A 60480-nucleotide genomic window follows, 5' to 3' on the forward strand; every position below is an offset into this window, starting at 1 on the left:
GTAAACGTTGGGTCTCTATTTCTTCCTCTGCTCCAGAGGACAAGGACAAGGCTACGTCTCCTTGTAGGACTACTACCTCGGGCTTGGATTTTGTTTTTTTCTTCTTTCCTGTCCTTCTTCCCATGCTTAACGTCATCTGCTGCAGCTCTTTATATAGAGGACAGTCTCTCCCGATCAATAATGGCACCTTCAGCTGGGGTACTTTCCCTGCCCTGACTGTACATCTTCCTTTCGGAGTGAGAATAGACAGATTCACGGTGGGGTAATAGTCGGTGTCTCCATGGATACAGGACACGGCTACTTTGTCTGGTAGCAGTGTTGCTGAGGTCACCATCCGCTCCTCTACTAACGTAACCATACTTCCCGAGTCGAGAATGGCTACCACATCTTGTCCTTCTACTCGAACCGGAATCTCTGGGGCTGGGGCTATTTCTGTTAACCAACAGTGTTGATCATGCCCTCTCGAACCGGGATGCATGGGGATGGGCAGCGATGACTCCGTGACCATGGACTCGTCCTTGCTAGGACATTGTGAGGCATAATGGTCTGGAGACTGACATTTATAACACCGACCCTGCTGTGTGGGGGATGACTTCTCCCACCTCCGGAGGTTTCGGTGGCGGACGTGCCGGGGCGAGTCGTGGCACGGGATTTGCAGAATCCTTCCGTTCCTTCTTGTCCCCTTTTAACAACTCCCCTGTAGATCGGTATGTTTCCACCGCCTGGGCTATGTTGTCGGCTGACAACGGGTTGGTTTGACCCAAAACCCTTTTTAAGTCACTGGGTAATTCCCTCAATATCTTGTCCACAACGAGGGTCTGTATTACATGTCCTACTCCCTTTCCGGGTTCCATCCACTGTTTCATCAGTCGTATTAAAGCGAAGATCTGGGCACGGACGGGTTGGTCAGCCATATAGGTCCACTGATGGAACTTTACAGCTCTATCTCTGGCAGTCAGCTGGTACCAGGACAGGATCTCGGATTTTAGTCACCAATAGTCCGCAGCTTCGCGGGAATCCAGGTCAAAATAGGCTTCCTGGGCCACCCCGGTCAAAAGAGGGGCTAATGCGCTCGCCCATTCTGTGGGCGGCCACTCTTCCAAGGTGGCCGTCCTTTCGAAGGTCATGAGGAAGGCCTCGATATCATCCTCCTTGGAGAGACGAGGTAAGATGGCGTGAGCAGCCGCTCTAGGCTTCACTCTAGGTTCTTCTCGCCCACTCAGCTGTCGTTGCAGGAGTTCTATGGTTGTCTGCTGTGCCGTGATCAAATCAAATTTATTTATATAGCCCTTCTTACATCAGCTGATATCACAAAGTGCTGTACAGAAACCCAGCCTAAAACCCCAAACAGCAAGCAATGCAGGTGTAGAAGCACGGTGGCTAGGAAAAACTCCCTAGAAAGGCCAAAACCTAGGAAGAAACCTAGAGTAGTAGGGTGTTGTAGTAGTCAACTGTTGTAGTAGGGTGTTGTCCATCGTTCTTGAATGGTTCCTCTGTGTCTACTGGAAGAATCTTGATTTACTCATTATCCTTGTGTCACTCGTCCACCTAGTGCCCGCATTCTCCACCAATGTGAGCGGACCAAGTCATTTGGTGTCACTCTAAAGCGGAAAGGTGGAATAAACGAGTCAAGAGTAGGTTTTCTTGATTCAACACAGTTCTCTATTGAGGGATTTCTGACAATACAAACACTCCAAAACAGTCAATGAGAATCTCCAAAGGAACAACATACATCTTCTTTAGATGACCCAGGATCACATTACGATTATCTTCAAACTATAACAACAATCACATATTCGTCACCGTCTTAATGGATCTTCTTGGATAGCACCTCTCTACTCTGTAGCCATTCTCCAGAGATAGTTTATCTTCCCCTCTTCTTGCTGTTTCCATCCTCTCTCTTGTAGGGGAAAGAGAATATCTCATTAGTACCGTCAGCTGTGCTTAATTGACTCTGGTTACCTTGTCTCACATGCCTTGTTGGGCTACTATCCGTGAGCCCAGCCTGCCCTCTGGGGGTCCTTCCACAATAATGTATGCAAGATAATCACATAGGTATGGAACTTCCTCATCTGCCTTCCATCTACCTACCTACTATTCTTCCCCACGAAGCAAAAACGTTTAAACATTGCCAGCTTTTCTTTGCATTTGTTCCAGGAAAAAGCTGGTCAGCGAGAGGAGCATTTTCTCAAACCCTTCCCTCTTCACCCGAGGCAGTCAAGGAGGAGCCATTGCAAGTCAGCTAAGGTACTGTGCTTCAAATCAATCATGTGATACATTGTAATTTTCCAATGATAGAAATGGGTAGTAAATGTTTTAACAGTAGTTTTAACAGATAGCAAGAAGTAATATTTTATATATTGACTTGTTTCTTAATGGAAAACCAGGTTTGCTTCTCTAATGGCACCCTATTCCCTCTATAGTGCACTACCTTTGGCCACTACTTTTGACCAGAGCCCTTGGTCAAAAGTTGTGCTATAGGGAATAGAGTGCCATTTGGGATGCAACCAGTGTGGGTGAGGTCTTCTCTGATGCTAATGTATTCCTCCAGTGAGTTGTCTTCGTACCAGTCTTCCTGTGGAGGAGTAACCCCTGAGAGATGCCTCACCTGCTGGTCTGAGACTCAGAGCTGTGCTACAGGCCTCTCTACTGGACAGAGCTCCCTCTACTCATGGAGATACGATGTACGAGCACACACACACACACACACACACACACACACACACACACACACACACACACACACACACACACACACACACACACACACACACACACACACACACACACACACACACACAGAGAGCCCTTTGCAGTAAATAAGGTCTTGTGAGTGTGTGCCTCCTGTGGTGTGTTCAGGAGTTTGACAGAGTGAACACCCAGCGTGTGCGTCAGCTATTCAGTGATGTGGACGAGCTGCTGTATGAAGGGAGGGTGAACAGCAGCTCCCTGGGACTGCAGGAGGAGTGTCAGGAGTGGAACGGACACTCCCCACACCTCAGGTACACCAACAGCATGGCCATGTCCCAAATGCCTACCTATACTACACTTCTTTACCCTATGGGCCCTTGTCAAGTGTAGTGCACTACATAGGGAATAGGGTGCCAGTTGGGATGCAAACAAAGTCCTTCATGTGAAAGTGTTTAATTGAATTGGCTCTCCCTCTGTGTCTCTTTCCAATACTTTCTTATATTGTTTCTGTCTTTCCTTCACAGAATTCTGGGTAATCAGCTGGAGTCGCCCAATCAGGAAGGGTTTCAGTACGTTCACAGGAGAGTGGTGGCCAGTGGAGGGAGAGGGAGTGCAGTGCTGCCCCCGTGTGTGGACAAGAGGGAGGACTCTGGAGAGTAAGGCCTGGCTCCTTGTGTATACTACACAAAAACAACAACAACATGACGCTAACATCTCACGGTACTTCAGTTGGTTTCCCATGGCAACAGAGCAGACATGAGAATTTTGGAGGAGCGGTATTATGGTTGTGTGTTCAGGTGTGTGTTGTTGAGGTGAGCTCTGTGGCAAGGGGCCAGCTAAGGGACAGATGGCATAATGAGCAATCTGCCATGGTTCTGGGAATAACATCCAGGCAGTCTGTCTCCAGGCAACACAGTTGTTGTTTACTAATCAATTCCCTACGAGGACTTACCTTAACAAACACACCTACTTAAACACACCTATTACAGCCTTGTTTGTTCAGGACTCAGTGAGGGAGCCAGACTAGTGGGAGAATGACTGTCTGGCTGCATAAATACACATACTGTAGTATGGTATGAATACAATGCAAGTGGTAGCACAGTATGCTTTCAAAGGTGATCCAAAACAATGATCTAGAAATGATCTAGTAAGGAGAAATGCCAAAAGACTGAATCCAAGTACACGTCAAGATGAACTCTGAAAGATTTAACCAACCTTGATGTTTTTTCAGACCATAGCTAACTAAAATCCCTTTTATATCAAAACCCACATTTCTTTACCATACTGTCTGCCTTATACAGTGCCTTCTGTTTTTTATATCTGAAAGGGGCAGGGGGTAAAAAATGTGGTACATGAAAACCCGCATCGGGACACAGTCATGGTTGTGGTATTTTCTTACAAAAATTCATTCGATGCCTCTGAAAACTTGTCCCGGCTTTTTATTTTATTCATTGTTTTAGCACATTTTTTGGTGCATATTTACAAAAAAATTATTAACAACAAATCAATACAAAAAGTACATGGGGAACACAGGTACAGTAGTTGAAGTCGGAAGTTTACATACACTTAGGTTGGAGTATATTAAAACTTGTTTTTCAACCACTCCACAAATTTCATGTTAACAAACTATAGTTTGGCAAGTCGGTTAGGACATCTACTTTGTGCATGACACAAGTAATTTTTCCAACAATTGTTGACCGACAGATTATTTCACTTATAATTCACTGTATCACAATTCCAGTGGGTCAGAAGTTTACATATACTAAGTTGGCTGTGCCTTTAAACAGCTTGGAAAATTCCAGAAAATGATGTCATGGCTTTAGAAGCTTCTGATAGGCTAATTGACATAATCTGAGTAAATTTGAGGTGTACCTGTGGATGTATTTCAAGGCCTACCTTCAATCGCAATGCCTCTTTGCTTGACATCATGGGAAAATCAAAAGAAATCAGCCACGACCTCAGAAAACAATTGTAGACCTCAAAAAGTCTGGTTCATCCTTGGGAGCAATTTCCAAACCTGAAGGTACCACGTTCATCTGTACAAAAAATAGTACGCAAGCATTAACACCATGGGACCACGCAGCCGTCATACCGCTCAGGAAGGAGACGCGTTCTGTCTCCTAGAGATGAACGTATTTTGGTGCGAAAAGTGCAAATCAATCCCAGAACAACAGCAAAGGACCTTGTGAAGATGCTGGAGGAAACAGGTACAAAAGTATCTATATCCACAGTAAAATGAGTCCTATATCAACATAACCTGAAAGACCGCTCAGCAAGGAAGAAGCCACTGCTCCAAAACCGCCATAAAAAAGCCAGACTACAGTTTGCAACTGCACATGGGGACAAAGATCGTACTTTCTGGAGAAATGTCCTCTGGTCTGCTGCAGGAGGGACTGGTGCACTTCACAAAATAGATGGCATCACGAGGAAGGAAAATTATGTGGATATATTGAAGCAACATCTCAAGACATCAGTCAGGAAGAACTTCTTAGGGATAGGGTTTAGTTTCCTGAATTTCCACCTGACTGACATGCCCAAAGTAAACTGCCTGTTACTCAGGCCCAGAAGCCAGAAAATACATATAATTGGTAGCATTGGATAGAAAACACTTTGAAGTTCCTAAAACTGTTAAAATAATATCTTAGACTATAACAGAATTGATATGGCAAATTAAAATCTGAAGAATAACCAAGACTCTTGGTTTGAGGTCCCAGGCACTTACAATGGAAAGCTATGGGCCCTATGTAATTCCGTCTCCCAGATTACAATTCCTATGGCTTCCACTAGATGTCAACAGTCTTTAATCAAGGTTTCAGGCTTGTTTTTTGAAAAACGAGCAAGAATTTAGAGATTTGGTGAAGAGAGCACCTGAACAATATCAGTCTTTCGGCGCGCGAAGGAGAGGGCGCGTGCTTACTAATTTTGTTTTGCTATTGAACATGCTACTTTCTGTATGAAATATTATAGTTTATTTACATTTTAGAGAATCTGAGGATTAAATAGAAACGTCGTTTGACTTGTTTGGATGAATTTTAGCGGTAGCTTTTTGGATTCCTTTGTCTGCCTGTTGAACGAGTGGATTACTGAAATCAATGGCGCCAACTAAACTGACTTTTTGGGATATAAAGAAGGATTTTATCTAACAAAACGACCATTCATGTTGTAGCTGGGACCCTTGGGATTGCAAACAGAGGAAGATCTTCAAAAGTAAGTGATTTATTTAATCGCTATTTGTAATTTTATGAAGCCTGTGCTGATTAAAAAATATGTTGATGTGGGGCGCCGTCCTCAGACAATCGCATGGTATGCTTTTGCTGTAAAGTCTACTGTAAATCGGACAATGCAGTTAGATTAACAATAATGTAAGCTTTTAAATTATATAAGATACTTGTATGTTCATGAATGTTTTATATTACGATTATTTATTTGAATTGCGCGTCCCCCAATTTCACTGGATGTTGTCGGCTGGTGTCCCGCTAGCGGGATGACCTATCCCTATTAAAGCTTGGTCGCAAATGGGTTTTCCAAATGAACAATGATCCCAAACATGCTTCCAAAGTTGTGGCAAAATGGCTTGAGGACAACAAAGTCAAGGTATTGGAGTGGCCATTACAAAGCCCTGACCTCAATCATATAGAAAATTTGTGGGCAGAACTGAAAAGGCGTGTGCGAGCAAGGAGGCCTACAAACCTGACTCAATTACACCAGCTCTGTCAGGAGGAATGGGCCAAAATTCACCTAATTTATTGTGGGAAGCTTGTGGAAGGCTACCTGAAATGTTTGACCCAAATTAAACAATTTAAAGGCAATGCTATCAAATACTAATTGAGTGTATGTAAACATCTGACCCACTGGGAATGTGATTAAAGAAATAAAAGCTGAAATAAATCATTCTCTCTACTATTATTCTGTCATTTCACATTCTTAAAATAAAGTGGTGACCCTAACTGACCTAAGACAGGGAAATTCTTACTAGGATTAAATGTCAGGAATTGTGAAAAACTGAGTTTAAATGTATTTGGCTAAGGTGTATGTAAACTTCCGACTTCAACTGTATATATAAAGAATATACAAAGGACATTTGAGTTAGGAGGTACAGTATGAAAAGCAGTGTTTCACTGGAAATGTGTCAATATAATTGCAAACCAACGTGAAAAAGTAGAGAAGACATGATGAGGAATACATTTCCACATAGAAGGGGGTCTACTTAGGAATGAATTTATCCAATTGATTTTAAAAGTATTATTTAGTAAAGTCCAGATAATTCAGCCTGCCATACTCATAAGTGTTCATTACAACAGTACGGTTTCTCCACAGAAAGTAGAAAAGCATCTGGTCTATGTCTTTGCTTATTTTACCACCAAGATATAAAGATACCTTCAGCCTTGGTTATTAGGACTCTTCCTTTTAAAGATACATCCCTCTGTAGCCATTGATTTAGCTTCTTCTGGGTTTTTAAATAAGAAGGTTAACATTTAGTAAGCCTCTAGACTTCTGATCCTTATTAATGGTTATGCCTAAATATGTAAGTGCTTCTTTCACTGGCATACCATAATATGAGGGTGTCACACAATATTTGACAGTCATGAGTTCACATTTATTAATGTTAAGACATAGAATCATTTTCCAAAGCATCTGGTCTATCACATTGATCGATATGGGAATCTGACTAGCGTCTTTCAGAAAAAGTGTAGTATCGTCAGCCAGCTGGCTTATAATAATTTATTTACAAGCTATGGAAATACCTTGTACAGGATTATTATTTAAAGAATTTGTAAACAGTTGGATGATTAATAAAAACCGATACGGTGAGATGGGACAACCTTGCCTAATTCCTGTCTTTAACTCAAATCTAGGTGAGGTGCCATGTTTCAATTTGATAGAGCTGTTACCATTCGTATAGAGAGTCTTAATAGCCTTACAGAAAAAATCCCCAAAGCCAAATTTCTCAAGGGAGTTGAAGAGGAACTGATGCTCCACTGTGTCAAATGCGTTATAAAAATCTAAAAATAATATGAAGCTATCCTCGGTTATTAGGTCTGAGTAGTCAAGCATGTCTAATACTAGTCTGATATTGTCATAAATATGTCTGTTCCTGATAAAGCCAGACTGTGTTTCATCAATGATTGCATCCAGGACTTCTTTAATTCTTTTTGCAAGTAGTAAGGGTAATATCTTATAATCATTATTAAGAAGACAAATTGGATGCCAGTTATCGATGAGCAGCTTTGGTATCAGTGTTATTAACCCCTGACATTGTTTTTAATACTCTCTTAAAAAGACTTCAAGTAGGAAGGAAGCTACTTGTTCAGAAATTCGTAATTCCATCAATACCTGGGGATTCATTGTTCTTTAAATGTTTGATAGACTCCATAATCTCTTCAACTATGATGGGTTCATCACACTGTTTAGATTCTTTATCACTGATAGTGAACATTATTCAGTGCGTCAAAAAACATATCTGTGGATTCCTAACAGTACATAGAGCTATATAATTTCCTGTAAAAATTGCTGCAGTAGTTAGCAAGTCATGTTTGGTCATCTGTAATAACACCATCAATGTTTAAATTATGGATAGTGATATTTGTAGAGTGAAATAGGATGAACTCTGTTCTCCCTCATCAAGCCATTTTTTCCTAGATCTAATAAAGGCTCCTTCTGCTTTTAATCTATATATATTATCTAGTTTATTTAATCTATATATATATTATCCAGTTTATTTAATCATATATATTATCCAGTTTATTTAATCATATATATAGATATGTGTGTGTATTTATTACCCAGATTATTTTGTAACTCAATCAGTTCCATGTTCTACTCCCCTGAGAGGCTGGCTGGGGACCTCTGAGAAAGGGAAGTTATCAGCTCTTCTGGTCTTTTACTACCAGATTTTCTAAGGTATTTGCCAGTTCAAATTTAAGGAGCTCCCAGTTCTTGCAATAAAATGTTTCTTCACAATCTCTTTCCCAAAAGTGTGAGAGCAGATGTTTAACCTCAAACTTAACTATATCATTATTTAACAAGGAGCTATTTAGCTTTCAGTAGGACGCTCGACCTAGGTTAGTATCAGGGGTAAATATTTTGACATCAATGTAAATGGCCCTATGTTCTGTGAAGAGGTATTGCACTTCACATTGTTTCGTAACCCTCTGAAGGCTCCGCTGGGGTCATTACAATGAAAAATACCTTTGGTATATAAACAGTGACATATTTTTTTACAGACAACATAGCATGAATTCTGTCTGAAATAGGTATGCAGTGGCTTGTGAAAGTATTCACCCCCCCTTGGCATTTTTCCTATTTTGTTGCCTTGCAACCTGGAATTAAAATGTATTTTTGGGGGGGTTTGTATCATTTGATTTACACAACATGTCTACCACTTTGAAGATGCAAAATATTTTTTGATTGTGAAACAAACAAGAAAAAAGAACTTGAGCGTGCATAACTATTCACCCCCCAAAGTCAATACTTTGTAGAGCCACCTTTTGCAGCAATTACAGCTGCAAGTCTCTTGGGGTATGTCTCTATAAGCTTGGCACATCTAGCCACTGTGATTTTTGCCCATTCTTCAAGACAAAACTGCTCCAGCTCCTTCAAGTTGGATGGGTTCCGCTGGTGTACAGCAATCTTTAAGTCATACCACAGATTCTCAATTGGATTGAGGTCTGGGCTTTGACTAGGCCATTCCAAGACATTTGTTTCCCCTTAAACCACTTGAGTGTTGCTTTAGCATTATACTTAGGGTCATTGTCCTGCTGGAAGGTGAACCTCTGTCCCAGTCTCAAATCTCTGGAAGACTGAAACAGGTTTCCCTCATGAATTTCCCTGTATTTAGCGCCATCCATCATTCCTTCAATTCTGACCAGTTTCCCAGTCCCTGCCGATGAAAAACATCCCCACAGCATGATGCTGCCACCACCATGCTTCACTGTGGGGATGGTGTTCTCGGGGTGATGAGAGGTGTTGGGTTTACACCAGACATAGCGTTTTCCTTGATGGCCAAAAAGCTACATTTGTCTCATCTGACCAGAGTACCTTCTTCCATATGTTTGGGGAGTCTCCCACATGCCTTTTGGCGAACACCAAACGTGTTTGCTTATTTTTTTCTTTAAGCAATTGCTTTTTTCTGGCCACTCTTCTGTAAAGCCCAGCTCTATGGAGTGTACGGCTTAAAGTGGTCCTATGGACAGATACTCCAATCTCCGGTGTGGAGCTTTGCAGGTCCTTCAGGGTTATCTTTGGTCTCTTTGTTGCCACTGATTAATGTCCTCCATGCCTGGTCTGTGAGTTTTGGTGGGCGGCCCTCTCTTGGCAGGTTTGTTGTGGTGACATATTCTTTCCATTTTTAAATAATGGATTTAATGGTGCTCCGTGGGATGTTCAAAGTTTCTGATATTTTTTTATAACCCAACCCTGATCTGTACTTCTCCACAACTTTGTCCCTGACCTGTTTGGAGGGCTCCTTGGTCTTCATGGTGCCACTTGCTTGGTGGTACCCCTTGCTTAGTGGTGTTGCAGACTCTGGGGCCTTTCAGAACAGGTGTGTGGATATATACTAAGATCATGTGACAGATCATGTGACACTTAGATTGCACACAGGTGGACTTTATTTAACTAATTATGTGACTTCTGAAGGTAATTGGTTGCACCAGATCTATTTAGGGGCTTCATAGCAAAGGGGGTGAATACATATGCACGCACCACTTTTCCATTTTTTCTATCTTTTATTTTTTGAAACAAGTAATTTTTTTCACTTCACCAATTTGGACTATTTTGTGTATGTCCATTACATTAAATCCAAATAAAAATCTATTTAAATTACAGGTTGTAATGCAACAAAATAGGAAAAACGCAAACAGGATGAATACTTTTGCAAGGCACTGTACTCAAAATAATCTGCTTTCCTGACTACAGGTTATGTGTTGAAGGTCACAGTCTTTCCCCAACTCCCTGCACATTGCAGGGGGCAACCCCTCTCTCCCACTCTCTCCGTGATCACTCCTCCCTTCTACAAGAAGAGATCTACGAGGCAGAGGGAAGGATGGAGGAATTTCTTGCCTATGATGCCAAAGACACGTAAGGCATTTGAACTTTACTTTCTCAGCATGGCATTTAATATTTTGAGAGTATGTGCAAGCATGTAACAGCCTGTGGGAGTTGTGGGAGAGAGAGAGAGCGTGTGCGTATCTGTGTGTGCGTGTGTATATGTGTTTGTCTGTATGCGTGTGTATGTGTGCAAGCCTGTGGGTGGAACGAGGGCCATATTGCTCCAGTGTCTTGACGTCAGTGTTCTCTCCCCAGGGAGGATGAGTGGGTAGGTCAGAGAGGAGTCTGGGGATCTGTGGGGGCAGCAGGGAGGTCCGGAGTACCCCCTGTGTCTCCCCACACCTGTATCAGGGATGCCGTGGCTGACGAGGCCTTTGATGACATGTGGAGGGAGGTGGTGAACTCTCTGGGGGAGCTCCTCCACAAACACTGGCAGAGACAAATCACTGGTCTGTCTATCTACAAACCACTGTATTACAGAGCTGCCATAGAACTACATGAATACCAATGATGATATGCCTATTATACACAGCAACCATGGTACTGCACACCAACTCTGTTATAACTGATGCTTTTTGTTATGCTGTGTTATGAATTGGGCTAGGACTTTGACCTGATCACCTGGCCTGGCCAGGATAAACTCTGGGTCCTAGTTATGAATCAACGTATTTTGTTTTTACCGGAGGTGGAGCAGGTCACAGAGGAGTGTTGGAGGCTCTTGGTGGAGTCTTGGGTGATCCCTCTCCTCACATCAACAGTAAATGTCAGCGTGTCCCTCTCTCCAGGGGCTCCAACACACGTAGCATGCTGCTGTGGTCCAACTGTTGCCCCAGTTCACAGGTGAGAAGTCTGCCAGCCACCAAAACACAGTGTCAGCTGCTGCCATTGGCTCTCTAGAGGAGCTCCTGCACTTCTGGCAACAACACCATTCACATGAATTAACATTTATCTCAAATACACTTATAACAATGGCCTCAACAGAGGAGCCAAGGCCCCCTTAAAACAAGCCTTGAGCTATATTTATTTACTTTATTTTTTTCTAGGCCTCTCAGGTATCAAGTACCTTCAAGATTAATTTAAACGGTGTTATGACAATCCAAGCTAAGCCTCTTCAACAAAGACAACACGGATTTGCAGAGAAGTCTCAGTAAGTCTGTCTGAATCCCCAGCTAAAAGCTCGGGCCTGATCCTGAACAAACAAAACCATCCCTGTTTGTCTTTGGGGCTGGACAGGGTGCCATTTGGGATGCAACCTTTCAGTTAGGCTTTGAGATCAGTACAAATAAGAACTCCAACATCTAAAATAGATTAGAAAAGAAATTGGCACACTGGTATGACTTTAAGTAATGTCATTAGTATCACTACTTTTTGGACTTCTCTGTAGTTGTGATCTGGAGGACAGACCCAGCAGAGCTCCAGCAGCCACTGTGTCTCCATCCAGGAGAGCATGTAGTACGCCCTCCCACAGAGCCACAGGCCCAGCCCAGAGAGGCCTGCCCCTGCCCAGGCTCCATATCTGCTCCAGACCCAGCTCCACCTCCAGAAGTACCAGCTCCAGGGGCAGGGCCAGGAGCTGCCTCAGCCCCAGACACACTGTCCCCAGACACCAGGTCATCAGAGGAACCAGACTGTGAGATATCTACTGTATATATTAATAAGCTAGTAATTGCAACACAATCATAATTGGTAACTACATTAAATGATTAGGACTTGGTTATGGTAATATTTACATTTTTAGGTCAAATAATGAAATTGCAGTTTTGTTCTAGAGACGTGTTAGCCATAATGACTATTACATTTTACATCATTTAGCAGACACTCTTATCCAGAGCAGCTAGGGTTAAGTGACTTGCTCAAAGCCATACCGAGAGATTTTTCACCCATGACTCTGGGATTTGAACCAGCAACCTTTCGGTTACTGGCCCCATTGCTCCTAAGCGCTAGGTTACCTGCCGTCCAACTATCATAACAAGGCTGTAATTGTCCTGGTTTGAACTGTAGGACCACAGTGACAGAAGGACAGCCGTCCCCAATCCTCAGTTCAATACAGAACCAGAGGCTCCTCCCCCTCCTGCATGCTGACCAATCAGAGCTGGAGCCCTCAGTGTGTACTGCTGCACCCATGCAGGTACCAGGTGACCTACTGTTTCATCAATGTACTCAAATGTCAATACAGGAAGTTAGTATATCAATGTGTCAATTCTAACGCAGGTTATAGTAAATTACATTTGCCTGAATACCATAATAAATGGGTAATGATGACATGTCTTTTAAATTACTTGTCATTCTGACCGAACGTAAATTACCATATTGATTCCGCTTCTTGTATTTGCATGGACATGGAAAGCAAATATGTGTTGGCTTGGCTGACCTTGCAAACATGCGTATCTCCAGTGCAAAGAGCAGGTGTGTGCTCTGGTGTAGGGCAAGTGAACTTTGGTCTCTCAATTCAATTCAATGGCTTTATATCTCTCGCTCTCTCTCACAGCTCAGGGGGAGGATTCTGCAAGGAGGACATGCCACTGTACCAATCTCCATCCTTCCACCCCTCAGAGAGCCCACTCTGCTGTTGGAGTCCCTGTCTCGTCCCAACACCACACACACACTCCGGGTACGAGACACACACACACACAGTGGTGGCGTGGTGGGGTTGTCTGTGGGAGTGGTAGTAGAAGAGATTGTATTACTGTCTGTTGCATAGCAGATGCCCTTATCATTATATAAAGGGTACAGAGCTGTCTGCTTTGCTGCGTGGTTTATTGCTCTACCTTGGTCAACTCGTTATTGGAAAAGCCCCCTGGAGTCGATGTCTGCGCCCCTGTGGAGATCTAATTAGCATAATAAAAAATCCCCATTAAAATCCGTCAATTTAAGTTAGAGTTATCTGTTTTTGCATTGGATGCGTCTCAATCCACCACATCCGCCGATATCTCACTTCTGCATCTGCGGTGAAAGGTGGCAGAGCTAGAGCAGTGTTTGTCAGACCATGATGTAGCATATAGCCCCTCTATGGAGAGATGAGACTCTCACAAACACGATGGTGTTCTCCGTTTTGCTCTGAGGTACAGCCGATCTGCCAAGTTATGTCTGTAGCGTCTGAACAGTTTGGGCTACACACAAATACGAGACTCTCACGAACACGTACATGTCGGTTGTTTTACTCTAGGATGCCCACAGGCCTCACAAGACTTGTTTGAAGGTCCCCCGGTACCAGTTTAAAAAATGAATGGAAGTATATATGGAGACAGTTTAGTGGCAAGAATAAGGGGTTAAATACATGTAAAATAATTTGATTTAATATCTTTCAGTAGGACAGATTTTTTGGGGGGACTATCTTTTGTTTCATGTAGTGAAAATGTTATTCAACGTGTTTATGTGGGTTAATAGCAGTAAGTGTCACGTATACTCCTTCTCTGACCTCTAGGTCATCAGGCTGTTGATTATCCCGCACACCTGTCACCATCGTCTCGCGCACCTGCGCCTCATGACCCTCACCTGAACTCCATCACCTCCTTGATTATCTTCCCTATATCTGTCACTCCCCTTGGTTCTTTCCTCAGGTGTTATTGACTCTGTTTTCATGTCGGTGCGTTGTTTCTTTTATTTATTAAAACACTCACTCCCTGAACTTGCTTCCCGACTCTCAGCGCACTCGTTACATTAAGGCTTAGTCTGTAGTAAATAAATAAAAGCTGTCTACCTTTTTGTACACTGAGATGGTAATTATGGTAACATAATAGATTATTATCCTTGTTTTAACTTGGATTACTGTACATATTACATATTACCACTATTTATCGAGGTGTGTTTGCTCAAATAAAGTATCCTTTTTCTTTTAACATATGACTTGAAAGCAGCTCTTTGTTTTCTAGTCAGACACACCCATGAAGCGATTGTTCACTCCCATGGATTTCACCTGCCACATGAAGACTGGGAAAGGACCTCAGCCAGGTGACCGCTATAGTACTGTGTACTCATGCGTCTAGCCAACAAATGACAGGACAGGTGTCCAGTGCAGCGGGATCTATAAGTATTATGTACATTGTAAATATTGTTTTAGATTTATGTTTTGACTAAGCAGGACAGTTTTTTTTTCAGTGCGTGTTCGTAGGCTCGTGGTGTTGGAAATCATTATTTATTATTACAGCCTCACAGCCTCTGAGGAAAGTGGAGGTTAAACGCAGAGCCAGAATGTGTCATCGTCCCCATTGGCCCGGTTCAAAGTAGTGCATTAGACAGAGGCTGTGTTTCAAACTCATAAAAGACACCCTTGTCCACTTACCCTCGCCTTATGCCCTTGGGGGAATCCCCACGGCCATATTTGTCGTCGGTCCAAATGATTAGCCAAGAAAGGGAAGTTTGCAACGTAAGCCCTTCAGCCCTTGTTTTTAATGGAGTTTGCGAGTATACAATTATGTTGGGGCCTGAAACACCCCATAATTCAATTTGCGATGATTGTACATCCGCTAAGAAAAGTCAGCCGAAACCTCAACGTCAATATGGAGTCAACATACAAGTGTAAGTAAAAAACGAATGTAAGTAAGTTAGAAATTGTGCTACTAATGCACAAACACGTCTCGTAAAAGTAATTATGTTTTTGTTTGTTTAGCTTTTGGAAATTGTAGAAAACATTTTCCTTCATAAGTTCCAGCTAGGCAGGCTAACGTGAGTTAGCTAATTAATTTGCTATCTATCATACAGTAGCCGTATATTAATAATTCTATAGTTAATATAAGACATGCGATCATAATTGACTGTAGCGCATATAAAGCATCCACAAGCTACCGGTGGCTGAAAACCCAATCATCGCGGGATGAACGAATTTCCAGCCAAGGGCGGTCCATTTAAAAATCAATTCTTCCTCCCTTGCCCTGCAAGTGTACTCGTCAGACGTCATGATACATCATCAGAAGTGTCCACTTAATTTGAGCGCTGAGGGGCGAGGGTGTGTCTTTTTAAGTGTTTGGAATGCAGCCAGAGAATAGGGTGCCATTTGGGACAATACCTGTGTCAGCGTTAGACGGGCATGTCGTAATGCGTCACCTCTGGTCTCCTAGGTGACTGTGCTCTGATTGGAGTGACAGGCTTTGGCGTGGGTATCACCTGCTCCGGCTTCTCCGAGAGCACCATGGCAACGAGGAGACACCAGCGCCCGCCATCCTCCTCCGTGGAAGGAGAGAGTGGGACCGAACCACTGCTCTTAGGTAAATACTGTATAAAGGGAAAATGACTACATGGAGTTATTAGGAGGAAAGTGGAGAGGGTACTGCATAGGCCTGGGAATTGCTAGGGACCTCACAATACCATATTATCACCATACTGAGGGACCTCACGATACCATATTACCACCATACTGCGGGACCTCACGATACCATATTACCACCATACTGCGGGACCTCACGATACCATATTACCACCATACTGAGGGACCTCACGATACCATATTACCACCATACTGCGGGACCTCACAATACCATATTACCACCATACTGCGGGACCTCACGATACCATATTATCACCATACTGCGGGACCTCACGATACCATATTATCACCATACTGCGGGACCTCACGATACCATATTACCACCATACTGCGGGACCTCACGATACCATATTACCACCATACTGCGGGACCTCACGATACCATATTATCACCATACTGCGGGACCTCACGATACCATATTATCACCATACTGCGGGACCTCACGATACCATATTACCACCATACTGCGGGACCTCACGATACCATATTATCACCATACTGCGGGACCTCACGATACCATATTACCACCATACTGAGGGACCTCAAGATACCATATTACCACCATACTGCGGGACCTCACGATACCATATTATCACCATACTGCGGGACCTCACGATACCATATTACCACCATACTGCGGGACCTCACGATACCATATTACCACCATACTGCGGGACCTCACGATACCATGTTATCACCATACTGCGGGACCTCACGATACCATATTACCACCATACTGCGGGACCTCACGATACCATATTACCACCATACTGCGGGACCTCACGATACCATATTATCACCATACTGCGGGACCTCACGATACCATATTACCACCATACTGCGGGACCTCACAATACCATATTATCACCATACTGCGGGACCTCACGATACCATATTACCACCATACTGAGGCACCTCAATCATATTATCACCATACTTAGGTGCCGATACGATATGTATTGCGATTCGATACTGCGTTTTTATTTCCCGATTTGATGTTCCAGACATATCGCTCACCAGAGGGACAAGAGCGGGCCATGAGAAAATGAGTTTTGATCAGTCAGGGAAATATAAAAGTGGCGATGGAAAACATGCTATAGGATAAAAAACACCAGAGTTTTGGCACAGGTACAGCCAACTAGAGCTAGCTAACGCTACCTAGCAAAAAAAAGAAGTTCATGTAACCATATAATAAACTATATTGCGATATGTAACTATTGATTTTTTTTCCTCCATCACTAGTACTGTTTAGTGCAATGTGCAAGAGAACAGGGCTGCTCGTAGATTGTTGTGCACAGGAAGATTGATAGTAGGTAGATAAGTAGAGGGAGATGAGAAAAGTGAATTGAATGGATAAGGAAATGAAGCAGTACACTATGTGTCATTTCTACTGTAGTTTAACTGAAGTATAAAACTTATCCAGGTGTTCCTCATCAACGTAAAGTGTTTGGTCGGTTTCCTGGTCATGTGAAGAAGAGACTCCAGGTGGTGTTGTCATAGCAGCACAGTCCAGACAGGAAGACCAGAATGCATCACGAACACCAACACTTGGAATTAAGAGGTTAATGAGTGTGACTAGATGAAGCACAGCTACGGTGAGATTTACCATTGAACTACCACAAAAGTTTGGATTTACGTTTTGAGGCCAGATGATGAGTCGGAGTTGAAGATCAATTTTCATTGCTATGGCGATAGCTAGCTAGCCTCCCTGACAGTGGCTATCTAGAGGTAGGACCGCAATGTGCAGATAACGGGTGGACAATAAGGACAAGATTTTAATTTGAAAAGACCACATTTAGGTTGCAACGGCATTTAGCAGGACAAATCTGCTTGATTATATTGTATATCTGCCATTTTAATTAGATACATTGTAGTTTATTTATGTGGCAAGAGTGATTACAGGATAGGATAAATGTGATTAAACACATTGACCACTACTGTTTGTTTACCTAGATGGTGATTTTGCAAGCTAGCTAGCATTGTGAAGCAGTGTCTATGCATACAAGCAACCGTACGCTGATATTTCATCCAAAATAAACAATCGCCAGTGAAATATTGATTGTTACTTTGTGAAAATCTAAGTGATATCAAATACAGTACAATATGGGGCCTCCCGAGTGGCGCAGCAGTCTCAGGCACTGCATAGCAGTGCTTGAGGTGTTACTACAGACCCAGGTTAAATCCCATGCTGTGTTGCTGCCGGCCACGACTGGGAGACACATGAGGGCACACAATTGCCCTAGCGTCGTCCGGGTTAGGGGTTTGGCCAGCCGGGTTGACCTTGTCCCATTACGCTCTAGCGACTCCTTGTGGCAGGCCGGGCACCTGCAAGCTGACTTCGGTCACCAGCTGGACGGTGTTTCCTCCGACACATTGGTGCGGCTGGCTTCCGGGTTAAGCAAGCAGTGGGTCAAGAAGCAGTGCGGCTTGGCAGGGTCGTGTTTCGGAGGACGTATGGCTCTCGACCTTTGCCTCCCGAGTCTCTACGGGAGTTGCAGCGATGGGACAAGACTACCATGAAAAAGGGGTAAAAAAAAAAGTAATTCAAATGAAAATAAAAAGGCAGAAACTGCTTCTCCAATAGAAATCCCTGATCACAGTTGTAGGCGATGTCATGGTGACGTTGGCTAGCTAAGCTCTGCAGAAACACGTCATCAGCTTTAACGGTCGTCACGTGCCGAACTGCGCATGTGCATGCCATCAAATCAAAGGGACTCCTTCAATATCAAAGTATTTTTGACTAAAATGAAAATGTGTCACTTTCACGTGGTTGGAGTAATAACATGTTCAACTACTTAAGACATTGTCTCAAATATAAGTTGTGCCTTTAGATTTCGAGAAAACGAAGGAATAATTTTTCACTTCTCTCATGGACCCCAAACCCTGGCCTGGTCTGCTTGGTCTAGTTCGCAAGCATTTCCGGAAGTCTCGCGATGTTGCGCATGTGGTGATATCCAACTCAGACTCATCATCTGGCTTCAAAACGTAAATCCTAACTCTTGCGGTAGTTCAATGGTAAATCTCATCCGTAGCTGTATTCTACGTAGTCATAACCGGAATTTATGGAAACAACAGGAAGAAAGGTCCAATTAGATTTTCATTTGGCTAAATTATTCTCGATGCAATGCATAACATTTATCCAGATTATTAGCTGCTTCTTAACACAACAGGTCATTACTACATCTAAATTCAATGTGGCTAAATACATTTGCTAAATGAGCCATGTTAGGAGGAAAAACATGAACTTGGTCCAACTTGTATGTTTTCTACAGAAATGTCAGTGTCTTGAATACCCTAGGTTTTTCAAGGAATGATCATTCATTCAAATATTATTTTGAAATTGTAACAATATAATTTTGTTATGCAATAAATGGCTATTTCTGTTACATGCCACATTTGTATTTCTGGAGTGTAATGAGCTTATCTAATCAGTGTGCAAATGATAGTGTAGTTCTGGTTTAATTACCCCATGAGTCAATGTCAGAGGAGAAGAGAAAACAACTATTAACTACCAAATGCACACACACACATTGTGTAATTGCCATCATTACACAGCCAACCTTTGTTTTCATATTACCCATCCCCATCAGTCCACCCCTCACTTAACTGCTGCAGCCAACATGACCCAGTTTCTCACACTGTAGCTGCATGAGAGTCGAGGTTCCAGTACCCGTACGGTTAACTGTGCCAAAGGAGAAGTGCATAACTAGTCTAAAGTCCGTCAAAAGCTGCTCCGCATACAGATCAGAGGGATTTCACAACATAGCAGACTGCTACATTAAACCAAGATGGTGATTATGTCTGGAACATACACGCTGGGGATCATATGTCTGGTCCTTCTGATTGTTCTGTTGGCCTGCATCATGTACCATCCACTGAAGAAATACTTTCAGGACTGGAACGAGTTGAGGCCAATCCCTGGAGTGGATGGAGCTTATCCAATCATTGGGAATGCACTTCTGTTCAGCACTAATGCAGGAGGTAAGATCCTCTCCTCTGTGCTGTATTTAGGTTAGGCTATCTAATATTTCCCAAGTAAAAAATGCAATAGCAGTACATTTTTCTTTTTTGGTAGATTTCTTCAACCAAATTATTGAAGGCACTAAGGAGTTCAGACATTTACCATTGCTGAAGGTTTGGGTTGGACCCCTGCCATTGGTGGTCTTATTTCACGCAGAGACTGTGGAGGTAATCGCCACACTGCTGGGACTTTTTTACTACCTGTATTACTGCTGACGCTGACTGGATAATCATCAGATACTGTCAGAGATATATAGCACATTACCTATACATTGAGCATAATTTTAATGTTTAAACTTAATTCAGATCCTGACGACAGCTAGTCTTCCAATCTTTTGTTAATTCTGGTCTGTTTTTCTGGATCTGTTCTCATTTCATTTGTTCTCTTTGAAGGGGATTCTGCACAGTTCCAAACACATAGACAAGGCCTATTTCTATAGGTTTATGCAGCCTTGGCTGGGGACTGGCCTGCTCACCAGGTAGGTCATTTTCCCCTTCCTTCCTTCCTTCCCCCATTATCAAAAACAGTATTGGCACAGAGGACTTTAAACTGATTACATATATATCGCTGTCGATTTAAGGCAGCCCTCTGCACCCCTCTGATTCAGTGTTGGTTGCATCCCAAATGGCACCCTATTCCCTTTATAGTCACAAATTATAAATAAAAAAAATGGGAACTTTTTTACCCCTTTTTTGTATCCAATTGGTAGTTAGTCTTGTCCTATCGCTGCAACTCCCGTACGGACTCGGGAGAGGCGAAGATCGAGAGCCATGAGAGCCAAACACGATCCTGCTAAGCCGCACTGCTTCTTGACACACTGGTTGCTTAACCCGGAAGCCAGCCACACCAATGTGTCAGAGGAAACACCATCTAGCTGGCAACCGAAGGCAGTGTACATGCGCCCAGCCTGCCACAAGGAGTCGCTAGAGCGTGATGGGACAAGGACATTCCAGCCAGCCAAATCCTCCCCTAACCCGGACGACACTAGGCCATTTGTGCACCACCTCATTGTTCTCCTGGTTAAGGCCGGCTGCGACACAGCCCAGGATCAAACCCGGGTCTGTAGTGATGCCTCTAGCACTGCGATGCAGTGCCTTAGACCGCTGCACCACTCGGCAGGCCATAGTGCACTACTTTTAACCAGGGCCAATAGGGCTTTATAAAGAATAGGGTTGTATAAAGAATAGGGCTGTATAAAGAATAGGGTGTCATTTGGGACATACTCGAGGTAATTCTCTCTGTCCTGCCTCTAACAGCACAGGGGATAAGTGATTCTCTCTCTGTCCTGACTCTAACAGCACAGGGGATAAGTGATTCTCTCTCTGTCCTGACTCTAACAGCACAGGGGATAAGTGGCGTGGCAGAAGGAAGATGTTGACCCCGACCTTCCATTTCTCCATCTTGGCTGAGTTTCTGGAGGTGATGAATGAGCAGTCTGAGGTTTTAACACAGAAACTGGAGAAGCAGGCGGGAGGAGATCCATTCAACTGTTTTAGCTACATCACACTCTGTGCTTTGGACATTATTTGTGGTGAGTGACTGATTTTGGAATGGCACTATAAAAATCAACTCTCCAAATCTGTGATAAAAGTAATTTGTAATAAATGCTAATGATGACACATTGTTTCCTATTTTTTGTTTTTGTTTCAGAAACAGCAATGGGAAAGAACATCTACGCACAAAGTAACAGTGAGTCTGAGTACGTCCGCAGTGTGTACAAGTAAGTATTAACATGTTAATAAACTATCATGACATAGTCTTATACACTGTCTACATCCTGTCTACATCCTGTCTACATCCTGTCTATATCCTGTCTACATTCCTTGGGGGAGTAGATTTACTGAGATTTACTGAGCTCTCTTTACAGAATGAGTGACATCATCGGTCGTCGCCAGAGAGCTCCCTGGTATTGGTCAGACTTCATCTACAGTCTGTTATGGGAGGGGAAGGACCATGACAATAGACTGAGGATCCTCCATTCATTCACTCAGAGTGTGAGTAGATCTACTGAGGTCTTTAAAGTACCTATTGTATGTCCAAGTGTCTGTGGTTTGGACTGCCAAAAATGATCATGCTAACAAAATGGATATAACAGATAAGAAAGGATTCCAGTTGACTGACTATCATCTTTTATATATTGTAATAATCATCTTGTTAGCATGGCTATTGGCACAGATTTATTTTGCACAAAAATGAAATAAAAATGTATGGTATTAATGTTTGTGTAATCTCCAGGTGATCAAGGAGAGAGCAGAAAGCATGGAGAATGCAGGTTCTGACAGTGAATCTGACCATGGCATCAAAAGTAGAAGACTTGCCTTCCTGGACATGCTGTTAAAAGCCACTGATGAGGAGGGAAATTACTTGAGCCATAGTGATATCCAAGAGGAGGTGGACACCTTTATGTTTGAGGTAGTGTAACGAAACCCACCACCAATATGATCACACATTTAGCATGTGACTCCACTGAGGCCCTCTGCAATCGAACAACACTTCATACTGTAGGTGGGATAGTTCCTCTTTGTACTTGAAATTACTAGATGTACATTAGACAACTGCACATGGGTTACGTCCCAAATGGCACACTGTTCAACACAACCCTAATGCGCTCTTCTGAATGATTGTGTGTTGTTAGGGCCATGACACCACAGCAGCCTCTATGAACTGGACCCTTCACCTACTGGGATCCTACCCTGAGGTCCAGACCAAGGTCCAGGAGGAGCTCCAAGTGGTGTTCGGTAAATATACTCCTTTTCATTCATATTCCTGTTCTCTCCTCATCCCATGTGACAGTTGTATTACATATAGCCACGTGTCTCTCTGTCTCACTACTCCTTTTCATTCATATTCCTGTTCTCTCCTTTTCGCATGTGACCATTGTATTATGAAATCCCATCCATATGTCCCTCTTTTTCCCACCCAGGTTCCTCCAACCGTTCCGTCACCGTCGATGACCTGAAGAGGTTACGTTACCTTGAATGCGTCATCAAGGAGACCCTTCGCCTCTTCCCCGCCGTGCCCATGTTCGCGCGCACCGTAAGCGACGACTGTCACATCAGTAGGTGGCAGCAGATTGTCCCAAAGTGCACCTTTACCTGTAAAATGGCAGCAGACTAAGAGCCTCACTGTTTGAAGCCACGGGTGTCATCTCCATCTCATTGAAACAGCACCTGTAAGGACTTGTATTTCCGTCTGCCAATGTCAGCTCTGGCAGCCTGTTCTCCATTCTCTCCGCTTGCAGTAAAAGCATTTTCTTATAGCGTAAAACCACTGTTAGACTAATTAGAATATTATATGCACTTCCTGTTATCTCTGAATATAAGCATAACTGTAGTTTTAGAGGAAATACAGATTTCGACATTTTCAGAGGAGTTTGTCGACTCAGTGGCGAAATCACAGTGTTAGTAATCCGGTGTTCCTTCTCAAGGTGGGCAAGCATCTGTTAGTCTGAGTATGGGTACATGTCACTCTTTGCCAAAGAACTGAGCTTTGATTCCACTGTGTGACCAAGCAACACCCTTACTTAATACAAGTCAGTGTTTTACTGCAGGTAGAAAATATTGACATGATGTTTAACGCAACTGTCAGCACAATGAGCCCACAGTTAGAAATGAATTAAATGTAATTCCATGACTGATACTTAATATCCTCCCATTGCAGATGGCTTTAAAATTCCTAAAGGAGTGAATGCCCTGATCATTCCCTTCGCCCTGCACCGCGATCCACGATACTTCCCGGATCCCGAGGAGTTCCGGCCAGAGCGTTTCCTGATAGAGAACAGCACAGGACGACATCCCTACGCATACATCCCCTTCTCCGCTGGACCCAGGAACTGCATCGGTTAGCTCAAGACGTATTACCATTCATATCCCTCTCTCCTCTTAATATGGGTCTAATATACAAACCGTGATATATCAAAATGATTGCAATGGTACAGACACAGGTCAAGGACCCAGCTGAATGATTTTGACCCACAGTCTGGCTTCAGGAAGTGGAAAAGAAACTGAAAGGAGAAGCTCAATTTAGAAGCAGGGCGCTGCACCTTCCCTGATGGGTCACATTGAATTAAAGCCAACACTTATTATGAAACTGCTTCCTCACTTACCTCTTTTACGCTCCCATTCTCTTTAAGAGCCCACTCTTCCTCAATCAATCATCCATTTAGCGAGGAGGAGCAAAGGAGCACTGACTCTCCATCTCCTGAGAGGAGAGCCGCTGCCGCCAATCAGCCCTGTCTCCCACACACTGAATGAGACAGATTGTCTCTCTCCTCAAGTTGATAGAGTGTGGGGGGGGGGGGGGGGGGGGGTAGATAGGACAGAGAGAGAGTGACAAAGAGAGAGACCCACAAAATCTGAATGAAAGGAAACAGTTGTCTGATTTTACGGTCAGATTGTTGTCTACTGTATGTCTGAATCTCTATTGCCTACTACTTACTAAAACTACAGACTGTGTACTAATACTACATACTATTTTGAACATACTGTTCAGTAAAAAAGTATGCAGTAAGCAACAAATATAAACATACCACTCATACTCATACTCATACTGAGAAGGCTTCATCTGAATGCGCAAGTGAGCTTGATCCCCGCCATTCATCATTTTTGTAGAGCGCGTCCCCTATTTTGATTATCAGCTGTTGTGAAACACCTGTGAGGGTGAAAAGACAATTCTCTTCCTCAATAGTGTGCAGCAAATTCTACTTGATAAAATACAAAATTAGTATGACATTTAAAGCATACTCAAATTTCTAAATATCACATACCCAAAAAGCCTACAATTTAGAACACAAGTATGGGTATTCGGAAAAGGCCTGTGTCCTCACATGCATGTCTGTATGTCCTTTGTCTCCAGGCCAGCGGTTTGCCATGATGGAGGAGAAGGTGGTGCTGTCTTCGGTGTTGCGTCACTTCTCCGTGCGGGCCTGCCAGAGCCGAGAGGAGCTGAGACCTCTGGGTGACCTCATACTCCGACCAGAGAAGGGTATTTGGATTACGCTAGAGAAGAGACAATGCTAGAGAAGAGATGCTAGCCTCCCCTAGCTAACAGCTTCCACTATAATACTATGGTACTTTGTTGTGCTAGAGAAGAGATGCTAGCCTCCCCTAGCTAACAGCGTCCACTATAATAATATGGTACTTTGTTGTGCTAGAGAAGAGTTGCAAGCCTCACATGGCTAACAGCTTCCACTATAATACTATGGTACTTTGTCATGCTAGAGAAGAGATGCTAGCCTCCCCCGGCTAACAGCTTCCACCATAATACTATGGTACTTTGTCATGTCGTAATACATTGTTTTGTTGTAGCCTCTTTCTCAATCTTGTGTCTATATTATAGCAAGTGTTTTTTTAATAAATACAAATGATGTATGAAGGTTAAATTGTTTTCTTTAGCTGAATAAAGTAAAACAAAGGGATTCTGGCTGGATAAATATATTTGCTAAATCAGTGTTTCTGACCTAATGATTCAGCTCCAGTGGCGACCCATAATTCAGGGCAGGTGAGGCAGAGCCCTGTTTAGCAACAAAAAAAAGTGGCTGTTATTTTGGCTTTAATATGTGTCACATCAGTTTGCAAACAATGTAAAAAAAAAACATAATTGAGTTAATAAAGCCGCTTACAAACATGGTCTCTTTTGCTTTCTTGAGTAAGGCAGCTCCAAAATGGAGGTGTTTCAGCCTAGCTCAGAGCTTTCTGTGGTGGTGGGGAAGCTAGCAGAAAATACGGAGCGTAGGGGTTGGTAATGTTCTCTAGTTGCGCCGTGATTGTCCCAGTGTTCTGTCACTCATGGGGACACTACGTCACCGCAAAATCTACGGGCAGAGCTCGAAAAATAAAGCCCCTTGGGTGCTGCCATATAGTTACATTAGAAGTGCCCATCCAAGAAGGCTCAAGGTGATTGGCCACAGATAAAATGACGTCAAATCACGTTATATCTACCGTAGCTTTGATTGGACTGTCAACATCATACATTCAATCTTGGCTAGCAAGCTAGCAGTCATCAACATGAATCAAGTCGACAATCTACTGCAAATCCTTTTTAATCCTTGTCATATGAAGAGAAATTATAGATAAAACGTATCGGTGCTCATAGGCCATTGGACATAAACATTACACAAGTTGGAAATCGCTAATTCAACGAGTGGTTTGGAAGGAATCCGTGGCTAACTGCAAGTGTTGCAAATTAATCACTAGCCTGCTATTCAGTGGAGTGGATGTGTGGTCTGGGTTTAAGGGTCTCTTTTCCAAGCTTAAAAGGATAGACATTCAACATTGGCCATGCTGTCAATCCAGCATGATTTCTGCCGCGTTCAAAACAACTGGAAACTCGGAACTGGGAAATCTCAGACTTCAGTGAGTTCAAGACAACTGTTGGTCATCCAACTCAGAATTCCAAGTCGGGAAATCGGGATTCTTTCTAGCGCTCCGACCTAACGGTCACTGACGTCAGTGGAACAGTTGTCTTGAAAGCACCGTAAATCCAGAAAATGTTAGACTTTGATGACAAAGTTTGATGACAAAATTTGCCCACGAAGGACCGCTGCACCACCTTCCTGTTCAAGTGAGCACAGCACAACAAGGTGAGTCCAAACATGTCTTGTATGCTGCTGCATACATGATGTAATATGCCAGGGAGATTATATATATATATATATATATATATATATATATATATATATACTGTAGCTAAGAAAGTCATACTGAGTGTGTGTTGTGTAGTAAGCTATTAGCAGTTGGTGGTGCACATGTAGCCTATAGCCCGTTTTAGAGAAATGTCATCGAATATTGTAAGAGCTTTCATTGTCTGCTTATATGCCCCCTTTATTTATCCTACGGTTCTGACTTCATGCACATGAAGAATACTGTAAGAACGGCCCATGTTCTGAATTCTGTCACTGTATATTTCAGAAGTGCTGAACAAATAGTTATATTGACTATGTCCGTCCAAGCTCGCTCATTAATGCATTAATGGAAATTATGAATTGCCTCTTATCAGCTTCGTCGTCCCCTTATGTCATAGTTTTTACATCTCAATTCACAGTAGAAACCATATTTGTTTAAGCAAGTCAGCCATATCAGCTATGTTTTTTTTTAAAGGCAGTAAATGAGACTGAATGAACTGTTTCACTGCCAGACAAGGCTCCGCTGATAGCCTGGTGTAGCAGTGGTAAGGATTCACTCCATGGTGCTGATAAGAGAGCTCTGCTGTTGGTACATCTTTATGTAGGCCCAAACAGTTTGTGGGAACCTTTTGTCACCGTTATAGTGCAATTAATGTGTTGTGTAATGGCTTAGCTGGCATGCTTCACATTTTTTGTTGTTGTTGAGTTTGCCCAACCAATATTTACATGCTGTTCAGCTCTGAGATGCTGGGTATTACCTGTAATGAATTCCATCATGATGGGCTTCAGATTGGCAGCTCTGCCCTCCCTGGCTCGCCGATGCCCCATCATTTCCAACATAATTTGCAGGATGTCCAAGTAATAAAGAGACTGGCAGGAATCTTCCATCATTAGTTGGATTCCAGGTTGTGAATGTGTCAGGTGAGAGCTGGTCTCCTGGGAAACTGATCTGACTGAGCTGACTAATGCAAAACTCAGTATGCCCACTTCACAGTGGCCATGCACCACCAAACTTTACCACACACTAGTCACCAGGGTGAACGTTTGAGGATTGATTAGTTAATTGGAACCCATCCAAACTGATCAAAATAGCACCCTCCTGAGAAGGCTTGTTTGAAATAATGCAGGATATCCACCGTTGGCCAGTATTGCACCTCACCGGCAGTGATGTAGTGGTTACAAAATAATTGTTGGGTAAACTAATCGCAGGACACAGTGAAAAAAGCTCCCTATACTGACAATTAATTTTTCCACAAAAGATGGGTAAAGTGCGTTACTTGTTTACCCTCCACTACAACACTGCTCATCAGCTGTTCACTCTCCTCAAGGCAACAGATAGGGTGCAAGTCAGGGTCCATATCCACAAAGCGTCTTAAACTAAGAGTGCTGATCTAAGATCAGGTCCCCCCTGTCCATGTAATCTTACTCATTGTGATCTAAAAGGCAAAAGTGATCCTGGAACAGCACTCCCACTCAGACACACTAGCCCAGTTTATACCTGATTCAAACATGTCCTTTGTCCTGATCTTGTCCACATTCTGATTTTGCCTGTCATTTTTAGACAAGTGCAGATAATAAAAAGACACATTGTGATCAGATCTCCCTGCCAACCTCCGGAGGAAGTCAGGGACTCATTGTGTCTAGATATCTTACAAGTCTAGACAGATCTGGACAATGAAACCATTTAAATCATCATTATTTCACTCTCTAAAATCATTGACAGGTGGCACCATTGACTTGATGTCTCTTTAAAAAAATATATACATATTTGTTTGACAGAATTTCTATAAAATAATGTGCATACAGGGAGGGACCAGGAAATCCTTTCACAATGTGGACAGATAAGAGAGACATTTTAATACCATGTGTAAATGCAATGGCTTATTATATGTGGGCACAATCAGAGTGTGGATGAGATCAGGACAAAGGACGAATGTTAGAACCAGGTATAAACAGGACTTTTGTGAATCCAGGTCAAGGGCTCCAGTCTTACTCATACCACACTGGGCATAGCAGTCAATTTAACGTCTATTCTACGTTGGTTCAACGTAATTTCATTGAAAGGACATGGAAACAACATTGTTTCAACCAGTGTGTGCCCAGTGGGAAATGGACACTCCAAATCAGCAAAGGTTGAATGGGAGGTCCCACAGTCAATCAATGTAATGCATTAGAATTAGTGGCTGGCTAACATAATGCCTCTTCGAGGAAGTATAAAGCTGACAACATTCCAGATCCCTTTTTAATGGATTTCTCAGACCCTGTTGAAACAGAAGACAAGATCCATGGCCATGGCAATGTTTACAAGGGCCTATTCATTACACCCATTCTGTTGGATAACTGCAAACAGAACAGGGAGGGACCTGCCTGAATTTGTCCAATAGAGACTCTTGTTTTGCAGTTTACATTTTAGTCATTTAGCAGACACTCTTATCCAGAGCAACTTACAGTAGTGAATGAATACATTTCATACATTTTTTTCCATACTGGTCCCCCATGGGAATTGAACCCACAACCCTGGCATTGCAAACACCATGCTCTACCAACTGAGCCACACAGGACTATTGAGCATTTGGTTGTTAAATGGTCAATCGTTTCCATAATGAATACACCCCAGGTAGTGAAGTGATGCTCATGCAGTAAAAGGCTCCATGTTGTTGTATGGTGAAAAGCAGTTGTTTCATGACACCTCCTCTACAACATCCACTCCCCTAAAATAATGTGAGGCCCAACCGAACAACTACACAATAACATGAATAACACAATGAATAGGGTCAAGTAGGGCCTCCTGAGTGGCACAGCGGTCTAAGGCACTGCATTGCAGTGTGAGAGGCGTTACTACAGACCCGGGTTTATTCCTGGGACGTTGCACAATTGGCCCAGCGTCGTCCAGGTTAGGGTAGGGTTTGGCCGGTGGGGCTTTACTTGGCTCATTGTGCCCTAGCAACTCCTTGTGGCGGGCTGGGTGCCTGCAGGCTGACCCCTGTCGCCAGTTGAACAGTATTTTCTTTGACACATTGGTGCGGGTGGCGTATGCGGTGCAGCTGGCAGGTGTTAAGGCGCGTGGTTAGGTGGGTCATGTTTCGGAGAATGCATGACTCCATCTTCTCCTCTCCCGAGACCGTTGCAGCGATGAATAGGGTCAGGTGTTATCAGTGTTTTGGTGTTCTAGGCATTAACACAACCTCAACACAGTCCCTTTGGTAAAATTTGATTTGTACCAGACAGACTGCTGAAAGCACAGAGAAAAAAGACTGATTTAGAGTGGAACACACAGCCTGATTCTTTTGAAATGTGTTTGAAGGACAGCTCAGCTCACTGAGCCGCATGCAAACAGTCCACAACCTGTGATACTGAGTGAGTAGGGTAGATGTGCCTCCCAAATTGCACCCTATTCCCTATATAGTGCACTACTTGTAACCAGGGCCCATACAGGGTGCCAATTGGAAGCAACCTCTGTGACCAAGACCCAGTGCTAGCTGCTGTCTGGCTTGGAGGTAGCCCGTCATTACCCTATTAGGAGATTACAGCAGATAACACCAGGACTTCAGTCTTCTTCATCAAACGCCTCTACATGCGGCTTACACTTCACAACGAGGGGAGATCCATGCCATCCAAAACATAGAGGGAGGATGTAAAATCTCCTGAAATAACTAGCTGGAAAACCTCTCTCTGTTGATTGATTCTCCCTTGAAGAGAACAATCTTCAAACTTTTAGTTCACAGGCTGTTTTGAAATAGCAGCAGCAGAGTTGTGAAAAGAATGTGTAACAGCGTTTGCAGCATTATACAGGTACCTGCCAAACTAAAGTGCTTATGGTGTCCCAACGCGCTATTAAGACCCTTTATGTTGGTGTTTCCATTATTTTGGCAGTTACCTGTAGATTTCAAGTGAGAAGTGACTCAGGTTCGTGTTTTGATGAATGAACAGCTACAGATGTAGGATCTTAAATGAATCCCTCTTTTATTGCTGAGATTCTTCCTGTCAGTAATGATAGTTTGTGGAGAGAGATTTCTCCAACTTTGTACAAGACAACAAAACCTGACCTTGCTGAATGAAAATTCCTTTCAGTGAGTGTATGAGTAGGGAGAATGTTCAATCAGCTTTCATACCCACTTCTAGTAGTTGTCTTATGTTATTCCCTCCACAAAGCAATCAAGCAGGCTAAATGTCAGTATAGGGGCAAAGTTGAGTCCCAGTTCAACGGCTCAGACACGAGACGTATGTTGCAGGGTCTACAGACAATCACGGATTATAAAAGGAAAACCAGCCACGTCGCGGACATGACGTCTTGCTTCTGGACAGGCTGAACACCTTCTTCGCTCGCTTTGAGGATAATACAGTGCCACCGACGTGGCCCGCTATCAAGGACTGAGGGCTCTCCTTCTCCGTGGCTGATGTGGGTAAGACATTTAAGTGTGTTAACCCTCGCAAGGCTGCCAGCCAAGAGGGTATCCCTAGCCGCGTCCTCAGAGCATGTGCAGACCAGCTGGCTGGTGTGTTCACAGATATATTCAATCTCTCCCTATCCCAGTCTGTTGTCCGCACATGCTTCAAGATGGCCACCATTGTTCATGTACCTAAGAAAGCAAATGTAATTGAACTAAATGACTATCGCCCCGTAGCACTCACCTCTGTCATGATGAAGTGCTTTGAGAGACTAGTCAAGGATCATATCACCTCCACCTTACCTGCCAACCTAGACCCACTTCAATTTGCTTACCGCCCCAATAGATCCACAGACTATGCGATCGCCACCACACTGCACACTGCCCCCTGTTCCATCTGGACAAGAGGCACACCTATGTAAGAATGCTGTTCATTGACTATAGCTCAGCATTCAACACCATAGTACTCTCCAAGTTCGTCATCAAGCTCGAGGCCATGGGTCTGAACCCCGCCTGTAACGGCCGTCGTCAAAATGAGACCAAGGTGCAGCGGATGATGTGTTCATCTTGAAAGACTTTAATGGACTAAATGAACACTTACAAAATAAATAAAGTCATTTAGCAGACACTCTTATCCAGAGCAACTTACAGTAGTGAATGAATACATTTCATACATTTTTTTCCATACTGGTCCCCCATGGGAATTGAACCCACAACCCTGGCATTGCAAACACCATGCTCTACCAACTGAGCCACACAGGACTATTGAGCATTTGGTTGTTAAATGGTCAATCGTTTCCATAATGAATACACCCCAGGTAGTGAAGTGATGCTCATGCAGTAAAAGGCTCCATGTTGTTGTATGGTGAAAAGCAGTTGTTTCATGACACCTCCTCTACAACATCCACTCCCCTAAAATAATGTGAGGCCCAACCGAACAACTACACAATAACATGAATAACACAATGAATAGGGTCAAGTAGGGCCTCCTGAGTGGCACAGCGGTCTAAGGCACTGCATTGCAGTGTGAGAGGCGTTACTACAGACCCGGGTTTATTCCTGGGACGTTGCACAATTGGCCCAGCGTCGTCCAGGTTAGGGTAGGGTTTGGCCGGTGGGGCTTTACTTGGCTCATTGTGCCCTAGCAACTCCTTGTGGCGGGCTGGGTGCCTGCAGGCTGACCCCTGTCGCCAGTTGAACAGTATTTTCTTTGACACATTGGTGCGGGTGGCGTATGCGGTGCAGCTGGCAGGTGTTAAGGCGCGTGGTTAGGTGGGTCATGTTTCGGAGAATGCATGACTCCATCTTCTCCTCTCCCGAGACCGTTGCAGCGATGAATAGGGTCAGGTGTTATCAGTGTTTTGGTGTTCTAGGCATTAACACAACCTCAACACAGTCCCTTTGGTAAAATTTGATTTGTACCAGACAGACTGCTGAAAGCACAGAGAAAAAAGACTGATTTAGAGTGGAACACACAGCCTGATTCTTTTGAAATGTGTTTGAAGGACAGCTCAGCTCACTGAGCCGCATGCAAACAGTCCACAACCTGTGATACTGAGTGAGTAGGGTAGATGTGCCTCCCAAATTGCACCCTATTCCCTATATAGTGCACTACTTGTAACCAGGGCCCATACAGGGTGCCAATTGGAAGCAACCTCTGTGACCAAGACCCAGTGCTAGCTGCTGTCTGGCTTGGAGGTAGCCCGTCATTACCCTATTAGGAGATTACAGCAGATAACACCAGGACTTCAGTCTTCTTCATCAAACGCCTCTACATGCGGCTTACACTTCACAACGAGGGGAGATCCATGCCATCCAAAACATAGAGGGAGGATGTAAAATCTCCTGAAATAACTAGCTGGAAAACCTCTCTCTGTTGATTGATTCTCCCTTGAAGAGAACAATCTTCAAACTTTTAGTTCACAGGCTGTTTTGAAATAGCAGCAGCAGAGTTGTGAAAAGAATGTGTAACAGCGTTTGCAGCATTATACAGGTACCTGCCAAACTAAAGTGCTTATGGTGTCCCAACGCGCTATTAAGACCCTTTATGTTGGTGTTTCCATTATTTTGGCAGTTACCTGTAGATTTCAAGTGAGAAGTGACTCAGGTTCGTGTTTTGATGAATGAACAGCTACAGATGTAGGATCTTAAATGAATCCCTCTTTTATTGCTGAGATTCTTCCTGTCAGTAATGATAGTTTGTGGAGAGAGATTTCTCCAACTTTGTACAAGACAACAAAACCTGACCTTGCTGAATGAAAATTCCTTTCAGTGAGTGTATGAGTAGGGAGAATGTTCAATCAGCTTTCATACCCACTTCTAGTAGTTGTCTTATGTTATTCCCTCCACAAAGCAATCAAGCAGGCTAAATGTCAGTATAGGGGCAAAGTTGAGTCCCAGTTCAACGGCTCAGACACGAGACGTATGTTGCAGGGTCTACAGACAATCACGGATTATAAAAGGAAAACCAGCCACGTCGCGGACATGACGTCTTGCTTCTGGACAGGCTGAACACCTTCTTCGCTCGCTTTGAGGATAATACAGTGCCACCGACGTGGCCCGCTATCAAGGACTGAGGGCTCTCCTTCTCCGTGGCTGATGTGGGTAAGACATTTAAGTGTGTTAACCCTCGCAAGGCTGCCAGCCAAGAGGGTATCCCTAGCCGCGTCCTCAGAGCATGTGCAGACCAGCTGGCTGGTGTGTTCACAGATATATTCAATCTCTCCCTATCCCAGTCTGTTGTCCGCACATGCTTCAAGATGGCCACCATTGTTCATGTACCTAAGAAAGCAAATGTAATTGAACTAAATGACTATCGCCCCGTAGCACTCACCTCTGTCATGATGAAGTGCTTTGAGAGACTAGTCAAGGATCATATCACCTCCACCTTACCTGCCAACCTAGACCCACTTCAATTTGCTTACCGCCCCAATAGATCCACAGACTATGCGATCGCCACCACACTGCACACTGCCCCCTGTTCCATCTGGACAAGAGGCACACCTATGTAAGAATGCTGTTCATTGACTATAGCTCAGCATTCAACACCATAGTACTCTCCAAGTTCGTCATCAAGCTCGAGGCCATGGGTCTGAACCCCGCCTGTAACGGCCGTCGTCAAAATGAGACCAAGGTGCAGCGGATGATGTGTTCATCTTGAAAGACTTTAATGGACTAAATGAACACTTACAAAATAAACCAAAAACGACCAGCAACAGTTCTGTCAGGTTGTAAAACTAAACAGAAAACATTCACCCATCAACCCCAAAGGAAAAACAGGCTGCCTATGTATGACTCTCAATCAGCAACAACGATCTACACCTGTTCCGGATTGAGAGCCATACACGGCCGAAACAAAGAAAACATAGAAAAAGAAACCTAGAACGCCCACCCATGTCACACCCTGGCCTAACCAAAAATAGAGAACAAAAAACCCTCTCTATGGCCAGGGCATTACAGTACCCCCCCCCCCCCAAAGGTGCGGACTCCGGCCGCATAACCTGACTCTAAAGGGGAGGGTCCAGGTGGGCCTTCCTACGGCGGCGGCTCTGGTGCGGGACGTGGACCCCGCTCCACCCTCGGCTTAGCCCACTTAGGTGGTGACCCTGGCTGCGCCCGGCTGGCGGGCAACCCTGGCTGCGCCCGGCTGGCGGGCGACCCTGGCGGCTCCGGACAGGCGGGCAACCCTGGCGGCTCCGGACAAGCAGGCGACTCTGGCGGATCCGGACATGCGGGCGACTCTGGCGGCCCCGGACAGGCGGGCGACTCTGGCGGCCCCGGTCAGGCGGGCGACTCTGGCGGCCATTACACCGCCCTGTGCAACTGGGTCCTGGACTTCCTGACGGGTCGCTTCCAGGTGGTGAAGGTAGGAAACAACACCTCTTTGCTAATCCTCAACACTGGGGCCCCACAAGGGTGCATGCTCAGTCCCCTCCTCTACTCCCTGTTTACCCATGACTGCGTGGCCATGCGCGCCTCCAACTCAATCATCAAATATGTAGACGACACAACAGTAGTAGTCTTGATTACCAACGATGAGACAGCCTACAGGGAGGAGGTGAGGGCTCTGGGAGTGTGGTGCCAGGAAAATAACCTCTCATTCAACGTCAACAAAACAAAGGAGATGATGGTAGACTTCAGGAAACAGCAGAGGGAGCACCCCCCCTATCCAGACCGATGGGACTGCAGTGGAGGAGGTGGAAAGCTTCAAGTTCCTTGGTGTACAGTACACATCACTGACAAACTGAAATGGTCCACCCACACAGACAGTGTGGTGAAGAGGCGCAACAGCTTCAACCTCAGGAGGCTAAAGAAATTTGGCTTAACACCTAAAACCCTCACAAACTTTAACAGATGCACAATTGAGAGCATCCCGTCGGGCTGTATCACCGCCTGGTACGGCAACTGCACCACCCACAACCGCAAAGCTCTCCAGAGGGTGGTGCAGTCTGCCCAATGCATTACCGGGGGCAAACTTCCCACCCTCCTGGACACCTACAGCACCCGATGCCATAGGAAGGCCAAAAAGATCATCAAGGACATCTACCACCCAAGCCACTGCCTGTTCGCCCCGTTATCTTCCAGAAGGCGAAGTCAGTACAGGTGTATCAAAGCTGGGACCAAGAGACTGAAATACAGCTTATATCTCAAGGCCATCAACAGCCATCACTAGCACATCAGAGGCTGCTGCCTATAGACATAGATTAGGAATCACTGGCCACTTTAAGGAAATTAAACACTAGCCACTTTAATAATGTCTCCGTATCATGCATTACTCATCTCATATGTATAAACTGCACTCCACACTATTCAATGGTATCTTAGTCACTTTTAAATTGTGTTTACATATTGCATCACCTATTTCATATGTATATACTTACTGTATTGTATTCTATACTATACCACTGACTGTTAAACAGCCATCTCCAGCACATCAGAGTCTGCTGCCTATAGACATAGATTAGGAATCACTGGCCACTTTATGGAAATTAAACACTAGCCACTTTAATAATGTCTCTGTATCATGCATTACTCATCTCATATGTGTAAAATATACTATTCTACGGTATCTTAGTCACTTTAATTGTTTGTAAATATTGCATCACTCATCTCATATGTATATACTGTACTCTATACTATGTCACTGTATCTTAGTCCAATGCTGCTCTGACATACACTACCATTCAAAAGTTTGGGGTCACTTAGAAATGTCCTTGTTTTTGAAAGAAAAGCAAAAAAATGTGTCCATTAAAATAACATAAAATTGATCAGAAATACAGTGTAGACATTGTTTATGTTGTAAATGACTATCGTAACTGGAAACGGCAGATGTTTTATGGAATATCTACATAGGTGTACTGAGGCCACCATCAGCAACCATCACTCCTGTGTTACAATGGCACGTTGTGTTAGCTAATCCAAGTTTATAATTTTAAAAGGCTAATTGATCATTAGAAAACCCTTTTGCAATTATGTTAGCACAGCTGAAAACGGTTGTTCTGATTAAAGAAGCAATAAAACTGGCCTTCTTTAGACTAGTTGAGTATCTGCAGCATCAGCATTTGTGGGTTCGATTACAAGCTCAAAATGGCCAAAAACAAAGCACTTTCTTTTGAAACTCGTCAGTCTATTCTTGTTCTGAAAAAATGAAGGCTATTCCATGCGAGAAATTGCCAAGAAACTGAAGATCTGGTACAACGCTGTGTACTACTCCCTTCACAGAACAGCGCAAACTGGCTCTAACCAGAATAGAAAGAGGAGTGGGAGGCCCCGATGCACAACTGAGTAAGAGGACAAGTACATTGGAGTGTCTAGTTTGAGAAACAGATGCCTCACAAGTCTTGAACTGGCATATTCTTTAAATTGTCACACCCTGATCAGTTTCACCTGTCCTTGTTATTGTCTCCACCCCCTCCAGGTGTCGCTTGTTATCCCTGGTGTATTTATCCCTGTGTTTCCTGTCTCTCTGTGCCAGTTCGTCTTGTATGTTTCAAGTCAACCAGTGTGTTTTTCCCGTGCTCCTGCCTTTTCTATTCTCTTTTACTAGTCCTCCCGGTTTTGACCCTTGCCTCTTTTTGAGACTCTGTACCCGCCTGCCTGACCATTCTGCCTGCCCTGACCTCGAGCCTGCCTGCCACACTGTACCACCTGGACTCTGAACTGGTTTTGACTTTTTGCCTGTCCGCGACCATTCACTTGCCTACCCCTTTTGGATATAATAAATATCAAAGACTCAAACAATCTGCCTCCCGTGTCTGCATCTGGGTCTAGCCTTGTGCCCTTATAGTACGAACTGGCCATGACAGACTCAGCAGACTTGTACCAGCTCCGCCACGCTGTCTCCCTGCAGGGAGCCACCATTGGGAAGCATGAGGAGCTACTGCTGGACCTTTTGGAAGGGCTTCGTTCCCTGACGGAACGTCACGACCAAGGGTTCAAGGCTATCATAGAGCGAATCAGTGAGTTAGCTCATAGGCAGCCTGCCACCTCCGAGACCTCCCAACCATCCAGTAATCGGCTTCTCGAAAACGCCGCTTTCCTCCTCCGGAGTGATATTCTGGGGATCCTGGAACCTGCCGGGGTTTTCTTTCTCAATGCTCCCTTATTTTTGAGATGTAGCCATCTTCGTTCCCTTCGGACCGGTCAAAGATAGCGTATATTATTATGCTAATGTCAGGAAGGGCGCTCTCCAGGGCTACGACAGTTTGGGAGCAACAATCCGCCATTTGTTGTCATCTGGAGGATTTCATGGCAGAGGTGAGGAAGGTATTCAATTCTCCGGTATCCGGGAGAGAGGCGGCCAGTAAACTCCTGTAGTGTGGCAGAATACGCGGTTGATTTTCGCAAGTTGGCCGCCGAGAGTGCCTGGAATCCAGAGTCTCTTTTTGATACCTTTCTTCATGGATTATCTGAGGTGGTAAAAGATGATCTAGTTGCTCGGGAATTACCGGTGGACCTCGACTCCCTCATCGACCTTCACCATTAGAATTGATGGGCGCCTAAGGGAGCGCAGGAGTGAGAGGAGGTCTGGTCTCAGGCACACTCGTTCATCCACTATGGCTCGCTCACCTTCGAAGGAATCCGAAAGTTCCCGAAGGCAGTTTTTCCGAGAAGATCTGAAGCCACCCGAGCACTCTCATGAATCATCAACGACGGGTGAGTTGGATACTCCTGAGCCTATGCAGTTGGGAAGAGCTAGGTTATCGGTTGGGGAACGCTCACGTAGGCTGAGTTCAAACTGTTGTCTGTACTGTGGAGGGTCAGGACATTATATAGCTACCTGCCCTTTTAGGAAACCCTTGTCTCTGGTGGGTACAAGTACTCTGGTGAGCCAGATTGGGAGTTCCCTAATTCCCATCACCCGCACACCTTTTTTGTGCTTTTGCTGTGGGGAGACCAATCTAAGTCTCTCCGAGTGCTCATTGACTCTGGGGCTGATGAAAGTTTTATGGATGCTACTATTGTTTCTGAGCTTGGGATTCCCACTCAACCTCTCTCGGTTCCCATGGGTGCTAGGGCACTGGACGGCAGCTCCATAGATAGAGTCACCCACAGTACTGTGCCCATTCATATACGGGTTTCAGGTAACCACAGTGAGACCATACAGTTCCTCCTCATTGCATCTCCCCATGTTCTGGTTGTCTTAGGATTTTCATGGCTCCAAAAACACAACCCTGTTATTGACTGGACCACGAGCTCCATCCTGGGTTGGAGCCCATTTTGCCATTCCCACTGTCTTCAAGCTGCACAGCCTTCCCCGAGACGTCTTCCTCAGGACGTTAGCAAGGCTTTGGATGTTTCTGCCATTCCCACTGAATACCATGACCTCCTTGAAGTTTTCAGTAAGGCACGTGCTACTTCCTTTCCCCTGCACCGTCCTTATTATTGTGCCATTGATCTTCTCCCAGGCACCACACCACCTCGGGGTCGGCTATATTCTCTATCTGGGCCGGAGACCAAAGCTATGGAGGAGTACATAGAGGAGTCTCTGGCTACTGGGGCCGTCCTTCCGTCTGCATCTCCTGCCGGCGCAGGGTTTTTCTTTGTGGAGAAGAAGGACAAGACCCTTTGTGTTCGTCTACCTTGACGACATACTGTTTTTTTTTCTTCATGTCAGGCAGGTCCTTCAGCGCCTCCTGGAGAACCAATTGTTCGTGAAAGCCGAGAAGTGTGAGTTACACTGCTCTACAATCTCCTTTCTGGGATATGTCATTGCTGAGGGTAATGTCCAGATGGATCCTGGAAAGGTGAAGCAGTGGTGGATTGGCCTCAACCTACGTCCAGGGTGCAGTTGCAACGATTCCCAGGCTTTGCTAACTTCTACCGCCGTTTCATTCGGGGTTACAGCACCCTGGCAGCCACAGGTGGGCCATGTTTTTCACCCGTTTTGTTTTCACCCTTTCTTACAGACCAGGTTCCCAGAACGTGAAGGCAGACGCACTGTCCCGGGTGTATGACACAGAGGAGCGGCCCATGGATCCCACCCCCATACTCCCGGCCTCCTGCCTGGTGGTGCTGGTAGTGTGGGAGATGGACGCGGACATTGAGCAGGTGCTACGTGCAGAGCCCACTCCCCTCCAGTGTCCCGCTGGGCATCTGTACGTTCCGTCTGTTGTCCGTGACCGGCTGATCTATTGGGCCCACATGTTACCCTCTTCTGATCATCCAGGCATCGGTCGGATGGTGTGTTGTCTGAGTGGGAAGTACTGGTGGCCCACTTTGGCTAAGGACGTGAGGGTTTATGTTTCCTCCTGTTCGGTGTGTGCCCAGTGTAAGGCTCCTAGGCACTTGCCCAGAGGGAAGCTACACCCCTTACCCGTTCCACAACGGCCTTGGTCGCACCTGTCGGTGGATTTCCTTACTGATCTTCCTCCCTCACAGGGTAACACCACGATCCTGGTTGTTGTAGACCGGTTTTCTAAGTCCTGCCATCTCCTCCCTCTGCCTGGTCTCCCTACGGCCCTACAGACTGCGGAGGCCTTATTTACACACGTCTTCCGGCACAACGGGGTGCCTGAGGATATAGTGTCTGATCGGGGTCCCCAGTTCACTTCGAGGGTCTGAAGGGCGTTCATGGAACGTCTGGGGGTCTCGATCAGCATTACCTCGGGTTTTCACCCCGAGAGTAATGGGCAGGTGGAGAGAGTGAACCAGGATGTGGGTAGGTTTCTGAGGTCTTATTGCCAGGACCGACCGGGGGAGTGGGCAGCGTTCGTGCCCTGGGCAGAGATGGCCCAGAACTCGCTCCGCCACTCCTCTACCAACCTCTCCCCATTCCAGTGCACACTGGGGTAACAGCTGGTTCTGGCGCCTTGGCATCAGACTCAGATCGAGGCTCCTGCGGTGGATGACTGGTTCAGGCGCACGGAGGAGACATGGGACGCCGCTCATGTTCACCTTCAGCGGGCCGTGCTGCGCCAGAAAGCCAGAGCAGACCGTCACCGCAGTTAGGACCCGGTGTTCGCACCGGGGGACCGGGTCTGGCTCTCGACCCAAAAACTGCCCCTCTGCCTGCCCTGCCGGAAGCTGGGGCCGTGGTTTGTGGGGCCATTTAAAGTCCTGAGGAGATTGAACGAGGTTAGTTACAGGTTACAGCTTCCCCCCGATTACCGTTTTAACCCCTCGTTCCATGTGTCTCTCCTCAGGCCTTTGGTGGAGGAGTCTGAGTCTGAGGTGCGGGAGGTTCCTCCGCCCCCTCTGGACATCGAGGGGGCCCGGCGTATTCCGTTCGCTCCATACTGGACTCGAGGCGTCGGGCGAGGGGCCTTCAGTACCTCGTGGAGTGGGAGAGATACAGGGTTCCGGTGGAGGACGTGTTGGACCCTTCAATGCTGCGGGAGTTCCACCGTCTCCGTCCAGATCGCCCTGCACCTCACCCTCCGGGTCACCCCCGAGGCCGGTGTCGGCGCGCTGCTGGAGCCGTGCGTCCTGGGGGGGTTACTGTCACGACTTCCGCCGAAGTCGGTCCCTCTCCTTGTTCGTTCGGCGGTCGACGTCACCGGTCTTCTAGCCATCGCCGATCCATCTTTCATTTTCCATTTGTTTTGTCTTGTTTTCTCACACACCTGGTCATCATTCCCTCATTACATGCCATGTATTTAACCCTCTGTTCCCCTCATGTCTGTGTGTGTAATTCTTTATTGTTGAGGTTGGCACGCTTCCGGCTGGTTTGGCCGAGTTTATTTTATTACCCGTGCTTTGTGGCAGCCTGTACTTTGTACTGTTTTTGTACTTTGTGCTGCCTCACTGGTTTGTTGGGCATTTGTTTTGTGACGCAGTGGCGTTCTGTGCAAATGATTGCCTTAGTAAAGTGCTTTGTCCACTCATCTCTGTTCTCCTGCGCCTGACTTCGATGCACCAGCTACACTCACCTCATGACACCCATGGTGTTTATACTTGCGTACTATTGTTTGTACAGATGACCCTGGGACCTTCAGGCTTTTGAAATTGCTCCCAAGGATGAACCAGACTTGTGGAGGTCTAAAAAAATAGGTCTTGGCTGTTTTCTTCTGATTTTCCCATGATGTCAAGCAAAGAGGCACTACGTTTGAAGGTAGGCCTTGAAATGCATCCACAGGTACAGCTCCAATTGACTCAAATGATGTCAATTAGGCTATCAGAAGCTTCTCAAGCCATGACATCATTTTCTGGAATTTTCTAAGCTGTTTAAAGGCACAGTCAACTTAGTGTATGTAAACTTCTGACCCACTGGAATTGTGGTACAGTACAAAACTATAGTTTGTTAACAATACATTTGTGGAGTGGATGAAAAACGAGTTTTAATGACTCCAACCTAAGTGTATGTAAACTTCCGACTTTACATTCACATTTACATTTAAGTCATTTAGCAGACGCTCTTATCCAGAGCGACTTACAAATTGGTGCATTCACCTTATAATATCCAGTGGAACAACCACTTTACAATAGTGCATCTAAATCTTTTAAGGGGGGGGGGGGGGGGTTAGAAGGATTACTTTATCCTATCCCAGGTATTCCTTAAAGAGGTGGGGTTTCAGGTGTCTCCGGAAGGTGGTGATTGACTCCGCTGTCCTGGCGTCGTGAGGGAGCTTGTTCCACCATTGGGGTGCCAGAGCAGCGAACAGTTTTGACTGGGCTGAGCGGGAACTGTGCTTCCTCAGAGGTAGGGAGGCGAGCAGGCCAGAGGTGGATGAACGCAGTGCCCTTGTTTGGGTGTAGGGCCTGATCAGAGCCTGAAGGTACGGAGGTGCCGTTCCCCTCACAGCTCCATAGGCAAGCACCATGGTCTTGTAGCGGATGCGAGCTTCAACTGGAAGCCAGTGGAGAGAGCGGAGGAGCGGGGTGACGTGAGAGAACTTGGGAAGGTTGAACACCAGACGGGCTGCGACGTTCTGGATGAGTTGTAGGCGTTTAATGGCACAGGCAGGGAGCCCAGCCAACAGCGAGTTGCAGTAATCCAGACGGGAGATGACAAGTGCCTGGATTAGGACCTGCGCCGCTTCCTGTGTGAGGCAGGGTCGTACTCTGCGAATGTTGTAGAGCATGAACCTACAGGATCGGGTCACTGCCTTGATGTTAGTGGAGAACGACAGGGTGTTGTCCAGGGTCATGCCAAGGCTCTTAGCACTCTGGGAGGAGGACACAAGGGAGATGTCAACCGTGATGGCGAGATCATGGAACGGGCAGTCCTTCCCCGGGAGGAAGAGCAGCTCCGTCTTGCCGAGGTTCTGCTTGAGGTGGTGATCCGTCATCCACACTGATATGTCTGCCAGACATGCAGAGATGCGATTCGCCACCTGGTTGTCAGAAGGGGGAAAGGAGAAGATTAATTGTGTGTCGTCTGCGTAGCAATGATAGGAGAGACCATGTGAGGATATGACAGAGCCAAGTGACTTGGTGTATAGCGAGAATAGGAGAGGGCCTAGAACAGAGCCCTGGGGGACACCAGTGGTGAGAGCACGTGGTGCGGAGACAGATTCTCGCCACGCCACCTGGTAGGAGCGACCTGTCAGGTAGGACGCAATCCAAGCGTGGGCCGCGCCGGAGATGCCCAGCTCGGAGAGGGTGGAGAGGAGGATCTGATGGTTCACAGTATCAAAGGCAGCAGATAGGTCTAGAAGGATGAGAGCAGAGGAGAGAGAGTTAGCTTTAGCAGTGCGGAGAGCCTCCGTGACACAGAGAAGAGCAGTCTCAGTTGAATGCCCAGTCTTGAAACCTGACTGATTAGGATCAAGAAGGTCATTCTGAGAGAGATAGCAAGAGAGCTGGCCAAGGACGGCACGTTCAAGAGTTTTGGAGAGAAAAAAAAGAAGGGATACTGGTCTGTAGTTGTTGACATCGGAGGGATCGAGTGTAGGTTTTTTCAGAAGGGGTGCAACTCTCGCTCTCTTGAAGACAGAAGGGACGTAGCCAGCGGTCAAGGATGAGATGATGAGCGAGGTGAGGTAGGGGAGAAGGTCTCCGGAAATGGTCTGGAGAAGAGAGGAGGGGATAGGGTCAAGTGGGCAGGTTGTTGGGCGGCCGGCCGTCACAAGACGCGAGATTTCATCTGGAGAGAGAGGGGAGAAAGAGGTCAAAGCACAGGGTAGGGCAGTGTGAGCAGGACCAGCGGTGTCGTTTGACTTAGCAAACGAGGATTGGATGTCGTCAACCTTCTTTTCAAAATGGTTGACGAAGTCATCCGCAGAGAGGGGGGGGGGGGGGGGGGGGGTAGGAGGATTCAGGAGGGAGGAGAAGGTAGCAAAGAGCTTCCTAGGGTTAGAGGCAGATGCTTGGAATTTAGAGTGGTAGAAAGTGGCTTTAGCAGCAGAGACAGAAGAGGAAAATGTAGAGAGGAGGGAGTGAAAGGATGCCAGGTCCGCAGGGAGGCGAGTTTTCCTCCATTTCCGCTCGGCTGCCCGGAGCCCTGTTCTGTGAGCTCGCAGTGAGTCGTCGAGCCACGGAGCAGGAGGGGAGGACCGAGCCAGCCTGGAGGATAGGGGACAGAGGAAATCAAAGGATGCAGAGAGGGAGGAGAGGAGGGTTGAGGAGGCAGAATCAGGAGATAAGTTGGAGAAGGTTTGAGCAGAGGGAAGAGATGATAGGATGGAAGAGGAGAGAGTAGCGGGAGAGAGAGAGCAAAGGTTGGGACGGCGCAATACCATCCGAGTAGGGGCAGAGTGAGAAGTGTTGGATGAGAGCGAGAGGGAAAAGGATACAAGGTAGTGGTCGGAGACTTGGAGGGGAGTTGCAATGAGATTAGTGGAAGAACAGCATCTAGTAAAGATGAGGTCAAGCGTATTGCCTGCCTTGTGAGTAGGGGGGGAAGGTGAGAGGGTGAGGTCAAAAGAGGAGAGGAGCGGAGCGGAAAGAAGGCGGCAGAGAGGAATGAGTCAAAGGTAGACGTGGGGAGGTTAAAGTCACCCAGAACTGTGAGAGGTGAGCCATCCTCAGGAAAGGAACTTATCAAGGCGTCAAGCTCATTGATGAACTCTCCAAGGGAACCTGGAGGGTGATAAATGATAAGGATGTTAAGCTTGAAAGGGCTGGTAACTGTGACAGCATGGAATTCAAATGAGGAGATAGACAGATGGGTCAGGGGAGAAAGAGAGAATGTCCACTTGGGAGAGATGAGGATTCCAGTGCCACCACCCCGCTGGCTCGATGCTCTAGGGGTATGCGAGAACACGTGGGCAGACGAGGAGAGAGCAGTAGGAGTAGCAGTGTTATCTGTGGTAATCCATGTTTCCGTCAGCGCCAGGAAGTCTAGGGACTGGAGGGTAGCATAGGCTGTAATATTACCTGTAGAGCGAAGCGTAGTGCGACTGCTCGCTCCAAACCGGAAGTCCCACTTCAACTGTATATGTCAATGGTCTATTTGCATGTAGACCTACTGCAGCTTTGATTGGTTATGGTGCACCGGTCTGTGTGGAGTACTATCCTGCAAGTCCTACCTGTCAATACAGTAGAATCCTACTCCGATGCGTTCTGCCCACAACAAAATCTCTTGCATAGTTAGTTTTGTTTAGTTGTTTTGTAATGTTGCATTGATTCGATCACAATTCCCACAGGAACGGGAAACGTTGATAGTGTTAATTAATGGAGAAAACTAGCAAGTTGAGTGAAATTCAATCTTGTGCTTCTCTGCGCAGGCTGATATTTAATCTGCAGCTTAGAGGGAACATTTCTCGTAAGGTAATATATATTTTGTACATTACATTTAGAAGATATTCTTATACAGAGCTTCTTACTACACCACCTGTTCTGTAATGGTCTTGATAAAACAGCAGGTCTACATGCTGTCTATGAAAATTAAAATCGTAGTTTTCTGCCCTGTGATGGAATAGTTAATCCGTATTGATGAGGGTGTGAGGATAGAGATGAGGTGTGTCTGAACAGTCAAGCAGAGGACTCTTCAGGCCCAGAGGAGGAAAGGCTGAAGAGTGGGTGGACTTGATTTAAACTTTTAATACAAAGATTCTGTAACATGAATGCAGAGGAATTCTGTAACATGAATGCAGAGGAATTCTGTAACATGAATGCAGAGGATTTCTGTAACATGAAAGCAGAGGAATTGTGTAACATGAAAGCAGAGGAATTGTGTAACATGAAAGCAGAGGAATTGTGTAACATGAAAGCAGAGGAATTCTGTAGCATGAAAGCAGGGGAATTCTGTAACATGAAAGCAGAGGAATTCAGAAACATGAAAGCAGAGGAATTCTGTAACATGAAAGCAGAGGAATTCTATAGCATGAAAACAGGGAAATTCTGTAACATGAAAGCAGAGGAATTCGGAAACATGAAAGCAGAGGAATTCAGAAACATGAAAGCAGAGGAATTCTGTAACATGAAAACAGAGGAATTCTGTAGCATGAAAGCAGGGGAATTCTGTAACATGAAAGCAGAGGAATTCGGAAACATGAAAGCAGAGGAATTCGGAAACATGAAAGCAGAGGAATTCGGAAACAGGAAAGCAGAGGAATTCAGAAACATGAAAGTAGAGGAATTCTGTAACATGAAAGCAGAGGAATTCTGTAACATGAAAGCAGAGGATTTCTGTAACATGAAAGTAGAGGATTTATGTAACATGAAAGCAGTGGAATTCTGTAACATGAAAGGAGAGAATTGTTTTTCTTCTGGATGCTACTTTCCATACTGAGACTATATAAATTCCTCCAAATCCCCCTTCTTTCCTCCACCCCTTTCTATCTCTCCACCACCCACCCCTCCATCCCTCCACGCCACCCCTCCATTCATTCCATTACTCCACCCCTCCTTCCTCCACATCTTCCCATTCAACTCCTCCAACACGGCATTCCCTCCACCCCTCCATTTCCCCCACCCCTCCACCCTCCACCCCTCCATATCTTCTCATTCAACCCCTCCATTCCCTTCTGAAGACCCTGCTTGAAATTATATCCACACAGACTATTATGGACGTATAGTCTCTGATTGGCTGATCATTGGTAAACATCATGGATCGATTACACTAAAAGAGAAGTTTAGAGTGAGCTCATCAACAAGGTTGTGTCCCAAGTGTCACGCTGTTCCCTATATAGTGCACTACTTTTGAACAGAGCCCAATCGGAGTCAGTTAAATTGCTGAGATTGACAGTATGAGACTGAGATGAGATCGAGAGCATGAGGCTAGAAACATGGCAAATCTCTGGGCAAACTCATCTACATCATTTAAAGCTGGAATCCGTAATGGTGAAACTGCCATGTCCATTTGCAATATTACAACGACAAAGGAGTTTCTTCAAACGATGATCACGTTTTTTCCCACTCGTATATTATTGCACATCATTGAACATCATTGGACATCATTGCACATCATTGGACATCATTGGACATCATTGGACATCATTGAACATCATTGGACATCATTGCACATCATTGAACATCATTGCACATCATTGAACATCATTGGACATCATTGCACATCATTGAACATCATTGAACATCATTGGACATCATTGAACATCATTGGACATCATTGGACATCATTGGTTATCATTGAACATCATTGAACATCATTGGACATCATTGCACATCATTGAACATCATTGAACATCATTGGACATCATTGAACATCATTGGACATCATTGCACGCGTGATAGAACAGCTATTTTTTTTTACCACAATGCTGAATACTCCTCTCCTCCATTTTATCAACAAAAAACTATAACAAATGTGCTGGGGCTAACAGTGGTGCTGTTTCACCTTATGCAGATTTCAGCTTTAAGACTAATGATTTTAAATGGGTGTTTTTGTCATGTAATGAGAGGAAGGGCTTTGACTCAGAACATAAAGGTCCCTCTATCTATAGATACCGTTTCATCAGTATTGTATTGTAATCATTCTGAGATGACGTAAAACAAATGCTGCATGCCAGGTTGCATTTTCAGGATATATACTTTTCTTACCCAAACTAAATGAGACATTAGTAATGCCCTCACATGCAAAAGGGAATCTGCTGCAACCTTTCCCCTTGGAGACAAGCATGAGATCAGGGCTGGCATTTGGAAGGTTACAGTGCTGCTGAACACCTAAGAGCAATGTCATCGCCCTGTCACAGAGAAAAGGTCAAATCCTCCCAAGTACAGCTTCATAATTGTCTACAAAGGTCTTACCCCATCCATTTTCCTGACTTCTACTACTAACCCTTATCTTAATCCTTATCTTAACCTTTATCAGGTTACTACTGGGTTATAGCCGTGTCACTTTATCGTTAACTATAATTTTCAGTTACCGTAGCTTTGCTCCAGATCTTTTCCTTGGTGATGAATTGACTGCAATTCCTTCATGAGGAAGGCTGATGAGGTAAAATTAGAACTTGTGGTTCACATTTGTCACACCCTGATCAGTTTCACCTGTCTTGTGATTGTCTCCACCCCCTCCAGGTGTAGCTTATTTTCCCTGGTGTATATATCCCTGTGTTTCCAGTCTCTCTGTGCCAGTTCGTCTTGTATGTTTTTCAAGTCAACCAGCGTGTTTTTCCCGTACTCCTGCTTCTAATCTCTTTTTTCTAGTCCTCCCGGTTTTTGACCCTTGCCTGTTTTCTGGACTCCGTATCCGCCTGCCTGACCATTCTGCCTGCCCTGACCTCCAGCCTGCCTGCCACTCTGTACCTCCTGGACTCTGATCTGGTTTTGATCTTTTGCCTGTCCACGACCATTCTCTTGCCTACCCCTTTTGGATATACATTGGTGGTTACACAAATAAAATTTAGATTTTACAGTAGTTTGTATGTTTCTTCTTCTTGGAATAGTGGTGATAATTATACTGAGGCAGTAATGCACGCACGTACAGTGAGCTAGCTAGTGTAACAGTTCTGCTTCTGTCCCCCTCCTTGCCCCAACCTGGGCTACAACCAGGGACAACGCTGAACACATCAACAACTGCCTCCTACGAAGCATCGTTACCTATCGCTCCATTAAATCCGCAGCCATTACAGAGCAAGGGAAACAACTACTTCAAAGTCTTAGAGTGATTGACGTCACCAGTTGAAACACTACTAGCGCACACCGCTAACTAACTATCCATTTCACACCAGTTACACTAGGTTACCTTTCGTCTTGCAGCGTGGGCTAACTGAATCTACTAGTGCACACCGCTAACTAACTAGCCATTTCACTCCGGTTATACTAGGTTAGCTTTCGCCTTGCAGCATGGGCTAATCCTATCTACTAGCGCACTGCTAACTAGCTAGCCATTTCAGTCCGGTTACACTAGGTTAGCTTTCGCCTTGTAGCGTGGGCTAACCGAATCTTTGAAAGTTTCTTTGTTATCTTCCATTGTGGGAAAATAGCAGCACGAAGCAGTGTGTTGTTAAGACGATCAGATATAATGAAAAACCAGGGCCTCCAGAGTGGCACAGCGGTCTAAGGCACTGCATCGCAGTGTGAGAGGTGTTACTAAAGACCTGGGTTTATTCCTGTGTTGTGCCACAACCGGCCGTGGCCGGGAGTCCCATAGAACGGTGCACAATTGGCCGAGCGTTGTCCGGGTTAGGGGCTTTATTTGGCTCATCTTGCTCTAGCGACTCCTTGTGGCCGGCTGGGTGCCTGCAGGCTGACCCCGGTCGCCAGTTGAATTGTGTTTCCTCCGACACATTGGTGCGGCTGGCTTCCGGGTTAAGCTGGCGGGTGTTAAGGAGCGCGGTTAGCCGGGTCATGTTTCGTCGGACACGTGTCACGTTGTATACTGATTGGAGACAGACGCAGGAATATGATTTTAAAAAAATGTTTATTTCACTACCCAAAAATAGCGTACAAACACGTACTGTAAATCACACAGGGCTGTAACCCAAACCAAAGAGCGAGGTGTAAACCTAGAATAAATACACGGGACGAGACCCGTAATGACGATACACGGGACGAGACCTGTAATAACAAGCGCACACTAACACGGTATGTAAGCCATAATACAATGTACAGTAAACATAGGTACTCACAAGACCAACGGACATGGAACAATAATCGACAAGGACAATGGGGAACAGAGGGCACAATTATACACATACTAATCCGGGGGAATAGGAACCAGGTGTGCGTAATGAGACAAGACAGTCCGGGGTTTGTGGTAATGATGCAGTTCGGGGAATCCGTAACATCATAACTCCACCTTCGCCTCTCCCGAGCCTGTTGGGGAGTTGCAGCAATGAGACAAGATCAAAAATTGGGGAGAAAAAGGAGATAAACTACAACAACAACAAATAAAATAATAATCATGAAAAGCAGCATTGTGTGTGAGGTAAGAGGCGTGTCTTTATCACATCATCTTCCTTTGAACTTTTTGCATAATGAATCTGAAACATATTTGAATGCATTAAGAACATCATTACGGTGAACATTTACACTTAATTAAACTGAATTAGATCCCTTTGTTCTTTCAGGGCTGTATCTTTGTAAACAGGAGCTCTATGAGGCTGAGGTAAAATCAGCCATTCCCACGCCTCTGCACTACAGAGGCTGCCCAAGATAGGATGACCTCAGACTGGGTATTGATTGTCCTTGCGCTGGCTACTACTCTGGGACCATTCCCGCTCAGATATAAGCATATCTGAATCACAACGACTTAGAGCAGATTAGCAATTTGATCTCCTCAAAAAAATATCTAGAGAGGAACAATGTTAAGAGGCAAGGTAGGCTACTGTATAATGAATAGCTCTTGCTAGGGACAAATTGACACAAGTGAAGGGGCCAACGCAGCATCATGTCTTGCATCAATCAAAACCACGAATAGAGTCAGACAACAGTTAGAGACAGACATCAGATAGATAGAGATACATTAGATAGAGACAGACATTAGACAGAGACAGACATTAGATAGACAGACATTAGAAAGAGAAACACACTAGATAGAGACAGACACCAGATACAGACATTAGACAGAGACAGACATTAGATCGAGACAGACATTAGATAGATAGACACAGACATTAGATAGAGACAGACATTAGACAGAGACAGACATTAGACAGAGACAGACATTAGATAGAGACAGACACCAGAGACAGACACCAGATAGAGACAGACATTAGATAGAGACAGACATTAGATAGAGACAGACACCAGAGATAGACACCAGATAGAGACAGACATTAGATAGAGACAGACATTAGACAGAGACAGACATTAGACAGAGACAGACATTAGATAGAGACAGACACCAGAGACAGTCACCAGATAGAGACAGACACCAGATAGAGACAGACACCAGATAGAGACAGACATTAGATAGAGACAGACATTAGATAGAGACAGACATTTGACAGAGACAGACATTAGATAGAGACAGACATTAGATAGCGTGGGCTAACCAAATCTTTGAACGTTTCTTTGTTATCTTCCATTGTGGGAAAATAGCAGCACGAAGTAGTGTGTTGTTAAGACGATCAGATATAATGAAAAACCAGGGCCTCCAGAGTGGCACAGCGGTCTAAGGCACTGCATCGCAGTGTGAGAGGTGTTACTAAAGACCTGGGTTTATTCCTGTGTTGTGCCACAACCGGCCGTGGCCGGGAGTCCCATAGGACGGTGCACAATTGGCCCAGCGTTGTCCGGGTTAGGGGCTTTATTTGGCTCATCTTGCTCTAGCGACTCCTTGTGGCCGGCTGGGTGCCTGCAGGCTGACGCCGGTCGCCAGTTGAACTGTGTTTCCTCCGACACATTGGTGCGGCTGGCTTCCGGGTTAAGCTGGCGGGTGTTAAGGAGCGCGGTTAGCCGGGTCATGTTTCGTCGGACGCATGTGTCACATTGTATACTGATTGGAGACAGACGCAGGAATATGATTTTTTATTTGTTTTTATTTCACTACCCAAAAATAGCGTACAAACACGTACTGTAAATCACACAGGGCTGTAACCCAAACCAAAGAGCGAGGTGTAAACCTAGAATAAATACACGGGACGAGACCCGTAATGACGATACACGGGACGAGACCTGTAATAACAAGCGCACACTAACACGGTATGTAAGCCATAATACAATGTACAGTAGAGACAGACACCAGAGACAGACACCAGATAGAGACAGACATTAGATAGAGACAGACATTAGATAGAGACAGACACCAGATAGAGACAGACACCAGATAGAGACAGACATTAGATAGAGACAGACATTAGATAGAGACAGACACCAGATAGAGACAGACATTAGACAGAGAGACATTAGACAGAGAGACATTAGACAGAGACAGACATTAGACAGAGACAGACATTAGACAGACAGACATTAGATAGAGACAGACATTAGACAGAGACAGACACCAGATAGATACAGACATTAGATAGAGACAGACATTAGATAGAGACAGACATTAGACAGAGAGACATTAGACAGAGACAGACATTAGACAGAGACAGACATTAGACAGACAGACATTAGATACAGACAGACATTAGATAGAGACAGACACCAGATAGAGACAGACATTAGATAGAGACAGACATTAGATAGAGACAGACACCAGATAGAGACAGACACCAGATAGAGACAGACATTAGATAGAGACAGACATTAGATAGAGACAGACATCAGATAGAGACAGACATCAGATAGAGACAGACATTAGAGACAGACACCAGATAGAGACAGACATTAGATAGAGACAGACATCAGATAGAGACAGACACCAGATACAGACATCAGATAGAGACAGACATTAGATAGAGACAGACATTAGAAAGAGACAGACATCAGATAGAGACAGACATCAGATAGAGACAGACATCAGATAGAAACAGACACCAGATAGAGACAGACACCAGATAGAGACAGACATTAGAAAGAGACAGACATCAGATAGAGACAGACATCAGATAGAGACAGACACCAGATACAGACATTAGATAGAGACAGACATTAGATAGAGACAGACATCAGATAGAGACAGACATCAGATAGAGACAGACATTAGATAGAGACAGACATCAGATAGAGACAGACATTAGAAAGAGACAGACATCAGATAGAGACAGACATCAGATAGAGACAGACACCAGATACAGACATTAGATAGAGACAGACATTAGATAGAGACAGACATCAGATAGAGACAGACATCAGATAGAGACAGACATCAGATAGAGACAGACATTAGAAAGAGACAGACATCAGATAGAGACAGACATCAGATAGAGACAGACATCAGATAGAAACAGACATTAGATAGAGACAGACATTAGATAGAGACAGACATCAGATAGAGACAGACATTAGACAGACAGACATTAGACAGAGACAGACATTAGATAGAGACAGACATTAGATAGAGACAGACACCAGATACAGACATTAGATAGAGACAGACATTAGATAGAGACAGACATTAGATGGAGACAGACATCAGATAGAGACAGACATCAGATAGAGACAGACATTAGATAGAGACAGACATTAGATAGAGACAGACATCAGATAGAGACAGACATTAGATAGAGACAGACATTAGATAGAGACAGACATCAGATAGAGACAGACATTAGACAGACAGACATTAGACAGAGACAGACATTAGATAGAGACAGACATTAGATAGAGACAGACACCAGATACAGACATTAGATAGAGACAGACATTAGATAGAGACAGACATTAGATGGAGACAGACATTAGACAGACAGACATTAGATAGAGACAGACATTAGATGGAGACAGACATTAGATAGACAGACATTAGATAGAGACAGACACCAGATACAGACATTAGATAGAGACAGACATTAAATAGAGACAGACATCAGATAGAGACAGACATTAGATAGAGACAGACATTAGATAGAGACAGACATTAGATAGAGACAGACATTAAATAGAGACAGACATCAGATAGAGACAGACATTAGATAGAGACAGACATTAGATAGAGACAGACATTAGATAGAGACAGACATTAGAGAGAGACAGACATAAGACAGACAGACATTAGATAGAGACAGACATTAGATAGAGACAGACATTAGAGAGAGACAGACATTAGACAGACAGACATTAGATAGAGACAGACACCAGATACAGACATTAGATAGAGACAGACATTAAATAGAGACAGACATCAGATAGAGACAGACATTAGATAGAGACAGACATTAGATAGAGACAGACATTAGAGAGAGACAGACATTAGACAGACAGACATTAGATAGAGACAGACATTAGACAGAGACAGACATTAGATAGAGACAGACATTAGATAGAGACAGACATTAGACAGAGACAGACATTAGACAGACAGACATTAGACAGAGACAGACATTAGAAAGAGACAGACATTAGATAGAGACAGACATTAGAGAGAGACAGACATTAGACAGACAGACATTAGATAGAGACAGACATTAGACAGAGACAGACATTAGATAGAGACAGACATTAGATAGAGACAGACATTAGACAGAGACAGACATTAGACAGACAGACATTAGACAGAGACAGACATTAGAAAGAGACAGACATTAGATAGAGACAGACATTAGATAGAGACAGACATCAGATAGAGACAGACACCAGATAGAGACAGACATTAGATAGAGACAGACACCAGATAGAGACAGACATTAGATAGAGACAGACATTAGATAGAGACAGACATCAGATAGAGACAGACATCAGATAGAGACAGACATTAGAGACAGACACCAGATAGAGACAGACATTAGATAGAGACAGACATCAGATAGAGACAGACACCAGATACAGACATTAGATAGAGACAGACATTAGAAAGAGACAGACATCAGATAGAGACAGACATCAGATAGAGACAGACATTAGATAGAGACAGACATCAGATAGAGACAGACATCAGATAGAGACAGACATCAGATAGAGACAGACATCAGATAGAGACAGACATTAGATAGAGACAGACATTAGATGGAGACAGACATTAGACAGACAGACATTAGTCAGAGACAGACATTAGATAGAGACAGACACCAGAGACAGACATTAGATAGAGACAGACATTAGACAGAGACAGACATTAGATAGAGACAGACATTAGATAGAGACAGACACCAGATACAGACATTAGATAGAGACAGACATTAGATAGAGACAGACATTAGATGGAGACAGACATTAGACAGACAGACATTAGATAGAGACAGACATTAGATGGAGACAGACATTAGATAGAGACAGACATTAGATAGAGACAGACATTAGATAGAGACAGACATTAGACAGAGACAGACATTAGATAGAGACAGACATTAGATAGAGACAGACACCAGATACAGACATTAGATAGAGACAGACATTAAATAGAGACAGACATCAGATAGAGACAGACATTAGATAGAGACAGACATTAGATAGAGACAGACATTAGACAGACAGACATTAGATAGAGACAGACACCAGATACAGACATTAGATAGAGACAGACATTAAATAGAGACAGACATCAGATAGAGACAGACATTAGATAGAGACAGACATTAGATAGAGACAGACATTAGAGAGAGACAGACATTAGACAGACAGACATTAGATAGAGACAGACATTAGACAGAGACAGACATTAGATAGAGACAGACATTAGATAGAGACAGACATTAGATAGAGACAGACATCAGATAGAGACAGACACCAGATAGAGACAGACATTAGATAGAGACAGACATTAGATAGAGACAGACACCAGATAGAGACAGACATTAGATAGAGACAGACATCAGATAGAGACAGACATCAGATAGAGACAGACATTAGAGACAGACACCAGATAGAGACAGACATTAGATAGAGACAGACATCAGATAGAGACAGACACCAGATACAGACATTAGATAGAGACAGACATTAGAAAGAGACAGACATCAGATAGAGACAGACATCAGATAGAGACAGACATTAGATAGAGACAGACACCAGATAGAGACATTAGATAGAGACAGACATTAGAAAGAGACAGACATTAGATGGAGACAGACATCAGATAGAGACAGACATCAGATAGAGACAGACATCAGATAGAGACAGACACCAGATAGAGACATTAGATAGAGACAGACATTAGATAGAGACAGACATTAGATAGAGACAGACATCAGATAGAGACAGACATCAGATAGAGACAGACATTAGATAGAGACAGACATTAGATGGAGACAGACATTAGACAGACAGACATTAGACAGAGACAGACATTAGATAGAGACAGACACCAGAGACAGACATTAGATAGAGACAGACATTAGATAGAGACAGACATTAGATAGAGACAGACATCAGATAGAGACAGACATTAGACAGACAGACATTAGAGAGACAGACATTAGATAGAGACAGACATTAGATAGAGACAGACATTAGATAGAGACAGACATTAGATGGAGACAGACATTAGACAGACAGACATTAGATAGAGACAGACATTAGATGGAGACAGACATTAGATAGACAGACATTAGATAGAGACAGACACCAGATACAGACATTAGATAGAGACAGACATTAAATAGAGACAGACATCAGATAGAGACAGACATTAGATAGAGACAGACATTAGATAGAGACAGACATTAGATAGAGACAGACATTAGAGAGAGACAGACATAAGACAGACAGACATTAGATAGAGACAGACATTAGATAGAGACAGACATTAGATAGAGACAGACACCAGATAGAGACAGACATTAGATAGAGACAGACATTAGATAGAGACAGACATCAGATAGAGACAGACATCAGATAGAGACAGACATTAGAGACAGACACCAGATAGAGACAGACATTAGATAGAGACAGACATCAGATAGAGACAGACACCAGATACAGACATTAGATAGAGACAGACATTAGAAAGAGACAGACATCAGATAGAGACAGACATCAGATAGAGACAGACATTAGATAGAGACAGACATCAGATAGAGACAGACATCAGATAGAGACAGACATCAGATAGAGACAGACATCAGATAGAGACAGACATTAGATAGAGACAGACATTAGATGGAGACAGACATTAGACAGACAGACATTAGTCAGAGACAGACATTAGATAGAGACAGACACCAGAGACAGACATTAGATAGAGACAGACATTAGACAGAGACAGACATTAGATAGAGACAGACATTAGATAGAGACAGACACCAGATACAGACATTAGATAGAGACAGACATTAGATAGAGACAGACATTAGATGGAGACAGACATTAGACAGACAGACATTAGATAGAGACAGACATTAGATGGAGACAGACATTAGATAGAGACAGACATTAGATAGAGACAGACATTAGATAGAGACAGACATTAGACAGAGACAGACATTAGATAGAGACAGACATTAGATAGAGACAGACACCAGATACAGACATTAGATAGAGACAGACATTAAATAGAGACAGACATCAGATAGAGACAGACATTAGATAGAGACAGACATTAGATAGAGACAGACATTAGACAGACAGACATTAGATAGAGACAGACACCAGATACAGACATTAGATAGAGACAGACATTAAATAGAGACAGACATCAGATAGAGACAGACATTAGATAGAGACAGACATTAGATAGAGACAGACATTAGAGAGAGACAGACATTAGACAGACAGACATTAGATAGAGACAGACATTAGACAGAGACAGACATTAGATAGAGACAGACATTAGATAGAGACAGACATTAGATAGAGACAGACATCAGATAGAGACAGACACCAGATAGAGACAGACATTAGATAGAGACAGACATTAGATAGAGACAGACACCAGATAGAGACAGACATTAGATAGAGACAGACATCAGATAGAGACAGACATCAGATAGAGACAGACATTAGAGACAGACACCAGATAGAGACAGACATTAGATAGAGACAGACATCAGATAGAGACAGACACCAGATACAGACATTAGATAGAGACAGACATTAGAAAGAGACAGACATCAGATAGAGACAGACATCAGATAGAGACAGACATTAGATAGAGACAGACACCAGATAGAGACATTAGATAGAGACAGACATTAGAAAGAGACAGACATTAGATGGAGACAGACATCAGATAGAGACAGACATCAGATAGAGACAGACATCAGATAGAGACAGACACCAGATAGAGACATTAGATAGAGACAGACATTAGATAGAGACAGACATTAGATAGAGACAGACATCAGATAGAGACAGACATCAGATAGAGACAGACATTAGATAGAGACAGACATTAGATGGAGACAGACATTAGACAGACAGACATTAGACAGAGACAGACATTAGATAGAGACAGACACCAGAGACAGACATTAGATAGAGACAGACATTAGATAGAGACAGACATTAGATAGAGACAGACATCAGATAGAGACAGACATTAGACAGACAGACATTAGACAGAGACAGACATTAGATAGAGACAGACATTAGATAGAGACAGACATTAGATAGAGACAGACATTAGATGGAGACAGACATTAGACAGACAGACATTAGATAGAGACAGACATTAGATGGAGACAGACATTAGATAGACAGACATTAGATAGAGACAGACACCAGATACAGACATTAGATAGAGACAGACATTAAATAGAGACAGACATCAGATAGAGACAGACATTAGATAGAGACAGACATTAGATAGAGACAGACATTAGATAGAGACAGACATTAGAGAGAGACAGACATAAGACAGACAGACATTAGATAGAGACAGACATTAGATAGAGACAGACATTAGAGAGAGACAGACATTAGACAGACAGACATTAGATAGAGACAGACACCAGATACAGACATTAGATAGAGACAGACATTAAATAGAGACAGACATCAGATAGAGACAGACATTAGATAGAGACAGACATTAGATAGAGACAGACATTAGAGAGAGACAGACATTAGACAGACAGACATTAGATAGAGACAGACATTAGACAGAGACAGACATTAGATAGAGACAGACATTAGATAGAGACAGACATTAGACAGACAGACATTAGACAGACAGACATTAGACAGAGACAGACATTAGACAGAGACAGACATTAGATAGAGACAGACATTAGATAGAGACAGACATTAGATAGAGACAGACATCAGATAGAGACAGACATTAGATAGAGACAGACATTAGATAGAGACAGACATTAGACAGAGACAGACATTTTGATAGAGACATCATTAGACAGACAGACATTAGATAGAGACAGACATCAGATAGAGACAGACATTTAGATAGAGACAGACATTTAGATAGAGACAGACATTTAGATAGAGACAGACATTTAGATAGAGACATCATTAGACAGACAGACATTAGATAGAGACAGACATTAGATAGAGACAGACATTAGTCAGAGACAGACATTTAGATAGAGACAGACATTAGATAGAGACAGACATTAGATAGAGACAGACATTAGATAGAGACAGACATTAGATAGAGACAGACATTAGATAGAGACAGATATTAGACAGAGACAGACATTAGATAGAGACAGACATTAGATAGAGACAGACATCAGATAGAGACAGACATTAGATAGAGACAGACATTAGATAGACAGACATTAGATAGAGACAGACATTAGACAGATACAGACATTAGAGAGAGACAGACATTAGATAGAGACAGATATTAGACAGAGACAGACATTAGATAGAGACAGACATTAGACAGAGACAGACATTAGATAGACAGACATTAGGTAGAGACAGACACCAGAGACAGACATTAGATAGAGACAGACATTAGATAGAGACAGACATTAGATAGACAGACATTAGATAGAGACAGACATCAGATAGAGACAGACATTAGATAGAGACAGACATTAGATAGACAGACATTAGATAGAGACAGACATCAGATAGAGACAGACATTAGATAGAGACAGACATTAGATAGAGACAGACATTAGATAGACAGACATCAGATAGAGACAGACATTAGATAGAGACAGACACCAGATAGAGACAGACATTAGATAGAGACAGACATCAGATAGAGACAGACATCAGATAGAGACAGACATTAGAGACAGACACCAGATAGAGACAGACATTAGATAGAGACAGACATCAGATAGAGACAGACACCAGATAGAGACAGACATCAGATAGAGACAGACACCAGATAGAGACATCATTAGACAGACAGACATTAGATAGAGACAGACATTAGATAGAGACAGACATTAGAAAGAGACAGACATCAGATAGAGACAGACATCAGATAGAGACAGACATCAGATAGAGACAGACACCAGATAGAGACATTAGATAGAGACAGACATTAGATAGAGACAGACATTAGATAGAGACAGACATCAGATAGAGACAGACATCAGATAGAGACAGACATTAGATAGAGACAGACATTAGATGGAGACAGACATTAGACAGACAGACATTAGACAGAGACAGACATTAGATAGAGACAGACACCAGAGACAGACATTAGATAGAGACAGACATTAGATAGAGACAGACATTAGATAGAGACAGACATCAGATAGAGACAGACATTAGACAGACAGACATTAGACAGAGACAGACATTAGATAGAGACAGACATTAGATAGAGACAGACACCAGATACAGACATTAGATAGAGACAGACATTAGATAGAGACAGACATTAGATGGAGACAGACATTAGACAGACAGACATTAGATAGAGACAGACATTAGATGGAGACAGACATTAGATAGACAGACATTAGATAGAGACAGACACCAGATACAGACATTAGATAGAGACAGACATTAAATAGAGACAGACATCAGATAGAGACAGACATTAGATAGAGACAGACATTAGATAGAGACAGACATTAGATAGAGACAGACATTAGAGAGAGACAGACATAAGACAGACAGACATTAGATAGAGACAGACATTAGATAGAGACAGACATTAGAGAGAGACAGACATTAGACAGACAGACATTAGATAGAGACAGACACCAGATACAGACATTAGATAGAGACAGACATTAAATAGAGA

At 44.1% G+C, this 60480-nt stretch overlaps 2 protein-coding genes across 3 annotated transcripts; both read left to right on the forward strand.

The window, feature by feature from the left end:
• The first annotated feature begins 588 nt into the window (after positions 1-588).
• On the forward strand, positions 589-19389 carry fam149a (family with sequence similarity 149 member A). Its single transcript, XM_082955515.1, has 15 exons — positions 589-707; positions 2158-2247; positions 2552-2684; positions 2860-3002; positions 3216-3347; positions 10609-10770; positions 10996-11189; positions 11426-11580; positions 11784-11887; positions 12125-12370; positions 12742-12868; positions 13229-13351; positions 14613-14691; positions 15798-15944; positions 17427-19389. Exons 1-15 carry the CDS (start codon positions 589-591, stop codon positions 17501-17503), a joined length of 2031 nt encoding a protein of 676 aa, XP_082811641.1. The 3' UTR covers positions 17504-19389.
• Positions 19390-19640: 251 nt separating this feature from the next.
• Positions 19641-25651, forward strand: cyp4v2b (cytochrome P450, family 4, subfamily V, member 2b). 2 transcript variants are annotated; one of them, XM_014212814.3, is made up of 11 exons: positions 19641-19984; positions 20079-20191; positions 20417-20502; positions 21365-21555; positions 21681-21744; positions 21892-22018; positions 22260-22436; positions 22660-22762; positions 22948-23082; positions 23685-23864; positions 24879-25651. In XM_014212814.3, the coding sequence occupies exons 1-11, from the start codon at positions 19792-19794 to the stop codon at positions 25040-25042; spliced, it is 1533 nt and encodes a 510-aa protein (XP_014068289.1). In that variant the 5' UTR covers positions 19641-19791; the 3' UTR covers positions 25043-25651. The 2 variants fall into 2 exon arrangements, with proteins under 2 accessions (XP_014068289.1, XP_014068288.1); XM_014212813.3 differs by having other exon boundaries at positions 19645-19984; positions 21675-21744.
• Positions 25652-60480: the final 34829 nt, after the last annotated feature.

This window comes from Salmo salar, chromosome 09 (assembly GCF_965601325.2).
Source record: "Salmo salar chromosome 09, fSalSal1, whole genome shotgun sequence".
NCBI lineage: Eukaryota > Metazoa > Chordata > Actinopteri > Salmoniformes > Salmonidae > Salmo > Salmo salar.

Bases quoted from the DNA above. Each gene is read 5' to 3' on its own strand.
- fam149a (XM_082955515.1), top strand. From the start codon at position 589: ATGACTTCTCCCACCTCCGGAGGTTTCGGTGGCGGACGTGCCGGGGCG. The intron at 13,352-14,612 runs GTACGAGACACA...TTTGTTTTCTAG, and splicing joins ACACCACACACACACTCCGG to TCAGACACACCCATGAAGCG. The intron at 15,945-17,426 runs GTAAATACTGTA...AAACTTATCCAG, and splicing joins GACCGAACCACTGCTCTTAG to GTGTTCCTCATCAACGTAAA.
- cyp4v2b (XM_014212813.3), top strand. From the start codon at position 19,792: ATGGTGATTATGTCTGGAACATACACGCTGGGGATCATATGTCTGGTC. The intron at 22,437-22,659 runs GTAGTGTAACGA...GTGTGTTGTTAG, and splicing joins TGGACACCTTTATGTTTGAG to GGCCATGACACCACAGCAGC. The intron at 23,083-23,684 runs GTAGGTGGCAGC...CTCCCATTGCAG, and splicing joins AAGCGACGACTGTCACATCA to ATGGCTTTAAAATTCCTAAA.